Raw genomic sequence first — 72,089 nt, 5'->3', positions numbered from 1 at the left:
GAATTTTGTTGAATATGTGAAGCATATTACCTCCATGTTGAAGCAAGGGTCAGAAATCAAATGGAATGATATAGCAAGAAGATCTTTTGAGTCCATTAAGAAAGCTATTATGGAGGCTCCCACTTTAATAAGTCCAGATTACAACAAGGAGTTCCATATATTTTCCTCCAATGACACCATTGCAGCAGTTCTATTACAAGCAGATGAAGAAGGTTCAAAACATCCAGTAGCATTTTTCACTAAGAACATGAGGGATGTTGAACTAAGGTATGATATTATTGAGATACATGCATATGCCCTTATCAAATCCTTAAAATCTTTCAGATTTTACATCTTTCATTCCAAGATAATTGCATATGTACCTTCTGCTGCAATAAAAAATGTTTTGACACAACCTGATGCTAATGGAAGAAGGGAAAAATGGATTGAAAAGATGATAGAATTTAATATAGAACTGAAGCCCACCAAGCTTGTCAAAGGTCAGGGTCTTGCCAAGTTGTTAGCTGAAGAAAATTGCATATCTTTAGATATTGATTCCTTGTACACAATTGCAAAAATTGGTGAGATAGATAAAGAAGAGGAAGCAGCTGAACCAGGGAGAAAGCAGTCAGTGGAAGAAAATCTAGCTTCGTGTGATTGGTATTTTGTAATAATTAATTTCTTGTTGAAGCTAGAAATCCCTTCAGGATTTACTCAAAGTCAAGCCATAAATATAAAGCTTAGGGCAGCTAAATATTGCATTAATGAAAATCTGCTCTACTGGAGGGATCCATCTAGAGTGCTTTTGATGTGTCTGGACAAAGAACAGTCAAAATAAGTTATGCAACAGTTTCATTCCAGCATGTGTGGAGGGCACCATTATTCAAAAACTACTACCCATAAAATTCTCAGAGCTGGGTACTATTGGCCCACTTTATTTTCTGATGTATTTTCATTTGTTAAATCTTGTGACAGGTGCCAAATATTTGAAGGAAAACAACAGTTGAAGTCCCTACCCTTAAAACCAATACATGCAAAAGGACCTTTTTAGCAGTGGGGCTTGGATTTTATTGGAGAAATCAATCCACATTCCAGTGGCCAGCACAGATGGATATTAGTAGCCACTGATTATTTCACTAAGTGGATTGAAGAAATCCCTACAAGGAAGGCTGATCATAATGTGGTCATGAAGTTTTTGACAGAGAATATCTTCAGCAGATTTGGTTGTCCACATAAATTAGTCACAGATAATGCAACAGCCTTCAGGGCAAAAGAATTGGTGGAAATGTGTGATTCAATGGGTATTAAACTTGTTCATTCCACCTCATACTATCCTCAAGGTAATGCTCTAGCAGAATCCTCTGATAAAAGCCTGATAAGAATAATTAAGAAGCTGTTAGAGGACAAAAAAAAGAATTGGGATTCTAAGCTCAAGTATGCACTATGGGCTGACAGAGTGACCATTAAGCAATCCACAGGCAATTCTCCTTTCAAGCTGGTATATGTCACTGAAGTTGTATTCCCAATTCAGTTAACTCTCCCCATGGCAAAATTCCTTTAAACAAAATAAAATGAGGAAGAAAACAGGACAAAGAGGATCACTGATTTAGAAGAGGTACATCATATTAGAGAACAGCTGGTTGAACAGGCTGCAGCACATCAGAAAAAGATCAAGCAAGCCTTTGACAAGAAGGCAAAAACATATAATTTTCAGGTTGGTGACTTGGTTTTGAAATGGGATGCATTAAAGGAAAAGAAAGGCAACCATGGGAAATTTGATGCTTTCTAGACAGGGCCTTTCATTATTTCTCAGATTCAAGGGAACAACACCTTCATACTAAAAAGTATGGGAGGAGAAGCAGTTTTTGATGGCCCAGTTAATGGGCATTTTTTGAAAATTTATGTGATTTAAGGTCTTTTCGCCTTAAAGGTTGTAAATATTTGGTTATATCAGTTTTAGTCAGACTCCATGCCCAATGGAACACTAGGAATTTTGCTATTTTGTTTTCGTCAGGAAGGCATTGATCTGCAGGTTCTTAAGACCTCACAGGGAGGATATCATCCCCAGAAGGATCCAGTGTTAGTTCTGCTATGTTTTTCGACATTTGGTGGATAAGTATAGGTTAAGTAGTGCTGGTTTTGGTTACATAAGGCTCGTAGCAGTTTTTCCCTCTTCCTCCTTCATTTTTCCTTATAACTCCATAAACCCCACTATACCTGTTTTACCCAGAACTTCAACCTAAACCCGTATTTACTTAACCCCCCGCTGCATGCTTTTCCTCCATTTCACTTCTAATTTGCTTTGACATCTTAGGTTCTATCGGCCCCATAAGCGTAAAGTCTAAACCCAAATGACCATATTCAATTAAGCGTGCGTAGTTACTGTAGTTGTCCCATCACATCAATTAAAATGCACGAGCTTTTAAGTCTGTCGTCCGATCATTTCCCACAGATCTGACGGTATTCGCAGCTCCCGTCCCGCAAACCTGCATGTACGATAGCCCATGGGGAAAGCGGTTTCCCGCTGGACCCACCAGCCACATGTCGCTCATTGAACGTGTTCGAGCCCCCGCATACGGATACCGCCCACCTCCGATGAGCGGTGCGGGGAAACCGCTTTCCGCCCACATGTACATCCCCCGCCCATTAACGCACGCACACCTTTCTCTTGCGATGACCATTGGATCCGCTGCTCCAAGATCCAATGGCCCATGTTCTCCCCACTTGCGTTCCTCCCGATAGCCTCCATAAACTATTCTCCACCGTTTGATTACATGATCCGAAAACCCACATTTGTCTCCCCCTGTATTCCCCGATAGTTCCCCCCAATTAAGTCTTTACTGCTCATCTGCAGGATCCGACGGCTGTGGTTTATTCCAGCCCCGCCCATGCATCCTCCATGTTGGTTTCGTTCCTCTGTCCTGTATAATTGTACACCCGAAGGAGAAAGGAAGCCATGATCTAGTACTTTGAACATTGAATCCTTAGCAACCACATTCAAAGAGCAGCATGGCCGAGAAAGAAAGGACAATCCTCGAGTAGTTCAATGCCTACAGTAGTTATTGAAATTTATTCATACAATACTCCACCTATTCATGAAGGACAAAAAAGTAGCAGTGAATGTCAAATTGATTTATTAAAACACACAGTTTACAGTAGAGACCCATACTAGATTGTAAATGTGGTTGGTAGTCAGTTATGACCCCTCCACACATAACATAGCAGATTTTTTGTAATCAACCTCCATATATACCTAGAAACAAGATTTAATGAGGTTTATGAATGTTATTTTGATGTAAATTTAAACTTCTCGAGACCGTAACTATTGTGATACCTGGAGCTTCTGGTCTTCATTTTCAGCTAATACAAGCTTCTTTTTGTTGTTAATTTCTCACTTTCCAATTCTTCTTTGTTCCAGGCTATGCCTGTTATGCATTTTTCATGTGCTCTTGATGTTTAGCATTAGAGGGGTTGTCATCCCACCTCTGTGTTAGAATATACTAAGTATTATTGAAAGTGTATGTAGGTTTCTATTGTTTTAATGCCAGCGAGCTGTCATCATATCTGTGCATTAGGAAATAGATTTGCAGACCTCTTTATTGGTTGCAGTTGACCATCACAGGGTCTTGTGCATCTGCTGGTGTGATTAGTATTCTCCATTTCCACTTAATCCTCAAACTGTGAGTAATTGGTGGTCTAAAGCCTTGTAGTCTGGGGGTGTTCACCCATGTCTAGGGTTAAGCACAGTAGGAGTGTTTATCTGGCTTGAATATGCATCATTCCTTCCATTCATCCACCATTTTCCAACATTTTTGTTGAGTTTGTAATGTTACCGAGCATCTCTGATATACAACCTAGGAGAGTTTCTTGGGGTGATAACAGGGAGAGACACAAGTTACACTCAAATCCATTAGTCAGGTTTCAACGTGAATTGTCTATTGACAGAAACAAAAACAAAGGGAGAACTAGAAGTGGAGCTGGATCTATCTATTCTCTTATGCAAGATTTGAATCCTCTTATGTGAGTGAGAGGGCTTCTTGAGGAAACTCGAAGGTGAGTTTAAGGGTTTGAAATAACAAGGTCCAAAATGTGCTCACAAGTCAATGCAATGGTAAGTCTACATTCCTTGTCTTAAACACCTCTATATCAACTTCTAAATATGGGTGATTTCAATCTTCTCTGAGCTACAAACAAACATAATAAAACCATGACAAGGGAACCACTAACAACACCTAAAATTAACAATATTTTTCTTAAACACTTTTACTAGTGATTAATTCAACTACTTGATCGTGTGATCTACTTCGATGATGCATTAGCCTCCACATTATCTAGTGATTTGAATCCTACTAAAAAACTATTCCTCTACTTAGATAATTTAGTGTAATAGGTTAATTTCAGTACTAATCTAGGGTAATTCTTCCCTAAGATTTGTTGTAGAAATGTAATTTTTTCTTTTCCTTGTTTAATATTCTTACCCATCACACATTCAACAATTGTTTGTGTCCATTACAAGAAACTAGCAATGTCCATATAGAACAAATAAAAAAAAGGGATCTTCTACATGATACTAAAGTGCCTACATTCTCGTTCGCATTGAATTATTTTGTGAATATTATAACATAAAATGTGAGACTTTTGGTTATTGGCATCACCGTCGTAATTGTGGATCCATGGTTTTGAACTCCTTTCTTTACAAAGGATTTGATGATTATTGACTAGAGACACTTCACTAATGGTTATGTTTGGCTCCAACTCTCAATTAGAGCTACCAATTTGACCTTTCAGAAGTATTATTTATAGTCGCCATATGGCTAGTCCATTTTCCATGAGTAATGAGGTTGAGGTGGTGTCCTCGCAAATAAGGTGAAAAGTCACCTTATTAGTGTCATAATATCCATTTCAAGTATTTTTTAAATTGTTGGAAAGGCATTTGAGTTTGTACTAGCTCCAAGGGGTTCATAATAATTAATATTTTTTGGATACCATAAAACATTGTCTTATATCTCAAAATAGCAGGTTTTAGACCCCAATTCTCCATATTAGAACCCTATGGTAAAACTTGCATTATAAGATACTTCCTAAAAAAAATTCACTCTAAAAGCATCAATATGGATGGAAAATAATATAAATATCTAATCTCGATCACTCATATCCTTCTCATACCCCTCCCATGATGAACAATGAAACCCTACCAAAAAACTAACAAATATGTGCTCCTCCCATGGTTGAATAAAATTTATTTGTATGATTGATATTAATGAAATTTCCATTGTATGGATAAAACAAGTGGATTGCATTAGTTATAGGGGATTCCCTCGAATATTCCCAAGATTCTAGTCCTATGGGGATCTAGGAGTTGACTATACCTATTAATAATTAATTATTGCAGTGAAGAAGCTAATTTGGATATGTTTTGGCCAAGCTCAATCAAATATGAGATGAAACATGAGGGATTTTTCGGTGGGATTTCCTCACTAACCAAACATCACCTAATGAATATTATTCATATAGTTCATAGCGAGTAAGTGGAGGAGAAAAACTCAAGACAATGTGTGTAGAAGTGAAATAGAGTAAGGCAAATGGTGTTTAATGGTTTCAACGATAAAAAAAATAATATAAACCTCGAGTGTATGAAAACTCTCTTTTTCCACACACAAACCATTCCATATATTTTGTCATAATCATCTATAAATTAGTTTGAAATTAGTAAGATAAGTTTATATAATTTATTCAAGTTTGAGATTTGAATGAAAGAAGTCAAAATATTTGGAATAAGGTATTTATTTAAAAAGGACAAATGAATGAAATGAGGCCTGGAAGGAACTAGGATCGAAAAACGGAAAATGGAAAGAAAATGAATAAAATTCAAGGGATATGATTCCCCTAGACTTTGAAGTTGTTATCAAGACTTTGAAGTTAAATTTCTTAAAGAAATTGGTTATTAAATAGGTAGTTATATTTATTTTTTTAAATTGAAATGATATTCTATGTCAAATAAGAGATAATGTATGGAAGTGGCTTATTAATTAGTTAGGTCTCTTGTTTTCTCTAAATTTAAAGGAAGGAATTATTGCAGTCACTTTTTTTATGAGAATTTGAATTGTTTTCATTTAGTTCGAAGAAAATAATGCATCATTTACCTTTTAAGAGCCCTTTATGATTTTCTCTAAATTTATAATAAAACAATCTAGTTTAATACACTAATACTCCTTTAAAAGATCTACACATATCTAATCCTACAAACTAAATCCATGAGCTTGTTTTCATAGCTTTAGGGTGATTTCTCTATAAGTTAATGTAGGTTTAAATAACATATAAGAAAATTATGTTTTAAGAACTCCATCTAGTAGAAAAGGTGGAATCTTTGAGCTAATTTATGAAAAACTACCTTGATTTAATGGGGAAATGGGCATGGGATTGTAGAAATATTTTAATCAAGTATTTAGGAATTATAGTTATATCATCCCTCATATCATTGGTTGCACATACTAAATTGTATGGTTCACTCTTGTGTTGCTTACAATAAGGAATCCCATACTAAAGCACTAATGTTATGGAATACTATTAGAGAATTACAGTTATATCCTTCCTAATATCATTGGGTTACCATAGGGACTTGTATTATTTAGGATTTTGTTGCTTCCAACAAGGAAGAATATAAACAAGCAAAGTTATTATGCAATACATATGAAACTAGATTTTACATTGTGTGAAGTAGGAATTTGAATAGATAATGCTTCAATATTTTGAATGATACTATTTTTAGATGTGTTTTCTAGCATTAGGTTATAGAGTGAGAGTATGACAAGCAATAATTTGTTAAAATGTTAGAGCGACTCGAGTACAATAATTTTTTTTAACATAGTTTGAAGATCTCATAGCATAATATTTTTAAGTATTATTTTTTCTTACCTTTCATTACCTAACATAGTTTGAAGATCTCATAGTATGATATTTTAAAGTATTATTTGTATTACATTTCATTAGGGAAATTAAACATAGTATGCCATTTAAACTTTTATTTATTTTATGTTATTTTCACAAGAAACTTCATGTTTAATTGTCATAAATGATCACATTAAAATATTGTGCTAAGTTATCTCTTTGTAAACTCAATAAAACTCACACTTCCTTCCTTGCACATAAATGGTTAATGGGAACCCATTTTGTTTTCTATGCAAGAATTAAGTAGATAGACTTGTCTATTTTGGAATAGGGTTTTCAGGATTTTACTTTAGTTATCAATAATTATTAGTATGATGGTAGAGATTTAACCTACCTAGAATATTATAGAATATTTATATTAGTATAAAAAAAATCAAAGGTTGGAATTTATCTCCAAAGGAGTTACTAAACATTTTTCCTTTTAATTAAATTGAGTAATTAAAAAAAATGGCATAAGAACAAGTGCCATGTGAAGTGAATTATGGTTTTGGTCATATGTTATTGATAATCCATGGTATCGCGACAACATTGTTAGCCCTTTTCTATATATTCATGGATGCAATTTCATATTTATTGAAGAGTAATTTCGTTTTCCTTGCAATGAACTGCCCAAAGATAAGGATTGCAACTCACATGCAATATGGAGAATTCAATTTCATCTTATTGGGCTTGGTGTGGGCATGAAAACTTGAAAATAAAATCTAAGCGAGCTTCAAATAAAATTTACAACTTTGTTTTCGGTCCTCATATAAAATACCAAAAACGTTATATTTTTCATAGTTTTATATGCAATTTGAGTCCGTATGCCAATGATAAAAAAATAAAATATTTTTTGCATGGTTTTATATGTGGTATATAATCCTTCATTTACTTGCAGGCTATTTCAAACTATATCCATTCTTTCTTTCTTTCTTTTCTAGTTCACTTTTGAAATTTGCATTTATATTATGACACATGTTTTTATTACACAAATTATAGGGCATTAGCTTTGAAATTTTCCTTTACAGGTCCCTTTTTGAGATTTTAAATTGCTTTATGTTGAATTTTTTGTGTGTATTTCTAACCTTATTAAATTATATAAAAATCTAAAAAAATTCTCACTTCTACTTAGAAATGGTAACTTTCAACCTTGGATAAATGCTTGAAGAGTGATTCCGATCTATTTTTTCATTACTTCCAAAACAAAAATTTTAATTATATATTTGGTTACTTTGGACATCATAAGTAAAAATGGTCAAATGATTCTTACATAAAGAATGAGGAAAGGAAAAATCCATTTTCAAAATCCATTAAAACAAGTCTCTCATTCAAAATTCAAGCATGTCCAAAAAGCGAAAAGGAAAACTATTACCTAATTCCCTTAAGTAGCTGAGATATTAGACTTTATTAATTTTACAAATGAATGCATGCTTTGGATACAATTTCTAGATACATTCTCATGTGCCTTTGTTTGTTTGGCATAACTTCTCAAAAATATAGAAATTAGTGTGATCTTTGGTCCAATAACAATTTCTCATACTTTCATAAGGATAATGGCTTATATCAAAAGGGAATCTCCTCTCTATGCAATGGACCCAGACTAGGACCCGAATATTTATGGTCAAATAAAAAAACATCAAAATATTTATTTATTATATCAACATATCATATCAACGTCAATACTTCACACTTTATGAGATACTCCATCCATCCTGTGCGGTGAACAATAATTGAACGATAAAAAAATATAAAAATGTTGGATACAAAGATGGAATTTGGTATATCTATTTAAATATTTACAATAAAATACATATTTATTATCAATCAATGATATCAGCATTACTTTTATGAGATATCCAATTCAATATATTTATTTATTTTAATTTGATATGAAATACTTTTGGAATTTAATTTTTGGGAAATTTTAAACACTTTTAGAATTTAATTAATTGGGGATTTCAAATAGTTTTGGAATTTAATTAATTGGATTATGGGATTGAATTAATCGTTTATTAGATTTTGAAGATTATCATGGTGCCATTAAAGCTTATCTTTAACATCATAATTTGACGGAAGCTTTTGCCACAATGTTTTGTAATCATCCCAACAATAATGTGTAGATTGTCATAACTAATATTGTTTTGATATCCATTAAGTTGTCACCCATAATTCTTGGATACACAACAATATTTTCGTCATCTAGTCCAAACAAGTTAGGACATTGACAAGCCTCCTTTCACTTATACATCATTCTTTTTTCATCATTCAAATCAAGGGGCTTTTAAGTGGGTTTGCCCATTTTTTGGGCAACATATCACTTATGAAAGGTAAGCCAATCTAATGTTTATGCAGCTTCACAACTATTACAAATAGTTATTTATATGAAACCACCACGTTATGCTCATCAATGTGAAGGTCCTATTCAATATATCTGCTTGGAAGAAATTCATAAACATGAAGGCATTCCTTTCCCTCTGCATACTAGCTAATAAAATGTAGCGAGATGGTAATTGTTGTACATAATACATAGCCATTGACACTAGTGATATTGAGATAATTATCCTTGATTTTAATCAAGTAGGCTATGAAGCCTTAAATATTTTATCTTCTCCTCACAAATATCTTTCTTAGTATACCATGAGAGAACTCAACTTTGGTATCAACTTGCTTATAGCTAGACAAAACCTCAAAGACTCCATCCAAAAATTAAAGGCATTGGTCATGTTGTTTCCTTTTTTGGTTAGAAAACTTTGGGAAGCACCACTAATGTATTTAAAAGAAAGCTTCTAATTAATTTCAGTTCTTCTCTTAAATATTGCAGGACAATACCTTTCACATATCTAATCAAAATGCTACCTTCCAACTAAGGCAGATAAATAATAACATGTTAATTATGGTTGTAGAAAAGTCATTAAAGAGTCCCCTGCTTTCTCGCATAAGTAAATATTCAATGTATACTCTTAACTAAATGGCATGCCCTCCTATCGCTTAACACTTACTTTATCTCTCTCATTCACATGGTCATGGCACTAAAATTTGAGCGTTCCTTGCATATGCATTTGACTAAGGGTTTTCTTATCCTTAGATTTGTTACATGCTTGAGAAACCTATTCGTTAGCTTATTTATTTTATTTCACTCTAATATAGGAATTGGCAATAATAAGATATTATTTTGAGTGGAAAATGTGCTTTGCAACTCTCCTTATGGATCTTCTTCCTCCATTCAACTGAATATACACAAAATAATTATTTTGTAAGCATATTATAACAACATAAAACTATTAAACAAAAAATCATAACAACAAAATGAGCATAGCTACATTAATTTCCATGCACTTGGCACATTAATGGAACATAATGAAAACACAAAAATTTAATTTATGTCAAAAAAAAAAGTATAGTAAGATTTAAAATAGAATCAAACATTATTCAACAAGTTATTCTTAACTTCACATCTAGTTCCATGCATCTAAGATCTTCCTCTTTAGAAACAACTATGATCATAAATATCTCTTCTTTTTCCTTGTATAATAATCATTTTATTAAAGTGTATCCACAAGTTCTTTCATATAGTCAACTATCATTGATTTCCAACATTGTTGTACAAGATGTACATCAATATGTTGAAGTCAATTTAAGTAACATAAAACTTTACTTGCATTGTCAGGGTATCCTTAATTTGACATCCAAAATAAGTTATCTCTTTACTCTTTCTTGGGAGTTTATAAAAATATACTACTATAGTGACATCCAAATTATTTGTTGACCACCCACCATTCCCAACTATATGACAAATCAAACTTTCAAAACAAAAGTAAAATATGTATATGGGGCCATTATTCTTATCATATAATGTGGAATATATAAAATATTTCCCTTAACAAATCAATATACCCAACATATAAATTTAATGTATTAAATTCCCTTAACTCAGAAGGGTGGTCTATAAGCGATAACAAGCTTTAAGAGAGTCATGGATGAGAGCATGAATGTAGTCGTGCTCATGCCAATACCTATTGCTTCCAACACAATGTTTATTGTAGTGTTTACCTATTTATACACGCCTATGCATCAAATCTTCACACACACACACACACACACGTTGATCCATGCAATAGTATCATTGAATACCAATTCTTGACAATTTAATGTGCATTTCTCAAATATGTGCTAGGACAGATAACGTTCTAAGTATTTAAGCTGCAAATATGGTTCAGAAAGGGCCATGGTGTTGAGTCAATCTTTCTTTAAATCAAATCACATAGTTGTAAACATATTTTATTTATTCTTCAAACACTTGCCAGTAGAAGCCAAGTCAAGCTCCGTGAGATTCAATGCTATCAAAAAATCTTCTCTATAGGGTTATTGACAAGTTTCAACTCAAATCGAAAGGATATGTCATTTTTATGGTTTCAATCCTACTATGATGAGGTCTTATAGGAGTACGTTGTTTCTAACTTGTTAGGTTGACGAAATTACAAATCTAAGTGCAGTATATACTGGATTGACTTATGCTCCAAAAGGGACACAAATCTTGTTGAATTTCTTATGATTAAGGTAGGGTTTTAAATAAACATTTTGATACCAACGTTAGACCAAATCAATATTGAAATGTTTAAAAATTTTCAGGCTTGTGACTCAGTCAAAACATTGCAACATAATTAATTACCAAGGAAAGGGTCAGAACCAGTGTCAACAATATTTTTAATTACAACATTTGTCACTTAGATCTACTTAGAATAGCCACAATAGTAGTTTGAATACTCCAATGAAACCACAACAAAAATGCTATTGTAATTCACCAAATATTTTGAAGAACGTAACGGGGTTGTGTGTACAACTCCCATCTTGGAGACAATATTCATTGTGGAGTGGGATTCCTTAGTGAACAAAATTGGTGCATTTTAAGGATTTTATATTAATAAAGATATATTATGGGCCCAAACCCTTACACAATGCTTCAATATTTTGACATAACATAAAATCAGCATTCCAAACAACAAAATTGTAAGCTCTAAGCTTACAATCCTCCTTATACCTAAAACATAATGACTATATACTTGAAAAAAGGACCCAAGATCAAAATAAATGTAGTAAATTTACATAGAAACATGGATAAATAGAGTTTGATACTATGATAAAACACCAATGAGAATCTTGATAATCAGCAATGACCATGTCCCATAACATCAGACCCCTGTACAGGACGAGATATTTTCGTCTTGGAAACATCACTAGACCATATCCTCCCATTTCAAGTTGAGCTGCACTACTTTTAGAGAATTCCCAAGAAAAAACGTGAACATTCAGGGAATTGATCTTCTCATGAAGGTCAATCAATGCTTGTTCCATATCAGCTTGAAGCATAAGTAACATAGCCTCTAGGAGTAGTTGAGATTATTGCCTTTTCATTTCAACCATATCTTCCAACTCATGGATCGATAGTTGTAGCACTTAGGTTGCCTCCAACATCCTCTTAGACATTATACTAGCATTTAAGTTGTCCTTAATAGCAAAGGGATTCACCATCATTGAACAAAATATTTTCACCCAACTAGATGAAGCACTCACCAATATTCTCCACAATTCTATCCAAAAATGAATTAGTGACACTTGGATAGAATGAGAGGCTAGGTAATTCATTTTATACATAGGGCTGAGCACCTGCCACAAAGCTGAACTAGAACAAGGATTTCAAATCCATTTAAAAATCATTAACAATACCAAAACCTAGTGGGATATGAATTTCATGAGACATAGTTAAGGCCATCCCACTGCTTAATGAGCAAAAATCGAAGACCAAGGAATTCCAAAGAAAATCCTACTAGGGGTATATTAACTAGACTAGACTCTCAACATAAGATATAAATAATGTGACTTGCCACTTGTTTATGAAAACATGATGGATGAAACCTCAAGGATCCATGGATTGAAAAGGGAATGGTGCCAAATCTCAAAGGTCTTATGTTTCTTGAGGAGAGCCATGGAAAGATCTAGATAAGAGATTATAATGCCCCATTCTTTTCAGCAGATTTTTCCTATGATATCAATGAAAATGAGGGCATAATTACACCTTAGGGAACCAACCATGACTTAGGGAATAAGGATATGAGTGAGACAAAATATATATTTCCAAGTTGCCTTGGTGGATATATGATCTTTTTTGGCCTAAGTATCTACCACCAAATTGAGATGAAAAAACCAATGGCTCAAACTTAGAGGAAGTTACACTAATTCTTGAGAGAAAAGGAGAAGCATCACAACATGTTGTCTTTAAATCCTTGGTCACCTCATGGATCACAATCAATGAGTCATTGAAGATCATAGCTTAGTCATTTTCTTTACACTATATATTCCCAACCCTTTCTACAAGGTAAGAAACTTTGCTTGATTAGCTTGATTATTGGTTGTGAGGTCAAGTCCCAAGCATATTGAGACACAATATTTCCCTGGGGTTGATTATAGCCCATCCCTTTTTATGCGAGAAGCAATGCCCCTTTCTTTTGAAAGTAGAAAACGTAAAGGAACAATCTTACTGAGACCCATCTATGGAAACTAAATGTTAGTAACACTACATGTAATTAATAAATGATGTCCATACCTAATAGGAAGACACTTCAAAAGAAAAAAAGATCATGATAATCTGAAGTAGTTTTTGGAGCAATGATTATCTTGAGAAGAGAAACAAAAAAGTGTCACAAAGATGTTGGGTTATGACTTTGAAATTATTCAGAGAAATGGAAAAAAATATTGTGGCATATGTAATCTCAAGGAAAGAGGATGATACAAATGGTTTAATATGTGCTATCCCCATTCCAAAATATTTCTAGGCAGAAGAAATAAGGATAGAATGGAAGCAAGATGAAAATATATGAAAGACCATTCAATAGCTACAAGAGGGCCTCCATGTAGCATAAAAATTTACATGGAAAATTCATTTTGGATGGTATCAATATTTCTTATACTTATGCCAAAATTCTCAACTCAAACAAAAGGTCCTTTTGAAATTACACACTTATCCTATAGGAGGACATTCATGGATTTTTAAGACATGCCATTGGATCAAGAATTTTTTTTTTAAGGTCTTAAATTATATGTGAAAAGGATTGTGGAAGAATGTGTGGTATGCCGACAAAATAAAGGAGATCATATCAAGACCCAAAGGCTCCTTCAACCATTATCCATACCAAGCTAGTGTTGCAGAGAGGTTTCAATGCATTATATTATAGATTTACCCAAATATAAATGAAAGAGTGTCATTATGGTAGAAATAGATTGGATGAAGAAGTATGCCCTATTTTCTCTCTTTCTAATAATTTTAAAGAAAGTATTTTGGTAGAAAAAATCATGGAAATGGCCTAAAAGCTACATGGAATACCATTTTTTTTTGTAAGTGACACTATTCAATTTTCACTAGGAAATTTTGGATTGAATTATTTTCTTAATTAGGTACTCAATTGGCCCACAATTCACCTTACAATCCGAAATATGAGGGGAAAATTAAGGTAGTGAAAAAATATTTAGAAGGATATCTATGTCACTTAGCATGTGATACGTAGAGACAATGGGTCAAATGACTTCCCTTGGAAAAATGGTGGTACAACACATCCTCCCATACTTCATCATCCTCCATCCATCACATTACCCTTGAAAGGGGATATAAAGACTTGAGCAATAAAGGACCCCATATTACACCAACAAGAGGTTCTCAAACTATTGAAGAATAACTAGGTTATAGCACAAACTAGGATGAAACAACAACCATATCAACATTGAAGTCAAGGAGAATTTGAAGTGGGGGATTGTGTATTTGTGAGACTAAAACCATATAAGGTGTTGCAAAGGATTAGAAATATGGCTTATAAATAATATTTTCCTCCATCTTCACATGTACATCAAGTATTCCATGTTTCTTTCTTAAAGAAGGAAAATAGCAAACAGATCTAATTCCAAACTATTCTACCATAGATTAGCGAAGAACAAAAAGTAATATTATAACCAAAAGTAATTTTGGAAAAAGGGACCAAGCAATTGAGAAATCAATTAATTTTTAAGTACCTCATCGAATGGAGGAACCTACGAGTGGAGGAAGTGACATGGTAAGATGGGTTGTTCATGTAGAAACACCCACATATAGTCAAATATTAAGGAAAACACTTTTTGGAAGGAGAGGGCAGGATAAGACCTATATAAATCCCATTTCAACATATAAAATCCTTTATTAAGCCGTAGATATTGAGTGATTACATTTATATTAATATATTTTTATGTAGGGTAGAACCCATCATGGTCTCAAATTACTATAACTATTCCCTTTGTCTCCTATATATACACTAAGGAGAACTAGTCTTTGGATCATCAAATATTGTCTTGTACACACCTTGAAGATCACTATAGTTATTTATTTATTATCATTTTAAGGTACAAGGACAATAACACAACTTCAACTTCTGCTTTCAAGGTTATTTCTTGGACTACTAGTTTGTTGGTTCTTAATCCCTAATTTTCCCTATGATCTAACCTCTAATTTAGAACTCGATATTCCCTCATTCCAAGCATGTTAACTAGAGTTTCCATAAGGAGTTTCATATTATGGTATATATCTTTTACGTGCACTTCCAATGAGAATATATTCTTTTCTTGGCCTTGAGGGTTATTGTAAACATATTCATTGGCCATTTTTGGTGTCTTATGGTTTCTTTCTCAATAATTTATTGTGTCCCCTTCAACTTTGCATAAATACCCAAAGAAGCATGCTCTCATACCAGTATCATATGTAAACTACCATGGATATTTACTAGATTTTTTTTTTGCCATAAATACCTAAATAAACATAGTCTCATACAAGTATGAAATGTAAACTACCATGGATATTTTAGTAGACACTTCATCACAAGAAATCTATTGAATGAAAGCAAAACTTATACTATGAAGGGTTAATTCCTTAAGATTATAGATTTCTTATTAATGATTTTTTTTGTTTATGTATGCAATAGATAAAACATGGAAAATAGCTATTAGTGAAATATAAGCACTTTCCAATTAAACTAAGCACCAATACATTTATTGGGAAACCCTTCTAGGAGAATACCTAGGTGGAAGGTGGGGTTGTTATGCTCTCTTTTCTCTAGAATGGGAATAATTCAAATAAAAATGAGAGTGAACTCCATATGGAGTTACATGAGACATATTTCCCATGCAATGCTACAAAATACAAACCCTCCTCTCTTCTTCTCTATATCTATTGAATTTGGGTTACTTTTGTCTATTATAGTACAAAATGTACTCAAGTAGAATGGAATCCAATGTTCTCCTACTTGCCTAGTTATAACACAAATTGATAACAAGCTAGGGGTTATGTTTAACTCCAAGTCTCAATTATAGTTACCAATTGGACCCTTTAGGATTCTTATTTATAGTCGCCATATGGCTACTCCATTTTCCATGAGTAATGAGGTTGAGTTGGTGTCCTCTCAAATCACGTGAAAACTCACCTTATTAGTGTTATAATATCCATTCAACTATTTTTTAAATTCTTGGAAAGGCATTTGAGTTTGTACTAGCTCCAATGGATTCATAGTAATTAATATTTTTTGGCTCCCATAAAACACTATCTAATATCTCAAAATAGAAGGTTTTAGATCCCAATTCTCCAGATTGGGACCCTATGGTAAAACTTGCATTATAAGCTACTTCCTAAAAAGGATCACTCTAAAAGCATCAAGATGGATGGAAAATAATATAAATATCTAATGTGGATCACTCATATCCTTCTCATACCCCTCCCATGGTCAACAATGAAACCCTACCCAAAAATTAACAAACATGTTCTCTTCCCAGGGTTGAGTAAAATTTATTTGTATGATTGATACCAAGGAAATCTCCATTTTATGCATAAAACAAGTGGATTTCATTACTTATAGGTTTACAATCCCCCCTCACGCTGAGTCTCCCTTGAATATTCCCAAGATGAAAGTCCTATGGGGATCTAGGAGTTGACTATACCTATTAATAACTAATTATTGGAGTTACGAAGATAAGTTGGATATGTTTGGGTCAAGATCAATCCAATATGAGATGAAACATGAGGTATTTTTTTGTGGGCTTTCCTCACTAACCAAACATCACCTAATGAATATTATTGGTATAGTTTCGTAGTGAGTAAGTGGAGGAGCAAAACTCAAGACAATGTGTGTCGAAGTGCAATAGAGTGGGGTGAATGGTGTGTAATGGGTTCAAGGATAAAAAAACTAAAATAAACATGTATAAAAATTATCTTTTTTCACACACGAAAATTCCATATCTTTTGTCATAATCATCTATAAAATTTCTTGAAATTAGTAGGATAAGTTTATATAATTTATTCGAGTTTGAGATTTGAATGAAAGAAGTCAAAATACTTGGAATAACCTATTTATTGAAAAAGGCCAAATGAATGAAATGAAGCCTCCAAGGAGATAGAATCCAAAAGGGGAAAATGGAAAGAAAAGGAATAAAATTCAAGGGATATGATTCCCCTAGACTTTGAAGTTGTTATCAAGACTTTGAAGTTAAAATTCCTAAAGAAATTGGTTGTACTTTTAGGTAATTCTATTGCTTTTCTTAAATTGAAATGATATTCTATGTCAAATAAGAGATAATGTATGTAAATGACTTATTAATTAGTTAGCTCTCTTGTTTTCTCTAAATTGAAAGGAAGGAATTATTCCACTCACTTGTTTGATGAGAATTTGCATTGTTTTCATTTAGTTCAAAGAAAATAATGCATCATTTACTTTTTAAGAGACCTTTGTGATTTTCTCTAAATTGATAATAAAACAATCGATTTTAATACTCTACTACTTATTTAAAATATCTTCACATATCTAGTCCTACAAACTAAGGCCATCTTCTTGTCTTCATAGCTTTAGGGTGATTTATCCATAAGCTAATGCACATTCAAATAACATAGAAGAAAATAATGTTTTAAGAACTCTATCTAGTTGCAAAGGTGGAATCTTTGAGCTAATTTATGCAAAACTACATTGATTTAATGGGGAAATGGGCACGGGATTGTAGAAATATTTTAATCAAGTGTTTAGGAATTATAGTTATATCATCCCTCATATCATTGGCTTCCCATACTAAACTGTATAGTTCACTCTTGTGTTGCTTTCAATAAGGAATACCATACTAAAGCACTAATGTTACGGAATAATCTTAGAGAATTATAGTTATATCTTTCCTAATATCATTGGGTTACGATAGGGACTTGTATTGTTTAGGATTTTGTTGCTTTCAACAAGGAAGACTATACAGAAGCAAAGTTATTATGCAATACATATGCAACTATATTTTATATTCTGTGAATTAGGAATTTGAATAGATAATGCTTCAATATTTTGAATGATGTCATTTTTAGGTGGGTTTTCTACCATTAGGTTATTGAGAGAGACTATGACAAGAAATAATTTGTTAAAATGTTCAAGTAACTTGAGTAGAATTTTTTTTTTAACATAGTTTGAAGATCTCATAGTATGATATTTTTAAGTATTATTTGTCTTACATTTAATTAGCAAAATTAAACACCATATGGCATTTAAGCTTGTATTTATTTTGTGTTATTTTGAGAAGAAAATTTATGTTTAATTGTCATGAATGATCACATTAAAATATTGTGGTAAGTTATCTCTTTGTAAACTCAATAAAACTGACACTTCCTTCCTTGCACATATATGGTTAATGGGAACCCATTTTGTTTTATGTTCAATAACTATGCGGATAGACTTGTGTATTTTGGAGTAGGTTTTTTAGGATTTTACTTTAATTATCAATAATTATTAGGAGGATGGTAGATATTTAACCCACCTAGAATATTATAGAATATTCATATTAGTATAAAAAAAATAAAAAAATCAAAGGTTGGAATTGATCTCCAAGGGAGTTACTAAACATTTTTTTCTTTTAATTAAATTGATTAATTAAACAAAAATGACATAAGAACATGTGTTATGAGGTGAATTATGGTTTTTTGGGCACGTGGTATTGATAATCCATGGTATTGGGACAACATTTTTAGCCATTTTCTATATATTCATAGATGCAATTTCATATTTATTGAAGAGTAATTTCCTTTCCTTTAAATGAATTGCCCAAAGATAAGGATTGCAACTGAAATGAAATATTGAGAATTCAATTTCATCTTAATGGGCTTGGTACCAGAATGCAGGCTTGATAAATAAAATCGAAGCCAGCTTCAAATCAAATTTACAACTTTCTTTTCAGTCGTCATTTCAAATACCAAAAACGTTATCTTTTTTCATAGTTTTATATGCAATTTGAGTCCTTATGCCAATGATAATAAAAAAATCTATTTTTTTCATGGTTTTCTATGTGGTATATCATCCTTCATTTACTTACATGCTATTTCAAACTATATCCATTCTTTCTTTCTTTCTTTTTTTGGTTCATTTTTGAAATTTTCATTTATATTATGACACATGTTTTTCTTACACAAATTATAGGGCACTTCTTAGATTTGAAATTTACCTTTACAAATCCATTTTTTAGCTTTTAAATTGCTTTATGTTGATTGTTTTTGTGTATATTTATAACGTTATTAAGTTATATAAGAAACTAAAAAAATTCTCACATCTACTAAGAAATGGTAACTTTCAACCTTGGATAAGTGCTTGAAGAGTGATTCCCATCTATTTTTTCATTAATTCCAAAACAAAAAAAAAATAGTTATATAGTTGGTTACTTTAGACATCATAAGTGAAAGTGGTCAAATGATCCTTACATAAATAATCAGGAAATGAAAAATCCATTTTCAAAAGCCATTGAAACAAGTCTCTCATTCAAAATTCAAGCATGTCCAAAAAGAGAAAAAGAAAAATATTACCTAATTCCCTTAGGTAGCTCAGATACTATACTTTATTAATTTTACAAATGAATACATGCTTTGGATACAATTTCTAGATACATTCTCAGGTACCTTTGTGTGTTTGGCATAACATCTCAAAAATATGGAAATTAGTGTGATCTTTGGTCCAATAAAAATTTCTCATACTTTCATAAGGATAATGGCTTATATCAAAAGGGAATATCCTCTCTATGCAATGGATGAGAGAGCCTCTATTGGATTCCACCATGATCCACCTTCAATCCAATCATCTTCTAATCATGTAGAGTGATAAACCTATATTAGCCTACTTCAGTGGATATGGATATGGGTAATAATAGATGGTAATTCCCTTGGCTGAAACTTTATTTGGGTTGCATCACTCCCATCAACTCTCATATTTCCATCTAACACTTGCTTTTTTTTTCTGGTATATAGCCCTTATTTGAATCAAGAAAATGGAGTCTTAAATGTTAAGATATAGGTATGAAAAAAAACAACAATACTTATTATAGTAGATGAATTTAGATTTCTAAATCCATCAATCCATGATGCACTTTTTGGTAATGGAGGTGGGTGAATATGGTTTTCACAAACCCCTGATCAAGATAATTTTCATGTGCTTAATTAAGTCTTTAAGTCTTTCATCAAGTGCCTATATGAGTTTGTAACAAGAGTTTGTATTACATTCAATAGAATATTAATTGAGCTCTTATGTAGGGTTAATGAAACCCCTAACCTAAGGTACAAACCTTGATCAAGTGTTAGGACCTCAGTGAAGGGTAAAAATGTGTTTGCCACCCACATGGACCTTATTTTATTTATCACTAAGTACAAATTCTCAATTAAAATATATCTTGACCTAGGAATTCATTTATTGACTTGGTTGAGAAAACACATAAATGCAAGATATTAGGATATTTATTTTTAAAATAAATTGTAATGCAATCAAATTTTAAATATTTTGGTTAAAATTTTATCAATCAACAAAATTTGTTTTGTAATGGATTTTTTGGAGCCATGTATTTGTAAGAAAAAATGTTATATTTTTTTTCCAATCTAGGGCAGATTAAAAATGATCCATTATTAAATGGTAGAAGATAAAACCAACAATGCAAATGTTTTCAAATTTTTGGCTTAGGTAAATATAATCAACCAATAACATTTATGTTGCTAATTTTATTTCCAAGAATAAATGTAACATGTTTGTTTATATATATATATATATATATATATATATATATATATATATATATATATATATATATATATATATATGAGGATATGTAGCTTTCTTTCGATATAATCACTTTTAATTATATACTAATTATGTTTTAGGTATTCTATATATAGAATCATGCATAGATTGATAAGTATAAAAAGATGTGTTAAAGCATTAAAAATTATATGTAAAATATAGGTCAAACTTATAAATAAAATTTTCATTAATTTGATTAATGTAGTTAAAAATTACAAAATTACCCATGCAAAAGAGAACTCTTCAAATAGATGTACATCACTTGTATTTTAAATATGTATTCATACCAAATTTCTCTTTTTCCCCACATGGCCATTCCATATCTTTTGACACAATCATCTATAAATATATATAAACTTGAGTAAATTAAGAAAAGTTTAACCAATTTATTAGAGTTTGAGATTTGAAACAAATAAGTCAAAATACTTGTCATCACAACTTCAATGTTGGAAGAAGCCAAATGAGTCAAATGAGGCCTTCAAAGTGTTTTAATGGGAAAGAGGGATTGGAACAAAATATAATGGATTTGATTCTCCTAGAATGTGGAGTTGGTATGAAGACTTTGTAGTAAAAAATCATTGAGAAATTGGCTCCTCTCCTCCTAGGTCATTGTATTGCTTTCCTTAAATTGAAAAGAAAAGATATTGTATGTTGAATAAGAGATAATGTATGGAAGTGGCTTATTAATTAAAAGGGTCATTTTTTCTCTCTCTCTAAATTTAGAGGAATTATAGTATTCACTTATCTTAGGAGGAGCTTTTGTATTGTTGTCATTTGGCTTGAAGAAAATAATGCCTTTTAGGACCCCTGATGACTTTAGCTAAATTGGTGATAAAACAAGAGAGTTTAATAAAGTACTACTCCTTTAAAAATATACACATATATAATCATACAAAGTAAGATGAGTTTCTTGTTTTCATTGCTTTAGGGTGATTCCCCATAAACTATAAGTTAATCAAATAATATTGGTTCTAATAACACAAAAGACTATGATGTTTTAAATGATTTTTTCTCCAACAAAAACATGAGTAAAAATAAAAAGATGACTGAGTAGTTATTTTAAATGATGATTTTTTCTCAAATCACAACTTAAGTAAGTAAAAAGATTAGGGATAGTGGATCGCATAAAGACAAGAATTTGTTGTTATTTTAAATATATGTGTATATATTTAAAACTAAGTAGGATAGGAGAAACAAAGAGTACATGCATTAAGCCCTCATATAACGATAGAGTTAAGCGCTGAGAGGTGATGTGATAGTGATTATTTATTTATTGATTAGAGTGGGCGATGTGGGCATGCACTCTTACCACTTAAGACTTAACTAAATGGCATGTGATCCTACCACTTAACGCTTACATTATCTCTCTCATTCACATGGTCATGGCACTAAATTTTGAGCATGCCTTGCATATGCATTTGACTAGGGGTTCTCTTATCTTAAGATTTGTTTCATGGTTGAGAAACCTATTCACCACCTTATTTATTTTATTTCACTCTAATATAGGAATTGGCAGTAATTAGATATTATTTTGATTGTAAAATGTACTTTGCAAATCTCCTTATGGATCTTCTTCCTCCATTTAACTCAATATACACAGAAGAATTATTTTGTAAGCATATTATAACACCATAAAAATATTAAACAAACAATCATAAAAACAAAATGAGCATAGCTAGATCAATTTAGATGCTTGGGTCATTAACGGAACATAATAAAAAATACCAAAATTTAATTTATGTTAAGAAAAGGTATAGTAATATTTAAAATAGCATCAAACACTATTCAACAAGTTATTCTTAACTTCACATCTAGTTCCATGCATCTACAATCTTCCTCTTTAGACCCAACTATGATCATAAATATATCTTCTTTTTCCTTGTATAATAATTATTTTAATAAAGTGTATCCACAGGTTCATGAATAGAGTCAACTATCATTGATTTTCAACATTGTTTTACAAGATGTACATCAATATGCTGAAGTCCAATTAAGTAACCAAAAACTTTACTTGCATGTTTAGGGCATTCTGAATTTGACATCCAAATTAAGTTCTTTCCTTACCCTTTCACGTGAGTTTATAACAATATACTACTATTGATTGTTTGTTGGAAACTTAACTTAGTAAACCTTGCTATGACCTCCAGAGGAATAATATTCTCTGTGAAAAACTCAAAATTATGTGATATGGGAAGCAATCACATAGCTATGAAATTTCCAAAGGCTTTCAAACTAGTGATATAGGTAACTCTTCATGTGGTTTTTCAGGGCTCTTCATATCCATTTTCATGTGAAATGGGACTATTCTTGATCGATAATAACTTCATATTTGTCCTTTAATAGGATTCGTAGATAACATCTTAGCTAATAATCAATGAGTGGAATATATAACTAGTTGTTATGATCATAATGGTGAATCATTTTCAATCTTAGTGTTGTTTCCAACATAATGTTATTTCTCTATAGTATAAACCCATTTTTTATTACCTCTTACATATTTAAACCCCTTATGTAAGAAAATATTTTCATCCTTTTCTTGCACATCAAGAGAATATTGCTTATGTAGTTAGATTTTACCTTATAGATGAGTGTGAAGTGTATTGTATCATATTGATAAAGGCATCAAAGAGAAATATTGATCATCATAGTTTCTACGGGTCTGTTTCACACTTTCACCACTACACTTGTGGAGAACTACAAAAATATCATTTGGAGGAAAATTATATTAAATGTAGTAGCAATTGCATGTTCACTCTTATCATCAAGGTATTCAACGCTATTTCAACTATAGTTCATTGAAACCTAATCCAAACTCTATATATTACATGAGAATATAGATGTAATTAATTATAGTGGTTGGAAACAATGATGATACCTTTATTTCTCTCTCTCATCCCTCAAGAAGTTATCAATTGATTTTTACATTTATAGAATCAATTTATTGTTGTTTATTGCATTATCTAACTTTTGTGAGTATGCTTCTATGTATAAGAGAAATATTTGAAACCATATTACTCACCTCACAAGAAAAATTATAATATAGTTCAATCGAAGAACCATCCCATTTATATTGTCACAAAAAATTGTATTTTCTCAAGATTTACATTTCTTTGGCTACATATCGCTTATGAAAGGTAATCCAACCTAATGCTTATGAAACTCCATAACTATTGTCAATAGTTATTTATATGAAACCACCAATTTATTTTATTGAATATGAAGCCCCTCTTCAATTTATCTTCTTGGTACAAAGTCATAAACAAGAAGGCTTTTCTTTCCCTATGCATACTAGCTAATAAAAAGTAGTGCAATGGTAATTGTTGTACATACTACTTAGGCATTCGTGCTAGTGATAGTGAGAGCATTCTCTTTAATTTTAATCAAATAGGATATAAATACTTAGATATTTAATCTTCTCTTTACAAATAGCTCTCTTAGGATACCATGACATATATAAGCTTTGATATCTACTTGCTTATAGCTAGAAAAACCATTAAAGGCTCCACTCCAAACATTAAAGGCATTGGTAATATGGTTTCCTTGAGATAGTTTTTGGTTAGAAAACTATGACAAGCACCATTAATGTTTTTAAAAGAAAGGTTTTGACTCATTTCTGTTCATGTCATAAATATTTTCGGACAATACCTTTCAAATATCCAATCAACATGCTAGCTTCCAACTAAGGAAGATGAATAATAAGGTCAATTATGGTTGTATAAGAGAAGAGGAAAGGATAAAACACACTTTATAACATTCACTAAATACTTTGAGATCTCTTACTGTAGAAAGAAAGGTATGAATGATATTCCAATTTATCTAAAAAAAAACTTTGATGATGTGAAATATGGATAGAAATATAACCATTCATATAAAGTTATCGTAAAAGAAAACAAATTATATCATAAATCTTTATGTCTAAAATAACATTAGTAGAAGATAGGGAAATTGATGCTAAATTTATCCACATAGAGATATCTCATATAACTTCAAATATTTGCACTTATGAAAACATAATGTAATACTTACAAAGGAAAACTAATTAGGTCTTAGCATGAATTGGTTAAGATATGGCATAAGAAAAGGCATAAATTATTTGAAGGGTTAAATGATGATGTGTGTATGTGTGTGTGTGTGTGTCTAAAATCGACTATATATAAATCACATTATAAAATGAGTACTCTTTGTTTGATGGAGTTAAAATGTAATTGTAGGGACATTTGAAAAAGGATATATTATATCAAATGTACTTACTTGTGTAGCACGAGTTCCATTTGTAAAGAAAAGGGATTAGACACTTGGGATGTGCATTATTATAAATAGTTGAATAAAATGATGGTGGAAAATAAGTATCCATTACCTTGGATTAATTATTTGTTTTATTAAGTAATGGAGAACAAATATTTCTCAAAAATATACTTGTCATTGACATATCATCTAGTCAAAATCAAAGATGATAATATTTATAAGAAAACTTTCACAACAACATATGTTTAATTTTATATTTATAGTGGTACCATTTTGTCTTACCAATGCACTAGCTACATGAGTGTCTCATGAATAACACCTTTAGAGAATACTTAGATATGTTTATATTGTATTTATAGATGACATTATCATTTATTCTAAGTTTGAGGAAGAACACAAAGAAGATCTTGGATTGGTTTTCTATATATTAATAAAACATCATTTAAATGCCAAGTTTAGTACATGTAATTTATAAAAAAGACAAATACAGTATTTGGGACATGTTATTTCTAATTGAGGAATCTCAATTTCTATAGACAAATTTCAAGGGTATTATGAAACGGTCTACTCCGAATAATGTGATAGATGTAAGTTCATTTAAGGGTCTTGCAAGATACTATTGCAGATTCATGAAAGGATTTTGAAAAATTGGCCATTCTATATGTTATTTACAATGTAAGGGAGTAAAATTTGTAGGGTATATTTAATGTGAGTAAATATTTCAAAAATTAAAGCATATTTTAAATCATGCTCCAATTCTAAAATTATAGACCCAAACAAATATTTCATAATATGAACATAATCTTGTAAGGAAGGATGAGGTTTAGTGCTTAGGCAAGATAAGAATCTGATAAGATACAAATCCAAAACTTGAAAAAACATGAAGAAAATTATGTTGCCCATTATTTGGAACTCACAAACATTATGCATGCATTAGATATATGGCATCCCTATCTGATGTGTAGGAAATTTATTTTGATGATAGACCATAGTGAAATAAGACACATATTTCATCATCCTCATTTAAATGCTAGATAATATAGATGGTTAGTATTTATTAGTGCATATGGTGTTGAAATAAAACAAGTAAATTTGTAAGAGAACATGAAATTAGATGCACTTAGCTAACCCATTCAAATTATACATCTACTATTTATTAGTACATTTGAACACTCATGTGAAAATGGTGAAACCCTAGAAATGCGAGGGGACCATTGGGAGGAATGAGTTAACTATAAAAATGATGATGCAAGTTACAATCAATGGCGACTTTTGGGCACCTGAATGAATTGGATGGGGTTAACATTTCTTGGCACTGGTGAGGCTAAACAACAAGCGGTGGAAGGGAAATAGACCGGTTGGAGGACTACTTAGAATATTCACTCAGCCACGGTAATATAGGAGGCACACAGTAACTTATCACAATTCGTTGGAACAACAATAACCGAAAATTTCATTTGCACAGAGGAAGAGATGGTTGACTAGTCATCAGACTCGATGGATACAACACAAATTTGGACGATTGATCCACCTTAGCATTCAGCTAGGCAAACACCAGAGAACCAAAATGCACTAGATGTTAAGGTCGAGGTATTTATATCTGAGATGGAGGATGAAGTGGCCACCATCAACAACCTAGGGTTTATTCAACCAAGCCCTGCAATGACTTCAAAGTTCCTATATAGCTTACAGGATGAACAACCACAACCAATACTAAAACTAATGTCTCCTTCTCAACTCCAATGTTGGGAATATGAATTAGAGGTGCATCATACATCTCGTCCTGGAGAGACAACCGTGGTAGCAGGGGGTTTACCTGTACATGAAGCAACCACATTTGGCATAGAAAATCTAGGGCTCACACAAGACACCACAGGAGCCGACCCATAGGTATCTCGCCCATAGCACCCGGTTGACACATCACGATGCTTCGAAGGCATATCACAACAAGTAATAGCACAAGAAGAAATGAGAGTCTCGGATTTTATGATAATGAGCATGAGGTGACTGAACATAACCTAGAATATCACCCATAGAGGACGAACGGAAAAAAAAAATCCAAATGCACTAACGTGTGGGAACATCCATGACTACTTTTTTTGGAGAGGGCATAAGTATGGCAGAGGCTGCAGACAGTGAAATAACGATGATAGTCGGTCAAGTCAGAGGCCATAACTACTCCTCGGCTAGGTTAAAATGTTGGATTGTGGAGATATGGGGCCACCTCCTAGATCAATTGTCAGTTGTCCTTACTATGACGTGCGAATGGTTTTTTCCCTCATCTTTGCTAGACTAGACCAGGTGAACTAGGTGTTCTCCAAATAGTGGCACATAGAAATGACTCCAATACAACTTAAGCTATGGATGACACTATTCAACCCTAAAAAATAAAAAATTGGGGCAGGAACTATAAGGGTACAACTACCAGGTCTACCTCTGAAATTTTGGTTGGAGGATGTATTCAAGTGCATTGGGGATGATCTAGAGATATATCTACATCACGATAGATCATACTTTGAATCCAACAACATTACCATGGCAGAATTTAGGTACATCTCGATACCATAGAAGGGTTAGTTGAAAGTGTTTGCTTATAATTCAGGTAGCTCATTAGATGGAAAATCCTAGACTATGAAGGGGTACCTTTCCAGTGCAGGTGATTCCATTAAGTCTGTCACTTGTATAAGGACTGTCCATTGATCGCCAATGTGCACAGCGAGTCCCCTAGAAGACAAGTGATAGCGGGCACTTATACACAAATGGAACTGGATTTAATCGTGCATAGAACACAACAACGGAACCCCAGAGGAGGCAGAGAGAGATTGGGAAGAATCCACTTCAAGCGGATGTTCGAACACCTAATGCACGGGTCACTTGATCACACTCAGTGTGCACTGGTTCAATTCCGAGTAATCTCATATCCTCTCCTCCGACATCTTGTAATATTTTGATTTCTGATAATGCAAATTTATCAATTGTTGCATTGAGTTTGGGTTTATCTACATGCAATTTGAGTCCCACCACACTTCCTTTTGCATACCCCCCCCCCCCCTCGCCCCACCAAAATGGATATTAATCCCACTACAATTGAGGTTTTTCCCTCATTACATTCTGAATGGGAGGAAACATCGAGCAATAGCTCACAACACAGAGACAATCTCTCATCCCTTGCCCACCCCAAGCCACATCACACCTTTGACCTGAGAGATGACCCTCCTTCTAAAACTCAAAAAATTCCCAAGGGTAGCTAATCAAATATATCAAAGACCATATAGAGGGTTGGTATTGAGGTGGTGACAGGTATGCATAGTTCCATTGACCGGGTTCTTAGACCACAAGGAAACCCTAAATTGGTTACCCCATGAAGCGCCTATCTTTCAACTACAGGGGTTTGGCTATCCCTAAAAAAAAATTGGCACTCAGGAGACTAATCAGATTTAAAAGGATCAATGTTCTCTTCCTACAAGAGACATTGGGAGAGGGTGTTATTTCCATCAACACCTTACTGACAACCTTTCTTCATGGTTGGACATTCCATACACTTGTTGTGAGAGGTTGATTGGGGGATGCACCATTGGTTTCAATAATAAAACTATCAAGATTGATAACATATGGGGTAGTGAAGGTGTATTGGGTGTAGACATCACATCTATTGAACTAGATTCCCCACTCTGTTTGATAAATATATATGGACCGTGTCATAATCGTGTGGGATTTTAGGATAAACTGATGACTGCATATTTTATGGATAAAGACAATATCATCATTGGTCAGGATATAAACTTATCATTGGGACATGTTGAATAATGGGGTGCTCGAGCACACACTAATCCCCTGAATGAATATTTTGAGCACCTATTGGATACACATAACCTCCTAAATATAGACATGGCCAAGATCTAGCCTACCTTGCGAAATAGGAGAATAGGCGAGGATGCACTGGCCCAAAGGTTGATCAATTTATCATTAAAGAACCACTCGTGGATCATTTTGACAGAATTAGATAGTGGGTGGGATCGGGTGGAATATCTGGTCACTTCCCTATATTTTTTGAAGTCATAAATTCCAATTGTAAGCCAAACTCTCCATTTAAATTTAACTTGACCTAGCTGGAGGAATCATAATTACATAATATTGTAAAGGAATCTTGAATTCATTGTGGCCAAGATAACGACACGTCACCAACTGCAGTCATATCCAGTAATTTATCCTGGATCAAGCACAAGACTATATTATGGGAAAAAGAGAAAAAGATAAGAGACGATGCTACAATACTGAAAATTGAAGTAGAAATTAAGGAGATGGAGGGCACTAGCAATTTAGGTTATATATCATATGGAAAGAAGGAATGACTTATCACGAACAATTGGGCACCCATATGGTCCTTAATCATAGGCAGATCCATGAACCCAATGGTACTAGACAAGGAGAGCTACATTCCATAAAGATCAGGAACAGTTATAACATCATTCTCAATATTGACCTGTCAAAAGCATTTCATAGAGCATGTTGGACATACCTACAACTTATACTTACCCATATTGGCTTTCCACATTCTTTCATAAAATGGAATTATGTGTTGTTTCACATCTGCATCATATAGCATACTCATCAATGGGGTTGCATCATATAGACATAGGTGTCCTTTATTACCTCTCTTATTCCTCTTGATCATGGAAGGATTAAGTCAGCTCATATCCAACGCCCAATAATCTGAGTATTTTAGTGGGGTCAAGATGATATATGTATCCTATCTAATGCATCTTTTATTTGTTGATGATGTACAAATTGTTTTAGATGTATCTATTCGGGACACCACTTGTTTCAAGCATACTTTTTCCATGTTTTTTAAAGGTACAAGAATGATGCCCACTTACAAAAAATCAACCATTATGCATGTGTGTTGTTTACTAAATGAACAAAGACATGCACTACAACAATTTCAATTCACAAGACTAGACATGGAGGCCAGACTCAAGTATCTTGGATTAAGACTCAAACCAAATGATTACCACATAACATACTGGATTTGGCTCAACGAAAAAATTAAAGGGTGCATCAACATCTAGTAGCAGAGATGGCTATCTATAGTAAGCAGATTAATTATAATTAAAACAGTACTATAGGATATACCAGTATACTAGATGGCTCTAGCCTCGATACCAAAAGGCATCACAAACACAATTCAACAAATATGCCACATATTCTTATGGAGAGGGAAACATGTTCGAAAGACCTTTGCCTAGGTGAAATGGGAGAGAGTTGGAAAGCCCCAAAAATGGGGAGGATGGGGCATAACGCATTTGAATATATTTTCATCAGCTCTTCTAGAAAAAATGGGTTGGAAGATAATAACATCATATAGTTTATGGAAAGAGGTGGTTTATCACAATTACATATACCATATTACAATTACGGAATGGGTTCAAAGACCGAACAAGGGTAATATTGGTTCCTCCATCATATGGAAAGCTATTACTCACTCCATATCAGTCATTAAAAGAGGACTGGCATGGTGGATTGGATCGAGTGAGCTTGTTTGACTTGGAATTGGTGAATTGTCAACTATGGAAATGAACATATTCTACCTCTAGCCCTCATAAAGTATCTTGAATTGGATGGTATCACTCATCTCTCCCAAATATCAGATGGGAGAAACACATCATGAATCTCACAGGATTGGTTATCATCGCAGGACCTCATGTTACCAGATATTTCACATAACAACTAGACCAGGTTCAATGGGGCACTTGATCAGTCACATTTCAGAATAATTGAATGAGAGGATGAAATCATCTAGGTTGCATCCCTTTGCAGTCGTTATACATGCCAAGATGAATATAATTTCCTTATATCAGAACAAGAACCAGTGGAGGTTCTTTGGTGGTGGCAACCCCTCTGGAATCTTAAGGCACCACAAAAATCTGGGTTGTTCATGTGGTGCATATGGTCAACAAAGTGCCTACAGATCAAAATATAATTTTTCAGGCTATACATGGACCATCACAATGTTGCTTTTGTAAGGAATAGACTAAATACATAGACCATCTCTTCCTTCATTGCCCAACGACAAAGAAGGTGTGGAATCAAATATATATCTCCCTCAGTATCAATATCAGGTCGTGTGGAGGGAATTTTTGGTCCTTTTTGAGGGAAGACTCACAATACATGGACACACAGTTGGATTCGTAGTGAATAAAACTAAGAAAAGCATCACAAAGTGACCGTGCACGACTGACCAACAAACCTAACCCTCCCATGAGTTTTTGTCCCACACTGAAAATTCAATTCCTTTACCCCATCTTCAACTCCCTCACCTTCGCCTTCCTCCAACTGTATGAGAATGAAATACACAACAAACAACAAGAACGCTGAGCCCACGTTGCATGGACCCGAACTCGAATATTTATGGTCAAATAAAAAACCATCAGAATATTTATTTATTATATCAACATATGATATCAACATCAATACTTCACTTTATGAGTACTCCATCCATCCTGTGTGGTGAACAATAAGTGAACGATAAAAAAATATAAAAATGTTGGATAAAGAGACAAAATTTAGTATATCTATTTTAAATATTTACAATAAAATAAATAATTATTATCAATCAATGATATCAACATTAATGCTTTTATGAGATATCCAATTCAATATATTTATTTAATTTGATATGAAACACGTTTGGAATTTAATTAATTGGAGATTTTAAACAGTGTTGGAATTTAATTAATTGGAGATTTTAAGCATTTTTGGAATTTAATTAATTGGATATTTAAAAAAAAAATGGAATTTAATTAATTGGAGGATGAGATTGAATTAATGGTTTATTATATTTTGAAGATTATCATTGTGTCAATAAAGCTTATCTTTAACATGATAATTTAAAGGAATCTTTTGACATTCAAATGAGAAAGTTTTGTAATCATCTGAGCAATATTGTGTAGATTGTCATAAGTACATTGTTTTGGTATCCATTAAGTTGTGACCCATAATTCCTGGGTACACAACACTATTGTGCTCAAACTAGTCCAAACAAGTTAGAAAATTGAGAAGCCTCCTTTCACTTTGTTGTGCTATACAACAACCCTCCCCATTTCAAAATTTTCATCCAAAACTTTAACAAGAAATGGGTCCCCTTTTTAAGACTTAGTTAAAATCAATAATTCAATAATAATCACAAACTTTGATTTAACAACATAACACATGAAAGTCCTTATGAAAAGGTCCAATACGATATAAATATCAACCAAGACCTTTTTGTAAAAAAAATGTAAAATAATATGTCGCACCCTTTATTTAAAGGATAGACTTTAAAGGCTCCCATTGGTAATCTTCGATGCGATAATGCTATCGGAAATCACAAATCACAAGTTAACAAAGAAGCATTCCAATAGTCCACTCAAATCTCCCGATGTGATCATCCAATCGCAATCAGCCATCGCTGAAAGCATGGAGCACATAACTGTCTATATTGGCAATTGCTGATACGATTTCATTAAAAGCGAACATTTCAATAAAATTTTGTTAAACGAATGTTTGCGGGTTTAAACCTTAAATCAATTATACATGAAAAACAAAAGGATTTATTGATTATCCCACCTTCCCTTGATAACTCATTTTTATACCAATCGAAGCTATGAATGGAAACAACTAAAGCTTAACCTTTGTGCCTCCCGATTTGCGATATGCGATTTTTCCTAATCGATGATCGGGAAAGTCATGAGATTCATTTTAAAAGACCGTTACTAATATGTGCGATGCGACATATCATTATGGCATTTAAGTATCACAATTGGTGGTTACGGAAGTCATTAATTGAGATGTTAAGGTTGATTCCTTCGAGGATTTCAGCTATGGTAATATTTGAGTTCATATTGCTTATCAGGCTTGAATTACCACTAATATTTTGTACTCTGCGTTGGCTTTGAATGGGATTTTCTCTTTTACATTCTTTTGTTTCTTTTGTAGAGCAAGTATGAGTTGATGAATCCAGCTAAAATGACGAACAAAACAAAGAAACCAAAGGTCCCCGTTGTAGCCAAAGAAGAACTAGTGAAGAGGGTCTTGACATTGGATACTACCTGCCTCGGTCTAGGCAAAGCTTCATGGGAGAGTATATACAATTTGCTGGAAGCTGAAGATCTGGAAGAGATTGAAGAAATGGCAACAACCGATTCCACTGACAAGTCAGAGAACAATCGTAAGGATTTGGCCAGCTCCTTTCTTCATAGAATATCAGCCCACACCAAGGTTTTACCCTCTAATGACTTGGTCAGATGGGTTATTCAAAGCATCAATATCACAGACAGAACTTTCTTTGCAGCTGATGAAAGAATGTTTCAGTCATTAAGAGCAGAAGATATCAAAAGAATGTACCATTTTCCTTAACCGCAGAAGCGTTATAACAAATCATTCTTGGAGGCTTTTGCAAAATAAAATGCCTTCGAATCGAACCCTATCAGACAATGGAGGCATTTTCTGACCAAGCACAGGCATGAATCATCAGGTATGTACTCCATCAACTCATTGGCATCTCCTTACTGTTATGCTACAGCTATGATGTGCAAACTCTTTGGAGTCAACGATTCTGCCAGATTTTCTATTGAGATGGTACCTTTAATGGAGGTTGAAGTTAATTCCTATATCATGGATTGGGCGACCATTTTGTCTGATAAAATAGCCAACCAAATACTTGATTATAGGAAAAACAGATTTGTGACTACCCGGGTGATACCCTCATTTTATATAAGTGCCTATATTTTGGACACAATCTGCTTCAATTCTGAGTATCCCATTTTGGGATGGAAATGGACTCCACAGGACCCTAACCCCATTCATATTTATCATAAGTAATTGCGGAAAGCCCATTACAAAAATCATCTTTATAGAATTTGTCATGGTTTCATCCTCCCTGCGTATTATGCCATATTCAATAAACCAACTCCTAGGTTGTCCAAGCCTGTGTCTACCTAACTGCAATTGGTAGTTGGTTTGGTGAAGAAAATTTCACTTACATTAGACTTTTCGGCAGCACTACTGACCCACATGTCCTTCCCTTATACATCCCTGATAAGTTACTTGCTAGAGAGTTAGCATATCAGATAACAATAGAAGGGATGTCAAGGAACCTAAAGGAGTCTAAAAAGCATATGTGGCCTTCATTCCCCCTCCGATGTGGATCTTTCACGTTGCATGACTTCAAACATGCAGAGAAGGAAGCAGAGAAAATAAAAATGTTAAAGTTAGCAGTCATCCCAAAAAGGCAGTATGATCCTAAATCTGTTGCCTACAATGTCACTTCTCAGGCCAAATTGCCATGTTTGAACATGAGAAGGATAGTTATGATGATTTGTTTGCTTCAGCAGAGTTATTTTCTCAAGTAAAACAACTAGCAAAAATCAAATTGCAAGCAGAGGGACTAGAGGAATTTTACAAGTTCAGGACACAGAGATTGGAAACGCTACCTCTGGACTTGTTAAATACTACTTCTATGGTGCAACCAGAAGGCCACTGTGAAGATCAAATTATTGAAAAGAATCCTGAAAAGGCAAAGACCACAGAAAGGGAGCAGACACAGGAAGGAAAAGGTGAGCCCCTTGATACGAATATCAATATTGATCCTAAATTGATCAAGGAATGGGAGTAGTTCAACTCAATCATCAATAACCCGAATATTTCCCAAGAGATCACTACACCAAAAATGACAACAGTGCAAAATCCAGAAATTATTACTGTTTCGATTGAAGGGCAAGCGGCCTACCCAAAATTCAATAGGGCATAGAGATCATTCCCAAAATTCCAACATAGGAGGTTGTACTACAAACTAAAGAAATACCATCTCTCGATGTCTTCTACAGTCCGAAGCACAGGGCTATAGTTAAAAGACAGAGAAAGAAGAGGAAAATTGATCAAAGTCCTCTTTTAACTCCTTAAGAAAAAATGATGAACGTGGTATGGAAAGTAGAAGTCAATCCCTCCAAGGATTTAACAAAGCTATCTCAGTATGCAGGAGCTTACACAACGGCGAAAATGGATAAAGCCTTAGAGGTCAGCCATTTGATGGGGGAAAAGGATCAGACGATTACCCAACTTGAGGTGTAATTGGCAGAGAAACAACAAAAGATAAATAAACTTGAACAACATTTAATAGAGCAGAGGCAACAAAATGAGCAATTAAAAGAGGAGCTGAAACTGGAAAAATAAATAATTGATGAGCAGACTCTCCATAAACAACAGGAGTTGTCTCAGGAATTGAGCAGGCTTTGGATGTTAAGTGAGGAAGAAAAGAAGGCAAAGGATGATCAAATTACACAAATGAAGGAATAGATAGAAAGGTACAATGGTTATCCATAGGTAGGTGAATTCAAAACAGAAGCCTTGGAAATAACCAAAGCCTTGTCCTGACAGTTGGATATTCTTTGCCACAACATATCATTGGCCAACCCCTTATGCGATATCTCTACATCATTGGTTAAGAAGCTAGTGGATGCCAGGCGTGAATTGGAAAAGATGGATGAAAGGTTAACCAATTTTCTGTCCTGGCAAGAATCCATAGAAGGAATGGCTGCCAACATGCCAAGAATACAAGAATCGCAAAAGGAAATCCTATTTTCCGAATGGGAGTCGTGGCTAATGAAAGCTGAAAGAGAAACCTCTACATGCAGGACTGCAACAAATGATCTGATCCAATTGATAAATAACAGTTTTCATATGTCTAATTTGATCACTGGTTACTCTCCAAGTACACTCCCAAAAGCAAATTCATTGGAACAGCATTGGAAATAGGAGCTGGTGCATAGGGAAAAATAGATTGGAGGAATCCAAAGCTTGACATGGGAAACATTCTGGTTTTTCCTAGTCAAGCCACATAGCTAATAGATGGCCGTGAAATGTCTTTCGGATGCAATCAGCTTCATGATCTCCAAACTCTCCGACGCCACCTATACAACTTAGCTACACTCTAGGATGAGTCAGCATCCAGAAATCCAGCCTATGCTCACAATCTATCAGTTGAAATCATAGGAAAAGAAGTTGATACAATGAATTCATTCAACTGCTACAACACCGCTATTTTCATGATGAATCCCAGATTTATATGTCTATAGTTAGACCAGCGCATAGCAATTTTTATTGATAGTTTGTTTTTATTTTTAGTATTTAAGACCCTTTCATGTATTTAGAAAGGGTCCTCAATTTGTATTAAAATTTGACTTGGGAGTTGCACTATTGTACTTCTAATATTTTTTTATATCAAAAGCTGGACCAAAGTTCTGCATTTTTGTCAAAGAGGCTTTTATAAGATTTTCACTTTTGCATATTTTGAAGGTGTTCTCAAATAGGAAAGCATAATCTAAATGTTTTTTACATCAGGAAAATTCAAATGCATACGGTACTATTATCACTGTTTTTGTCTTATTTCTCTATGTGAATGAACATTTCTCAAAATTGCTATTATTGATAAATATATATGTTTTTCAAGCAATTCTTCAGCTTGTCATTTTTTAATGTTTTAGAATTGTTATCATTTGGATATATATGTCAGTGATATATATTATGATCAATGCAATAATGTTTTATTATTACTTTTTTTAACTACTTAAACAAAGTAATCATCATATGAATGCATATTTCTATTTTATGAATAAGTCATCTTTATGGTTATTTGTATAATAGAAGCAATCGAAAATCGTGTTGTTGATGAGATACCCGAGTTAGATTAGTTATCTTTGTATATTTTTGCATTGTAGGATAAAATACTTATCACCTTTGTTATAAACTACAAACCAATCACCCATCAACTCATATATCACTGGGAAACTGGTCCCATTATATCCAGTCGGAGCCACCACACCAAAGAGAAAAGGAGCTGCATGAAGGTTCGGACCAGGTGGTTTTCCCCGATGTTGATGTAGCGATTTTAGAGGCATCAACTTTTTTGGCACTAGAAGGACAGCTTGAACTGTGAATGGAGAGAAAATCCAAATCGATAGCCCATTCTGAGAGTAAATATCCCTCATCATCTCCTCCAACTTCTCCCTCACAATCTAAATCTCCAATTTTCAACCGAGAAGTTGAAAATACAACAACCACTATTAAAAACTTGAACATATTGGACAAATACACTCTGTTAGTGTCAGTCTTTCTAGCCTTCCTCCAGTGATCAAATATGCTCTTACAAAGTGGTCTCATAGTGTCAAGGTAAAAAATTTTCATTTCAGTGAGTCTTCAAGCAAAATTTGGCCACTAGGCATTAGGTCTAGGGTTTGTTTTCACTCCTTTCAAAGTTGCCCAAATGTCAGTCCATGTCATCATTCAGCTGAGTGTATCATCATTCAGAGGGTTTTCATCATCATATTAGGTTCCATTGGGTCATTTTACACCTTGTTCATGCTTCAGTTGCACCTAGGCAAGGTCATTTCCCTCTCCTAGGGTTTTGAAAGCTAATTTCTCTTGAATGGTCAAATCATTAGCAAAACTTGTATCCAGATGTTCATACACCTTCCCATATCCTTCATGTACCTTATCAAACACTTTCCATCACTAAGATCCCCCAAATTCCTCATTTTTGCACAAACCCTAGTTTCTAGCTACAACCTGGCAACTTTCTAGGTTTGGCCTGTGTTTTGCCCTTTTGGAGCCCTTCCCCTCGCTCAATCTCCGAGATTCCACTTTCCCCTGCTTCCTAACATCCCTCCCCACTCCCAAAAATTTCCCCAAGAATTTAGAAGCCCCCTATCCCCTTCATTTCGCTTCATTTCCACGAAATTCCTTGTTTCACACATTGAGATCAGTTTCACTCAAAAAATGTTTGAGAGCAATAAAAGATGAATTTGGGAAAACTGAGAGAGGTTTTCTTTCACAACAGGCCAAGGAAGAGAAACCTCCTTCACTTTTTACACAAGTGTCATGGTTTTAAATAAATGTTAAAAATTAAATCGCCAGATCCAAGGAGGTTGGCCAAGGCACTAAAATGACGGAAAAGGCCCGATCCACTCCAAATTTTGGCCAAAGCCTCTTTGACTGAGCATGGTACTTGATTGGGGACTCCCAGCCAAAATTTCAAGAAATTTGGAGAAAATTTTGTCAATTGTGAATTTTTTGTGCCAAACACAGGTTTTTGCCCTCAACGCGTAGCGCGCCGCGCGCGACCCTTAAGATGGACACCTCCATTTCAGGAAAACTCAACATTTTTGGATTTTTCATGCAAAAATACACTTTCTCAGAAATTTCCAAGAAATTTCACCAAGTTTTGAGCCTCCAGAACGTCAAAAACCATGCAAAAAATGACTTCCTGCCACTTTTTTGACACACAGGAAGCAGTCTTGGGAGATTGCAATTTTGGAGGAGCAAATGGACACCAAATTCCGAAATTCCACTTGGGTGGAAAGTAGACATCCAGACCTTTCCAACAAGCCCACTTTTGCCTCATTTGGACACCTCGAAGTGCCTCAAAAATTGCTCCAAAGGCGCGCTACGCTTTTAGAATCAGGGCACTACGCGTTGGGCAATTTTCACAGAAATGCACCTACAGCTCAGCAAAACGCAGTTTTGACTAGGTTTGACTTTTTGGAGTGGATTGTGATCCTCCTTGATGTAAATTATGTAATTTTATGATACTTTGACACTTATTTATCTCTTCTAGAAGATTTATTCATGAGATAGGCAAAAATTTAATGAATGAATTGGTTTCCTAGCTTATAGAGGCAAGTTGTTTTGACTGCCCAGATTTTAGTGCTCAGTTTGGAATTGGTTGAAACAGCTCCTAGGATAGTGATCTCGACCCCTAGAGGCAAGGAAAGATGTTAGATTGCCTATATTATGTACTTTTTTGGTCATTTTCATGGTTGGACTCTTGAGGGAGAAAGCTTCTATTGTATTACTCATTATATCTCTGCAATTTTAGGCAAAGGAAGACCAGGGTTTTGCAGTCCTTTTTGGGATTCTTGTGGTTACATGTATTGATGATGTGTTTCTCTTTGTACTTGTAAGTTTGTTATGTGAATCATCTTCTTACTTTTTCTTCTGCAAATTAGGCAAATGAAGTGTTAAGGTAGAATTCATGGTTGCTATGCTCTGCCTTTAAGTTTGCTTAATATCAATGTTTTCAGTTGTTTAAGGAGAATTCAAGGTGATTGCTTTCTCTCCTTAGCTCCTCACCAGTCATTCTCATCCATCAAAATCTGTCAAAGGCATCAATACAATCTCCTACCTTGCCCCAAAGAACCCCCTGCAAAAACTGTGTCCAATCCTCGCACCCAAAATTGCCTTTCCCCAATTTTCCACAAAACCCCTAAAAATCCCAAATCAAACCTTTTTATCAGTTTACTAGCCTAAAATCAGTGTTCTTTATTGGTTATCTTTGCCCATTGCATATCTTTTCCGCGATAGACTGGAGAGAGCCCTCTCCTGCCCCGTAGGGCTAGCTACGAGGCTAAGTGGTTTGATGTTACCTTGGAGTTTACCTTTTTCATCCTGAGGTGAAATTTCAAGCGCTAACACACTCTTGAACCCCCTGAAGTTTAGTCTTTAATTCATAAACTTCAAGGATTTTCAATATCTCAAGAAAATTTTGAGTTATCTCAAGGTAGTGTGACTTCGCAATACATTCCTTCGCATCCTCTTACAAGATTATAGAGTGAAAAGCTTGGTATTGAACCAACAGAATTTCATCTGCCTAAAAGGAAAAGATCTAGGAAGACACCTGAAGAGTTTGATAATGAGACTCTTTCATCATCATAATCCATTTCATCCAGTCTATTGAAAATTAAACCATCCAATCCCCAACTTCATATCATTGTCCAACAGGGTATAGGTACTCTGACATCCTCTTCCCAACCACTTGTAACTACATCCTCACTTTCTTATGTTGTTAGCACAATAATGGCACACAATCAACCACAACCAAGGCCATGGACAAATCCAGCGGCAGTCGCAATGCCTGTACCCTTTAGTCAATTACCAGCCCACCCTGAAAAGTGGTTGCCAAAGTTTAATCCAGATATCGGCATACTACCAGAAGAACACATAAAAAACTTTATGTTGTGAATAAAATTAAATGGAGTGACAGAAGAAGATGATGTTGTGAGGCTTTTCCCATACACCTTACAAGGAGCAGGAGGATCATGGTATTTTTCATTACCAGCAGGATCCATTACTAGTTGGAATGCTTTCCAAGAGCAATTTTTGACTAAGTTCAGAGATGATAGGTCCACGGCAACATTAATCAATGATCTCTCCAATCTTAAAACTAAATCGAAAGAACCTATCAAAGACTTCAACTCGCGCTTTAATAAACTCTTAAATAAAATTCCTGCTACATCTAAACCCAGCAAAGAACTCTGAATCAAATGGTATATATTTTCTTTACCTTTGAATATAGCAATTTTCATTGATAGAGTTGCAAAGCCCACTTTAGCAAAGAATATGAAAGAAGCGATTGCCATTGAGAAACGTATTATCGCTTCAGAAAAGAAAACCACTCTTGAGGAGAGAAAGTCCAAAAAAGTTACTTTTAAAGACGATTCAAAGAAAAAAGCGGCTAGAGACCCTTACGATATGGAGGGTTTGCAAAAAGTTTTAAAGACTATGTCTAATGAAATGGTAGAGATAAAGAAACAGGTAGTGGAAACCTCCACTAAAAAGCCATTTAGGAACTTCAAAAGAGCTGAATCAAAACCACCTAATGCCATATCTAATGCAGAATCAGATCCAAATAATGATGAGGATGAAGACATAGTCTTGTCATCTGAGGAAATAGAAGAAGATGAGGTAGTTGAATGTCACGGTATGTGGGACTTCATTTTTCCTAATTTTGATACTGAAAGTGAACAGGAAGCTCTCCCAGTAAGTACCAGAAGTAAATTCGTTGCAGAGCCTATTCAACCAACTCAAAAGAAGAAAAATGCAAGCCCTACTGCCAAAGATAAGGCTCCCATGAAGAAATCTACAGTGTTGCCTACTCAAAATTAGCCATCATCTTCTAGTCTGCCCTCATCATCAAAGACATTGGTAGTCTCTAACTCTATGGATTACAACATTATAGAAGACATGAAGAAGACTAGAGCGAATATCTCTTTTTTTGAGCTTAGCAAGGTCAAACATCAACAGAAATTGATGCTCAAAGACTTGAATGCAGTACCTTCTTCTCCTCTTCCAAATGCGATACTGTCCAAGGCGGCTAAAGGAATAGGTAAGCCACCATCAGATAGAGTAGATGCTACCGATGTTGTTTTGATCGAAGATAGAGCTAATTCTCATACTCCTCCTTTCCTCTTGACCTATGAAATCTACAATAGAAATCCGCACAACTACTTAATAGATTCAGGGGCTTCATCAAACATAATGCCAGTCTCAGTTTGCTCAAAATTAAACATTGAGCCCCAAAAATATGCAATGCATATTATTCAGTTGGATCGAACTAAGGTTCAAGTATTAGGAGAGATTAATTCAGTCACCATTAGTTTATCAGCTAATCCTATAGTGGTCCAGAGAATTGATATATTGATCGCTGACCCTAAGTTTTATGGGTTAATTTTAAGCAGGGATTGGTCTAAGAAACTCCATGGTTACATTTCTACTGATTGGTCTCATATGTCGCTTCCCTACAAAGGGAAACCAAATCAAACTAAGATCGATCGGGAGAAACACATGACCCATACTTTAACAGAGTTTGAGTAGGAAAATCAACCCATAGCTTTCAATAATAATATTCTTGGAAACTACTTAGCCGAATCATTCTTTGGTAATTTTAAAACTCAATCATCACCTTTTTCTGTTAATAGTTTCACATCACAAATAGAAAATTTTTCTCATATAGATACATCAAGGTGTGTTACTATTGCTAAAGAAATTGTAAATAAAACTGTAGATAAGCCTATATTTTGGTCTTTATATTTTGATGGGTCAAAATCCAATGACGGTGCAGGAGCAGGACGTATTTTAGTCATTCTTGAGGTGGAAAAACTATGTTATCATGCAGACTAGAATTTGAGTGTACAAATAATACTGTTGAATATGAGGCATTGATTCAAGGGATTTATAAAGCAATAGGCCTAAAGGTTCAATATCTCAAAGTTTTTGGTGATTCTGAGATTATCATCAAACAAGTCAGGAATACTATCGATTGCCTTTCAGGACACCTCAAGCATTATTAGTCCTTGGTTCAAGACCTCATATCTCATTTTCTAGCATTCAATATTTCTCCCATTCCTAGATCTCATAATGAAGCAGCTGATTTATTATCCAATGTTGCTTCTAAGCTCCTTCCATCAGAGGATTACAACCCTGATAGGTTTTTAGTTGAATTGAATTTTAGACCATCCGTTCCACATAATGTTACCAATTGGAGGGTATTTAATGATGACAAAGACATTTTTAATTTCTTAGCTTTTGAGAAATCCTATGATGACTAGATTATTAATGAGAATGATCATGATCTTCAAATAAAGCAAAGACCAGAGGAGAACTCCATACCTAAATCCGTGGTCAAACTTGAAGATCTTTATGATATCAAGGATAGGTTTAAACAAGTCACTAATTCAAAACTCCAAAGTTCTATTTTGAAGTTTGAATTAATAAATCTTTGCACTGAAGCCAAACCACAAAATATTAATCTGGGACTAGGGCTCACTCCAGAAGAAAGATTTGGCTTTATCGGATTGTTGAATAAATATAAAAAATTTTCCTCTTGGAATTATGATGATCTAAAAACATAGGATAATTCTATCATACAACACACAATTCCAATGATTTCTGAGGAGAAACCTGTGCAGAAAAAATTGAGGAAAATTCATCCGAATCTAGAGAGTTCGATCAAAGAAGAGTTGAATAAAATATTGAAAGAAAAGATAATTTTCCCAGTTAGACATTCTAAATGGATTTCTAACTTAGTACCTGTCAGGAAGAAGAATGGTGATATTAGGATCTGCATTGATTTCATAATTCTCAATAAGGCAAGCCAAAAGGATAATTTCCCATTGCCAATAATTGAACAAACTCTTCATTCAGTTGTTGGTTCCGAATTAATGTCTTTTCTGGATGGTTTTTCTACATATAACCAAATATTGGTGCATCCAGATGATAGACTAAAGACTACCTTCAGAACCAAATGGGGAACATATGCCTACCAGAAAATGCCTTTTGGTTTGATTAATGCTGGAGCTACCTTCCAAAGAGCAATGGATATACCATTCAAGGGTTTGATTAATAGGTCAGTCGTTGTCTACTTAGATGACATAACTGTCTTCTCCAAGAAAAGACGAATCATTTCAATGATTTGAAACAAATCTTTGAATGTTGTAAAAGGTATGTTATTTCATTAAATTCCAAGAAATCATTCTTCGCTCTTAATGAAGGTAAACTCCTAGGGTTTATCATATCTAAAAATGGCATTTATATTGTTCCAGAAAGAACCAAGGAGATTTCTGAAATTCCTCTGCCATACAATAAAAAGTCAATGCAATCATTATTAGGTCAAATAAATTTTGTAAAAATATTTGTTCCTGATTTTTTGTAGATTATTTTACCATTACAGACCATGATTAAGAAAAATTCAGTTTTCAAATGGGGGCATAAATAAAAAGAAGCCTTTGATACAATCAAAAAAAGAAGCCTTTGATACAATCGAACAGGAAATCAAAAATTCTCCTGCATTGAATACCCCAAATTTTTCTAATCATTTTATTTGTATTCTTTAGCATCTGAAACTTCTTATGCAGCTGTGTTGACACAAATCAATGACCAGCAAGTTGAAGCACCCATATCCTTTTTTAGTTCTAATCTACAAGGTGCTAAAATTAATTATTCCAAAGTAGAAAAGAAAGCTTTCATTGTGTTCAAATCTATTAAACACTTTAGGCAATTCCTCCTAAAGACTCATACAAAAGTAATAGTCTCATTCTCGGCAGTGAGACAATTACTATTCCAAAGGGAAGTGGGAGAGAAGAGAGCCAACTAGGTTACAACATTACAATAATATGATTTAGATCTTAAACAAGCGAAAATTGTTAGAGGTCAAGGTTTTTGTAGGTTGTTAGCCGGAGCTTTTAACATTCCAGAACATGAAGATTCAGACAATTCTCTTCAAATAAACGAGATAAGTATTATGAACTCTGAATCTCAATATGCAGATCTGGTGATTTATTTAAAAAATGGATATTTTCCTCCTAATCTCTCTTATAAAAACAAACGTGCCTTGAGATTGAAATCAAAACACCTCGAAATCATTGATGATGTGTTATTTAGAAGGACTTATGATTCGGTTTTGTTAAGATGCCTTGAAAAACCTGAAGCACAAAAGGTGTTGTAGGAATTACATGATGGTCCAGCAGGTGGAAATTTTGGAGGTGATACAACAGCTCACAAGATAATACATGTTGGATATTATTGGGCCACTTTATTCAAAGACGCCCATGACTATGTAAGGAAATGCAAAATTTGTCAAACTTCCAGTGGAAGACAAAGAAAACCAGCCTTTCGTTTGCAACCAGTCAACATTGAACAACCATTCGAACAATAGGGACTAGATATCATAGAAGAGATTGTTCCACATTCTCCCAAGAAGCACAGATATATCCTTACAAACACGGATTACTTCACAAAGTGGTAGAAGCAATTCCTTTGAAGGTAACCAACTCTAATGCAATCATTGAGTTCATCGATCAATTCATCATTACCAGGTTTGGCGTACCTAATGCTCTCATTTTTTATAATGCATCTTATTTTTCTGGAAATACCATACTTGAATTTTCTCTCAAGAGAGGATTTAAATTGAAATATTCTACAAACTACTATCCTCAGGGTAATGGTTTAGTAGAATCAACCAACAAAAATATTATCAAAATTATTAAGAGAATTGTTGACGAGAGTCAAAAGAATTGGCAAAAATATTTGATATTTGCATTATGGGCAGACCACATAACACAGAAGACCTCAATAGGTACTTCTCTATTCAACTTAGTGTATGGGAAACAGGGTGTGATACCAACAAACTTAGTACTCCCATCTCTAGCTCTAGTGCAATTTATTGAAGAAAATCCCTCCTCTTCTATTCAATTAAGATATGATCAAACCCTTAAATTAGAAGAAGAAAGGGAAAAATCCATAATTACACATGCAAAACATTAGCAGATTATTAAATCTTATTTTGATACAAATTCTACCAAGTTTTGAAATGGGACAAAAAGCACGAAGACAAAGGAAAACATACTAAATTTCAAAAAATGTGGCTTGGACTATTTCAAATCACTGAGAAGATAGGCTCATCAATTTTCATATTGCAAGACCTATCAGGAAAGAGAGATTCTATTCTTGTCAATGGACTTATCTTGAAAAAAATATTTACTTAAGGAGGTAACTCCTTCTTACTTGTAAATATTCATTATGCAAATTTGTTTATTTTGGATTTTTTTCTTATTTGTAGAAAATAAGGTTGTAAATAGTCTTCCATTGACCATTTACAATTGAAAACTTATATAAGGAAATATTGTAAATACTTACTTTTGATAGATGGAAACCTTTAAGGATAAGACTGCAGTTTTAGAAAGTTAGATAAAATAAAACTCTGAGAACCTCTTTTAGATTTGTAAAATCTTCACAAGCCTTGAAAATACTATAAATCATTCCAAGTTTTAAAGAGCCAAGAGAGGTTATTTGTAAAAAAGTAAATACTTTTCAAAACTTAGCTTCTACAACTCTAAAATTGTCATCCATAGACTCTTAAGGAGAATGTCATTCACCCCATCCATTAAGTTTATCATTTTTTAGAGTGTAATTCTAAAATATGTCTGATATAAAAGATAAGGGGTCTCATCATGAACCTGCTTACCATGATCATAGGGAACTAATTAAACTGGCATTACCAATATTGCCTATCAAAACAGGGTAATGGCTTATAATCATAAGACAAGGAGTCTCATCACGAGCCAGCTTGTTCAGTTTAATTACAGCCAGTGGATGGCATTGTTAATAGCTAGCCACAAAACCAAGACAATGGCTTTCTATCTTTTAAAGAAATTGAAAGAATAAAAAACACAAAAAGAAAAAAAATATGTGTAAACATATCTTTTTGAATTTATCTTTCAAAATTTATACTCTTATATGGATGGGACAACGAATGATTAAATGGTTAAAAGGTAATCCTGTCGAGACTATAAACGTCTGCTGGCAGCGGAGGCACTACCTATGACAACAGAGTAAACTTAAAAGCTAAGTTGGAGAAGCCCCCTACCTTATCTATATCAGCTAATCAAAGCTTGAATAAACCCAGGATGTTTTTATTTTTAAGATTGGAAAAGGAATTACATTTTTTTTTATTATATTCAGAGTTAATCTTTATCTAACTATTCTTATATTATTTTCTTTATCCTCAATGGTTTCCAAATTAAGAAAGTTATAGATATTGCATTACTTTCTCAGAGATAACTGTTTCTCCCAGTGAATCACCAAATGTTGTGCTATACAACAATCCTCCCCATTTCAAAATTTTCATCCAAAACTTTAACAAGAAATGGGTCCGCTTTTTAAGACTTAGTTAAAATCAATAATTCAATAATAATCACAAACTTTTATTTAACCACATAACACATGAAAGTCCTGAAGAAAAGGTCTGATCTGATATAAATATCAATCAATATCTTTTTGTAAAACAAATGTAAAATAATATGTTGCACCCTTTATTTAAAGGATAGACTTAAGAGGCTCCCATTGGTAATCTCCGATGCAATAATGCTATCGGAAATCACAAATCGCAAGTTAACAAAGAAGCACTCCAATAGTCCACTAAAATCTGCCATTATCTGATCGCAATTGGCCATCGCTGAAAGCATGGAGCACATAACTGCTTATATTGGCAATCACCAATGCGATTTCATTAAACGCGCACTTTTCGATAAAAAGGTTGTTAAATGAATGTTTGCGGGTTTAAACATTAAATCAATTATAAACTAAAAACAAAAGGATTTATTGATTATCCCACCTTCCCATGATAACTCACTTTTATCGCAATCAGAGCTATGAATGGAAACAGCTAAAGCTTAACCTTTGTGCCTCCTGATCTACGATATGTGATTTTCGCTAATTGCTGATCGAGAAAGTCACGAGATTCACTTTAAAAGACCGTTACTAATATGTGTGATGTTACATATCATTATGACATTTAAGTATCACGACAGGCAGTTACGGAAGTCATTAATTGAGCAGTTAAGGTTGAATCCTCCGAGGATTTCATTTGTGGTAATATTTGAGTTCATATTGCTTATCACGCTTGAATTACCATTAATATTTTGTATTATGCGTTGGATTTGAACGGGATTTTCTCTGTTACATTCTTTTGTTTCTTTTGCAGAGCAAGTCTGAGTTGATGAATCTAGCTAAAATGATGAAGAATCAAAGAAACCAAAGGCCCTCGTTGTAGCTAATGTAGAAATTTGAATAATATAACACTTATTCACAGAGATTATCCTGATTATACACTATTTGTGAAATTCATGCGTAATACATAACCTCCTCTACCATTGATCATCAATTTGTGGAATTAAAAAAACAATCGCATGCGCACATTGAAACATCAATCACACATATCAACACAGTATGTAATGGGGAAGCATCCAACTAAAAACCCGCAACTATTTGTATATTATAATGATAGAGAACATGTAACAATACATAGTACAATACTCCTCACAATTACTTAGTACTATCTCCACATGCTACACACAAACTAGCTCAGATCTGAACAAGTCACGGGTTCAAATATCATCCACTGTTTGCCTGCCTCTACTGCGCAATCCAAGTAGAGAATAGATCAGATCCAAGTTTGAATTCCCTTGGCTTGTACTGCGCAATCTTCATTGGCAATCTCAATCAATTATTGTGCAAATCTCATGCACAGCTATAGTCACAACTGATAGTAGTCTCACCCTTTCACCCACCTCTAACACTTGTCTCCACTGAACTGTCCATGCACTGAGTTAACTGATGTATTCTTTAGTTGATTTATGAGTTAATAATTAGTGAATTAATTAATAATTAATTCACATCACTCATCACTAGTGTATTTGGCAGTTAGACTAATTACAACTAGTTCAACTAAGTCAAACTTAATCACTTGAGTTCTAACTGAAGTCCATCATGCAATAGCTCAACTAACCCATAGGAAAAGTGTATTTCCTTATGGAAGTTGCATGCGCCACATCCGTAGCTCAAACTAAAGTGCTGCAAGAGGATAAGATAATGTTTATAGTCCAAATATTATTAAGAGCTAATAATATTCGACTATTCTATTTTTTGACTGGCAATCTAAAAATAGACTCCGCCCATATGTCTAAAAATAGAGGTCCATATATTTTTACCAACATGATCAATCATCCATAAATAGCATCCTGCAACTCATAGACCATGATCCATATGTCTAAAAATAGACATAGTCTAAAAATAGACTTTGCGCCAAAAATAGCATGTGGGCCCACTTAGTGAAGGCGACTTCTTTTCACTAAGTTGCATCATCTTGTTGCATTTTCAACACTCCCTCTCAACGAGATATGGATTATCTGCAACCCCTATCATGCCTCTGTGGTATTCGAATTTGCTCCTGGTGAGCACCTTCGTCAAGATATCAACATCTTGATCCTCCATGGGATTGTATGAAAGTAACATGATTCTTCGCTGCACACAATCTCTGATATGAAGGTACCTGATGTTGATGTGCTTGGATCTATCATGAAATACAGGATTAGCTAAGAGTTTAATGCAACTCTGGTTATCACAATAAATCACAGTAGGCTCCAAGTGTGACCCGAAGAACCCAACCAGGATCTTCCTCATCCATATAGCCTCGCATGCAGCCAAACTTGCTGCCATATACTCGGCCTTTGCTGAACTGAGTGCCACGGATCTCTGCTTCCTGTTGTACTAAGAAACTGTTGTCGACCCAATACTGCAGATCCATCTAGATGTGCTCTTTTTGTCCGTTGGGCTCCCTGCCCAATCTGCATCCGTGAAGCCACATAGCTTCACCTCATCCTCCTGTCTGTACCACAATCCATATCCTGATGTACCTCTAAGATAACAAAATACATGCTTGCCTGCCTTCCAAAAGAGCTTGGTTGGCTTAACCATAGCTTGTGAAAGCTAGTTAACAGCATAGCATATATTGGGTTGTGTATTGACCAGATACATAAGCGACCCCACCAACTATCGATAAACAGTGGCATCCACTACCTCCGCTGAAGTAGCATCCTCCTTCCTCCAATGTCCAGGAAGAGGAGTATCAACAGGCTTGCAACCATGCATGTTGAACTTCTCCAGTATCTCCCGGGCATACTTACCCTAAGAAACAAATAGTCTATCACTGTGCTGCCAAATTTCCAATCCCAGGAAATAATGAAGGAGGCCCAAGTCCTTCATCTCAAACTCTCTAGCAAGATCCTCCTTGCATGAAAGTATCAACAGCTCACCTCCCGTCAAAATCAAATCATATACATAAAGTACAATGATCAGCAACTTACCCTCCACCACAATCTCGTATAGGTTAGGATCCGCCTCACTCTTGGAGAATCCAAGTCCGGTGAAATAACTATCTATCCATGTGTACCAAGCACGAGGTGCTTGTTTCAACCCATACAGAGCTCTCTTGAGCCTGCACACATGTGACTTGCTACTAAAGATCTCGAAACCTTCGGGTTGCTCTATGTACACCTCCTCCTTAATGACTCTGTTGAGGAACACAGTCTTCACATCCATCTAATGGATGTGCCACCCCATCTGCATTGAGAGAGCAAGAATCGTCCGTATGGAAGAATACCTTGCAACAGGTGCAAAGGTCTCCTCATAATCGATCCCCTCTATCTTTCATAAACCTCGGGCAACAAATCTTGCCTGGTACTTCTCCACACTCCCGTCAGCTTCCTGCTTCACTTTGTAGATCCATCTCTAACCCACCATTGATTTCCCTTCCAGTCTTGGGACAATCTCCCATGCACTGTTTCTGATAATCGAATCATACTCTTCCACCATGGGATCTACCCATGTGAGATCCTCCATAGCTTCCTCGAAAGAGGATGGCTCAGTCACGACACATTTTCTCACAAGAGAAATGTATCCAGTGTACTAATCAGGTGACTGTCTCTATCTGTGATGTGTTGTAGGTGGTCCTACAACCTTCTCTGCATCTTGAGCCAGTCGCTCAGCTTCTGTAGTGTGCTTTCGCCCTCTGATGGTTGGTGTTGCATGAGTGGTCTCTTCCACTCCATGAACTTCATCTTGTGGCTGATCCACATCCTGAAGCTCATCCTTAGGAACTAATATCTCCTCATCTGCATGCAAGTGTGGCTCCCTCTCAAGTGAACACTTCATGGATTTCTCCTCCTGAAATTTGATATCCCATCGCACAACAGTCTTGCGACTATCTCGCAAATACACACGATAGTTGTGGGGTGTATCAGTGTACCCCACAAATATCCCAACCTCTGCAGTCAGATCCATCTTCTTCCTGGAATCCTTTGTCACATGCATGTAAACAGGAGAATCAAAAATCCTCAAATGGGAAATATCAGGCCTCTTACCAGAATAAGCCTCCTCGGGTGTACTCACGCCATGTATCTTATGATGACAACGGTTCTGCACATATACTACAGTATTGTATGCCTCCACCCACAAGTGAAGGGGTAGGCCCTGATCATGCAACATCGCCCATGCAAAACCCGTGATCATTCTGTTCTTCCACTCAACAACCCCTTCTGTTGTGGGTTATGGAGAGCTATGAGCTCTCTTTGAATCGCTTCTGTGCTGCAGAAGTCCTTGAAATCACCAGAGATTAATTCACCACCATTGTCACTCCTAAAAACCTTCACCTTCTTCCCCGATTCCTTCTTTACCATTGCTTTGAACTCACAGAACTTTGAGTATGTCTCGCTCTTCTTCTGCATGAAGAAGATCCAACACTTTCGAGAGAAATCATCAACAAATATCACATAGTACTTGTGCTTTTCTGTCAAAGATACTGAGGAAGGTCCACACACATCTGTGTGAATTCTCTCAAGGATCGTTGTGGCGTGACTATCCTTCTCGTGAAATGTGGGTTTCACAAATTTTCCCAAAGTACACCCCTTTCACTGATCTGACTGTGCAAGAGTGCTTATAGGAAGCCCAGTAGAAATCTGTTGCAATATCTTCAAGGCTCCATGGTGAAGGTGGCCCAATCTCCGATGCCACGGCTCGCCATCATCCCGACTCACCAATCCTTCTACCTTGCATGCCATTGCTGCGCAGCCATCTACATGCAATTGATAAAGGTTCTTGACTCGAATCCCTATCTTCCGGGTTTCTCCAGTTGTCTTACTTTGCAGGAAAGCCTTTCCCTCGCTGAAGACAACATCACATCCCTTGTCTTCTAACATCACCACAGAGATAAGATTCTTCTTCAATCCTAGAACATGCATCACTTCCTTCAATATGAAGGGTTTACAAGACTCCCTCTCAAAGGAAATGGTACCGATACTGGTCGCACTATATCTACCATCATCCCCCATCTTGATGTGCACTCCAAGATCTTTCACATCCAGATCAGAAAACAAATCTCAATCTCCTGTCATGTGAAAAGACGCACCACTGTCCAAGAGCCATATCGATCCCATCACACTTGATACCAAGCATGTGATCAGTGAAAAATCCAGCTCAAACTACGAGGCTAAGGCCCCTCCCGTTGCAGATCCAGCAGCTTGCTTATTTTTCTTCTTCTGGGGACAATTTGTGGCATAATGTCCGTGCTAGTGACAGTGAAAGCACTTCACCTTGGACATGTCCTACTTCTTGCCTTTCGCACCAGAATGAGAAGCTTTCTTGTTCTTCCCCTTCTTTGCTTTGGTAGCCAAAGCGTAATTTTCTTCATCAGATGCCTTTGATGAAGATCTGTCCCTGGTATTCCGCCTGATCTCCTCTTACACAAGATCAGACCAAAGTCTCTCCCATCTTGGAAATTTCTCCCGACCATTGACAAAGTCCTAATAGGAATGTCAACTCTTCGGAAGACCAAGGAGAGCCAAGCTCACCAAGTCCTCATCATCGACAGTCACCCCCACACTTCCCAGCTCATCCCAGCATTGGGTGAACTTCGTGAGATACTTGGGCATACTGTCCCCTTTCTCACACTTAATGTTTCTGAGTTTATCCTTGAGCGCCAACTTCCTCTGGTCGCTCTTGCTTTGGAATAAATCTGTCAACACTTTCCACATCAAGTATGGAGAAGCCTTTCCATGCAGGCTGGATACAATGTGATCCTTCACGCCCTCCAACAGAATCCTTCGACACTTTGTTGTCTTCTTTTTCCAACCTCAATTTGAGCAGCATCAGTAGGCTTTGGGACCTTAGCATCTATGAAATCCTTGAAACCATTGTCATATAACACCACCTCCATCCTGTCTTTCCATGCAATATAATTCGAGTTGCTTTCAAGGGCATACTCCAATCGCAATCCGTTGAAAGACATTTCAACTTCGACACCAAGAAAAAACTGCTGCAAATTCGAATTCCACCAGCTCAAAACTCAACCACTTTTGATCTAAAATTCATGAGAACAAATTATTTCTCGTACAGAGATTGACTGTATGGGCATTTACCGGATATATCACCTTCCAAAAGAAGGACAAATCCAAAGGCTACCTGGCCCGATTACAGACTTTGCCTAAAGAAATAAAATGTAATCACTTTCTGAATAATAGATCTGATGATCAACTTCGCTCTGATACCATGTAGAAATTTAAATAATATAACACTTATTCACAGAGATTTTCCTGATTATACACTATTTGTGGAATGCATGCATAATACATAACCTCCTCTACCATTGATCATCAATTTGTGGAATTAAAAAAACAATTGCATGCGCACATTGAAACATCAATCGCACATATCAACACAGTATGTAATGGGGAAAGAATCCAGATGAAAACCCCCAACTATCTGTATATTATAATGATAGAGAACATGTAACAATACATAATACAATACTCCTCACAAGTACTCAGTACTATCTCCACATGCTACACAAAAACTAGCTCAGATCTGAACAAGTCACGGGTTCAAATCTCCTCCATTGTTTGCCTACCTCTACTGCGCAATCCAAGTTGAGAAGAGATCAGATCCAAGTTCGAATTCCCTTGGATTGTACTGCGCAATCCTCGTTGGCAATCTCAATCAATGATTGTGCAAATCTCATGCACAGCTATAGTCACAAGTGATAGTAGTCTCACTCTTTCACCCAGCTCTAACACTTATCTCCACTGAACTGTCCATGCACTAAGTTAACTGATGTATTCTTTAGCTGATTTATGAGTTAATAATTAGTGAATTAATTAATAATTAATTCACATCACTCATCACTAGTGTATTAGGCAGTTAGACTAAATACAACTAGTTCAACTAAGTCAAACTGAACACAACTCCATCAACTCCTCAATCAACTCCACCAAACTCAATCACTTGAGTTCTAACTGAAGTCCATCATGCAATAGCTCAACTAACCCATAGAAAAAGCATATTTCCTTCTGGTAGTTGCATGTGCCACATCCATAGCTCAAAATGAAGTGCTGCAAGAGGATAAGATAATGTTTATAGTCCAAATATTATTAAGAGCTAATAATTGTTCTATTTTTTGACTGGCAATCTAAAAATAGACTCCGTCCATATGTCTAAAAGCATAGGTTCATCTACTTTTACCAACATGACCAATCATCCATAAATAGCATCATACAACTCATAGACCACGATCCATATGTCTAAAAATAGACATAGTCTAAAAATAGACTTTGCGCCAAAAATAGCCTTCAGGCCCACTTAGTGAAGGCGACTTCTTTTCACTAAGCTCCATCATCTTGTTGCATTTTCAACAGCCAAAGAAGAACTAGTGAAGAAGGTCTTGACATCAGATAATACCTACCTCAATCTATGCAAAGCTTCATGGGAGAGTATATACAATTTGCTGGAAACTGAAGTTCCAGAAGAGATTGAAGAAGTGGTGTTGTGGTCACCAACACCACCCCTCTTTGTTTAGTATTAGCAATAATATCAAGCAAAGGGGGACCCTTAACAAAAAAAATCCCAAAAATATTTTTATCCAAATTTTTGTATTTAACTCCCTAAAAGCTATATCGCATCGCAAAGAGAGAGTGAAGAGTTTTCCTATGCGCATAAATAAGCTGCAAAGAAGCGATGCGAAATTCATCGCATCGCATAGTTTGAAAGCGCCATTAAAAGAAAATAAAAAGGAATCATCGACGACCGATATGCGACGTCGCATATCGCAAACATCGCAAAAGCAGCACACAACGAGCAAATGAAAATTGCGATATTACGATCTGCGATCCTACAAACTGCGATTTTGCGATTTGCGATCTGCGACGAATGAGACTATTAATTGTTGCGACGCGAATTACAGAAACCACTCATCGTAAAGTTTCTTCAGCATGATCTATAAACCCAAAATCGAGCGCGCACCTTAAAGGAAATTAATGATTGCACGCCTGAGTATCCAAAGATGATCGTGTTGTGTTTTTCGAAGAGTCAAGTCATTATGAGTGTCATGATTATGCATTCATTAGAGTTTAAAAGCTTTCATGTCAATCTTTTCGTCATATCTCTTTTCCTTTGCGTAAGCTGTAAGGCAGTAACTGATATAAATCTATATGCAGGAAACATCTAAGGAAAAGGGGAGAACGCCAATACTTGAAGAACAGAGAGGATATGCCTTCGCAAATGAATGTCGCATGCAGCAAAGCCGTGGATTCCAGAGTATCACTCCACAGACACTGATGAAAATAGACTATCCAAGACTCAGAGTCAAAGGCGCACAAAAGCAGTATGTTTGCAAAAGATCCTGAAGCTCAGATTGGGTAAAGCAAAAAGAAAAATGCTGAAAAGGGATGATGGTTCAGAAAAGCCTGGAACAAAGAATGGAAGAAATTTTCAATACGTAAGATTTTTCAGGCAATGAAATCCCTAACTCATTGAGTCATTCACACGACCGGAAACCGAAATAGCAACAACACAATCAGTTTGAAAGAAATCTGGGTTATACTAAGTATACACACAGCAAAAAACACCCAGCGAGAGGAAGATTTTCAAAAATATCTTCTAGGTTGTCAGAAAGAGGTGCCAGCTTTTGTTATTTCTACTTTCATCGCCCGAGCAAAAGGAAAAGACAACCAGCCGACTCTTTCCAGGCGAACCTCACATTGCTTACAACACTAAGGAGCAGATACATAAACGGTTAGAAATTAGATTCAATTTTTAGAAATAAATTTGCTTTAGTAAAAGGGTGGTCATTTGAAGTCGTTCCCTAAATTTGTGTAATTAAGATTAGTTAGTTAGTAGTATTTAACCCTTCTCATGGCATTTGGAGAAGGGTCCGGAAATTTGTCAAAAAACTTGTCCTCAGAACATGCACTTTTGCACCCTCGGAGGGGGTTTTTGATGAATGGATGGATCGAGATTTATTTATGTTTGCATTTTAATGTCTGCTACTGATGTTGCACTTCTGTACTCTTAGTAGATGTTAGAAGTAAGTAGAGATAAATCGTTATTGCTTGAAGTTTGTGAGTGAAATCAGTCATAAATGGTACTTTTATCTCTTGATTAATTTCTGCTCATATTCTTAGAGTGATATACAGCTGATTTGTTTATATGTTGATGTATGAATGTCTGGACTACCATTTGGCACTTTTGTATGGTGGAATCATTTGTTTGTGCTTGACATATGAATAACTGATTATGTGATATGTTGTTCACAACTATTTTGACTAACTTCTTATGCAGAATGGTTCATCTTAATTGATTTATATTCTTATGATAGCTAAATGATCTTTATTACCAGTTGTTGTATGAAATCTTTTTAGATCGCATAATGAAAGAATTTTACCCCGGGTTAGTATAGATTAGATGTGTTATTTTTCGTTAGATTACAATAGCATAAAGTTAGTTTAGAGTCTAGAATTAAATTAGTTTAAAATTACCTTTAGATTAGTATCTTCAAAATCTACACACACACACACACATCTTTTAGATTGGGAAGCTGGTCCCATCATCCCCAGTCGGACCCGCTACACCAAACGGGCAAGGAGCCACCAACCAGGTTCCCAACCGAGTGGGTATCCCCCTTGTTGTTGACCCGATTTCAGGGCCCTCAACATATTTGGCGCTAGAAGGAGGGCACGAACTATGAATGGCAACTAAGTCAAAATCTAAATGCCATTCTGAGAGTAAATCACCCTCATCAACTCCCCCGACTTCTCCACTACGGTTAAACCCGAAGTTACAAGTCGCTCGAGTATCCACCGCTGCTACCTACTCCAATATATCAGACCAACTCATTATTGAAACCCTTGAAATTAAAAATTTGATTCGTAAACTCCAGGGATTCTCTATTTTTTCTCATAGGTTTGATAAATCTAACAGCAGCGTGACTTCGAAGTACAATCCTGCTCACCCTCTGACCAGATTGAAGAGTGAAAAATTTGGTATTCAACCAAGTGAACTCCCTCTCCCTACTAGGAAAAGAGCAAGGAAAGCACCACCAGAGTCTGACCGTGAGACTCTTTCATCCACTTCGTCCATTTCAACACCCTCACCGCGAAATCAACCACCCACATCCTCATCCCAAATCACTCATCCATCTTCCACACTTCCTCTCCAATCATCAAAGATCATAATACCTTCATCTTCTCAACATCAGGGACCGTCTTCTGCACTCTCATTAAGTAGCGGCTCAACAATGGCCCAGCCTCCATGGAACAATCCTGGGGCGGTTTTAATGCCTCCACCCCTGAGCCCAATACCGGCCCATCCTGAGAAGTGGCTACCTAAATTCAATCCAGAAACAGGCATGCTAGCTGAAGAGCATATCAATAATTTCATGCTTTCTGTTAATCTCAACGGAGTTACCAACGAAGATGTTGTCGTCTGACTTTTTCCTTACACAATGCAAGGAATAGCCGGGTCATGGTATTTTTCGTTACCTTCCGGGTCCATCACAAGTTGGGACATTTTTCAAAGTCAATTCCTCACCAAGTTTGGCGATGACAGATCAACAAAGACATTGATCAATGACCTATCTAATATTAAAGCTGAGGCTAGAGAACCCATTAAAGATTTCAATTTACGGTCCAATAAGATCCTCAACAAGATTCTTGCTGCTTCTCAACCCAGCGAGGAAGTAAGATGTGAATGGTACATCACGGCCTTACCGTCTAACTTGGTTATCTTCGTAGATAGGGCAAACAAGATGACCTTAGTTGAAAACTTAACTGAGGCGTTAGCAGTAGAAAAACACGTAGTCGCCCTAGAAAAGAGATCTGCAATAGAAGAACGCAAATCTAAGAAGATCTCTTTCAAAGAAGACACCAAGAAGAAGCAAACGAAAGATCCTTTCGATATGGAAGGATTACAAAAGGTGTTAAAGGCCATGTCCAACGAGATGATTGACATAAGAAAGCAAGTAGCAGAAACTTCTTCAAAAAAGCCCTACAGATCTTTTAAAAGAAACCTTCCCATGGAGGTGAAACCACCCAATGCTCTCTCAAACGTCGAATCTGAAGAAGAAGAAGAAGAAGAAGAGAATACCACTGAAGGGCAGACCGATGATGAAGAAGTTGTGGAACTACAAGGAATGTGGGATTTCATCCTCCCACAAGAAGAGGACCAAGAAGCATTTCCAGCTAGCACACGAAGCAAAAATCAACTTGATCCTCCCCAAACTACCCCTAAACAAAAGGGCGCAAGCCCTGCAACAAAAGATAAGGTCGCAACAAAGAAAACAACCACTAGAGTGACCCAAGTTAGCCCAGTCCAATCAGATCAAGCACCTCCATCAAGAACATTGATAGTGTCGGATGAAATGGATTATAACATTATCGATGACATGAAAAAGACTAGGGCTAATATCACCCTTTACGAATTGAGCAAACTGAAACATCAACAGAAAATAATGATGAAATAACTACATGCCGTGCCTACTACATCTTTACCTACAGCTGTAGCTTCCCAAAACATGGGAAGACCTCCAACCAACATGATCAATAAGATTGATCCGAATGACATTGCCTTGATTGGAGGAAGGTCAAGATCCCATACTCCTCCTTTTCTCCTCACTTATGAAATTTTCAATTAAAACGTGCACAATTTCCTGATTGATTCTAGTGCTTCAACGAATATTCTACCCAGATCAATATGTGCCAAATTGAATGTTCAGCCTCAGAAATCTGCAGTGCGCATAGTTCAACTTGATCGATCTCAAGTCGAAGTGATTGGTGAACTTAACCAGGTGACCATAAGATTGTCGTCTAACCCGAAAGTATGTCAGGTTATCGACATTCTAGTAGCTGATATCCCTGAATTCTATGGTCTAATTCTTAGAAGGGATTGGTCCGAGAAACTCCACGGATATTTCTCAACCAACTGGTCGCACATGTGGTTACCCTACAACGGCAAACCCAATCAAATAAAGGTTGAACGAGAATTGCACCAAAAGTACATAGTGATAGAATTGGAAGGAGAGAACGAAGCAATAGAATACAACAGCAGTATCATAGGCAATTACTCGGTAGATTCTTTCCTCGGCAATTTCAATGCTCACACTTCACCTTACTTAGAAAATTTAGTTGTGTCCCAAGTTGAAAACTTTTCCCAAACTGATGATTTAAGGTGTTTTAATTTTTTAGATAGTTCTGTAAATACATCTTTATTTTGGAAATTATATTTTGATGGCTCTAAATCTAACGAGGGAGCAGGAGCAGGATGCGTTCTGATTAACCCAGATGGGAACAAGACCATGCTTACATGCAGACTTGAGTTCGATTGCACAAACAATACAGTGGAACACGAAGCCTTGGTGCAAGGCTTATACAAAGCAATCGGCTTGAATGTTAAGTATCTTCAAGTCTTTGGAGATTCTGAAATTGTCGTCAAACAGGTACGTAACACCATACATTGCCTGTCAAGTCATTTATAGCACTATCAATCTTTAGTTCAAGATCTGACTTCACATTTCATAGCATTCAATATTTCGTCAATCCCAAGACTCCAAAATGCGAGCGCAGACCTGTTAGCTAACGTAGCCTCTAGACTGATTCCCTCCGAAGATTTTAGTCTCGATAGGTTTTCAATAGAATCAATCTTTAAACCATCCATCCCTGACAACATCACCAACTGAAGAGTATTCAATGACGATCCAGACATTGTAAATTTCCTCACTTCTGAAGGATCCTACTCAAATCAAATAATTGACGAAGACCATCATGATCACCAAATTCAGCAAAATAGCACTGATAACGCTATACCTAAATCGGTGGTTAAGTTAGAAGATTTATATGATTTGAAAAGTCGGTTTAAAAGGTCTGCCAATTCTAAACTCTACAGTTCAACTCTGAACTATGAATTAGTGAACCTAGGAACCGATCAGAAGCCACAAAACGTTAATCTAGGCCACGGCCTGGCCCCTGAAGAAAAATCAGCATATATCCATCTTCTGAGACAATTCAAAAATGTTTTTTCATGGAATTACGATGAGCTGAAAACATACAACACTTCTATCATTCAACACACTATCCCTATGATTGACAATGAAAAACTTGTCCAGCAGAACCTCAGAAAAATCCACCCCAACTTAGAAAATCAGATAAATACTGAGCTAAATAAATTGTTGAGAGCCAGAATAATTTTCCCCGTCAGACACTCCAAATGGGTATCCAATATGGTGCCTGTTAGGAAGAAAAACGGAGATATTAGAATCTGTATTGATTTCCGGAATCTCAACAAAGCCTGTCAGAAGGATAATTTTCCCCTCCCACCTATGGAGCAAATACTACAGGCAGTAGTGGGCTCAGAATTAATGTCTTTCCTGGATGGATTTTCAGGATACAATCAAGTGCTGGTGCATCCCGATGATCAGCTGAAAACCACATTCCGAACCAAGTGGGGCACATATGCATATCGGAAGATGCCATTTGGTCTGATCAATGTCGGCGCTACCTTTCAGAGAGCCATGGACATCGCGTTTAAAGGTTTGGTCAATAAATTGGTAGTGATTTACGTGGATGCTATAACAGTGTACTCCAAGAAGCGAAGCGACCATCTCAAAGATTTGAAACAGATCTTTCAAAGATGCTTAAGGTATGGAATTTCACTTAACCCAAAGAAATCTTTTTTCGCATTAAGTGAAGGGAAATTGCTCGGATTCATAGTGTCGAGATCTGGTATTCACATTGAACCTGACAGAATCAAAGAAATTTCTGAAATATCCATACCCCATAACAAAAAGGCCATGCAATCTTTCCTTGGACAAATCAATTTTGTAAAAAGGTTTGTCCCCGATTTTTCACGTATTATTTCTCCTTTACAAAATATGGTAAAAAAGAATTCAAATTTTAAATGGGGCATAGATGAGCACGAAGCATTCAACTTGATCAAACATGCTATCATCAACACTCCATCTTTAGCTACCCCAAATTTTTCAGAATCTTTTATCTTATACACTTTTGCCTCAGAGAAATCTTATGCCACGATTTTGACTCAAGTAAATCAAGAAAAGGCGGAAGCACCAATCGCATTCTTTAGCTCGAACTTACAAGGTGTTGAACTCAATTACTCGGACGTGGAGAAGCAGGCTTATGCTGTTTTCAAAGCGATCAAATATTTCAGACCTTTCTTACTTAAAGCCCATACCAAAGTCGTAGTACCGTTTCCAGCGGTAAGAAACCTTTTGGTACATAAGGATGTGGGCGAAAAGAGAGCAAATTGGATTACCGCTCTACAAGAATACGATCTTGAGATCAAACCAGCAAACATCGTAAGATGTCAAGGCTTCTGCAAGATGTTAGCTGGAGCATCGCAAATTCCTGAGAACTCATCTGAATAGGTACACACGTATGAGGTAAGCCTAAACGACGCAGAATCATTATATGTGGACACAATTTATTATCTTAAGAATGGGTATGCTCCATCGCACTTGGATCACACCAAGAAAAGAGCTCTAAGATTGAAAGCTAAACAATACCAGCTCATAAATGATGTTCTATTTAAAAGGAATTACGGTTCTGTACTTCTTAGGTGTCTTGAGAAAACTGAAGCCGAAAAGGTTTTGCAGGAACTCCACGATGGACCGGCAGGTGGACACTATGCTGGAGAGACTACTGCGCATAAGATCTTACGTGCAGGATATTATTGGCCCACACTGTTCAAAGACTCATACAATTACGTAAGGAAATGCCAAATCTGCCAGACTGCTGCAGGGAAACAAAGGAAATCATCCATGCCACTACAGCCGGTCAACATCGAGCAACCATTCAACCAATGGGGCTTGGACATAATAGGTGAGATCGTTCCTCACTCTTCTAAGCAGCATAGGTATATCCTCACGGCAACAGATTATTTTACTAAATGGGTAGAAGCAGTTCCTCTCAAGACATTTAATTCTCAAAACATTATTGAATTCATAGATCAATTTATCATCACTAGGTTTGGATTGCCAACGGCCTTAATGTTTGATAATGCATCATACTTTTCTGGAAATGCAATGACTGAGTCTGCATTAAAAAGAGGGGTCGAATTGAAATATTCTGCTAATTACTATCCGCAAGGTAATGGGTTGGGTGAATCAACAAACAAAAACCTAATCAGGATTATCAAAAGAACAGTCGACCAAAACCAAAAGAATTGGCACAAAGCGCTGGTAAATGCTTTATGGGCAGATAGAATCATGAAGAAAGCTTCAATCGGTACTTCTCCCTTTAATTTAGTTTATGGGAAAGAAGTGGTTCTTCCAACTCACTTAGTCATTCCCTATTTGTCCTTAGTACAACACATCGATGAAGTATCTACTTCCTCTTTGCAATTAAGACAAATGGAAATAATCGAACTAGAAGAACGCCGAGAACAAGCTAAGAAAACCCATGCTCACCACCAAGCGCTAATAAAATCGTCTTTTGACTCAGCCATCATAACCAGAAAGAACTTTCAGATGGGAGATTTAGTTTTGAAATGGGATAAGGCTCATGAAGAAAAGGGCAAACATATGAAATTTCAGAAGCTGTGGCTTGGTCCTTTTCAGATTGTAGAATTCATAGGCCCATCGACGTTTGTGTTGCAGGATTTGGCAGGTAGAAGGGATTCTTTTTCTGTGAATGGACAGATTCTTAAAATGTATTTTCCATAGAAGATCACTCTTCTACTTTTTGTAGGATAGTTTTAGTTTCTTTTATTTTTGTTTCTCTCTCTTATAAATAAAACCGGTTGTAAATGATCATTGAATAAGATTCATGAAAGAGCACACTAACTCTCTACCAGATTTTGATTTCACTTGTACAAATAGCAAAACTTTTCAAAAAATATGAATTTTATTATTGACAAATAGAGTTAACTTTAGCCTGAATAATGATATTAGTTTCAACCTTTCAAAAGACTTTAATGAAATCAACCTTTGGTTAAAAATTGTTTTATCCCAGCACAATGAAAGGTATCATCAATAATAAAATAAATATTCTCTACAAAGCCGTTATTTTCAAAACTCTATTATTGTCGTCCAGAGCTTTCTTAAGGAAAAACAATGACTTCCTCCCTGCCAAAGGAAACCGCAGCATTCAGAGAAACAATCCGAGAAAGCACTATATCTCAAAGAATAAGAGGTCTCATCACGAGCCGGCTTATCATGATCACAGATATTATAACTTGCTGACTTTGCCAATAGTGTCTATCAAAACAGGGCAACGACTCAAGATTGTTGCAATCAAAAGACAAGGGGTCTCATCACGAGCCAGCTTGTTCAGCAAAAGTGTAAATCAAGTGAATGACTGTGTCATAATTTGGCCACCAAACCAAGACATTGTTCTTTAGAGAAGTAAAAAAGGGAAAAGTGCCAAAAATGATTTTTCTCTGAAATGTTGTAAATAACCTCAAACAGGAAAAAGGATCATTGTTGGATAACATGGTAACCCTGTCGAGGCTATGGACGCTTGCGGGCAGCAGAGGCTCTATCTACGACAAATGAGCATATTTTAAAGCCAGCACGCAGAGAAGACCTTATTTTATCTTTTAAAAAGGACCGAGTAATGTCTGGTATGAATGCAAGAACTAAGCCTAAAGGAAGCAGACAATTGGAATCAAAGAAGGGTTGAAACAAAGTATCATTGACAGGATGAGGGGTAATCTACTCTATCTGCCCATAACAAAATTTAGACATATGAAAATTTTTCTGTTTCGGAAGTGGAAATGTCAATAGAAAAGCAGAGATAACTGGTTCTTCATAGTGAATCACCATTGTTGTGGTCACCAACACCCCCCCTCTTTGTTTAGTATTAGCAATAATATGAAGCAAAGGGGGACCCTTAACAAAAAAAATCCCAAAAATATTTTTATCCAAATTTTTGTATTTAACTCCCTAAAAGATATATCGCATCACAAAGAGAGAGTGAAGAGTTTTCTTGTGCGCATAAATAAGCTGCAAAGAAGCGATGCGAAATTCATCGCATCGCATAGTTTGAAAGCACCCTTAAAAGAAAATAAAAAGGAATCGCCGACGGCCGATATGCGACGTCGCATATCACAAACATCGCAAAAGCAGCACACAACGAGCAAATAAAAATTGCGATATTGCAATCTGCGATCCTACAAACTGCGATTTTGCGATTTGCGATCTGCGACGAATGAGACTATTAATTGCTGCGACGCGAATCGCAAAAACCACTCATCGCAAAGTTTCTTCAGCATGATCTGTAAACCCAAAATCGAGCGCGCACCTTAAAGGAAATTAATGATTGCACGCCTGAGTATCCAAAGATGATCGTGTTGCGTTTTTCGAAGAGTCAAGTCATTATGAGTGTCATGATTATGCATTCATTAGAGTTTAAAAGCTTTCATGTCAATCTTTTCGTCATATCTCTTTTCCTTTGTGTAAGCTGTAAGGCAGTAACTGATATAAATCTATATGCAGGAAACATCTAAGGAAAAGGGGAGAACGCCAATACTTGAAGAACAGAGAGGAGATGCCTTCGCAAATGAATGCTGCATGCAGCAGAGCCACGGATTCCAGAGTATCACTCCACAGACACTGATGATAATAGACTATCCAAGACTCAAAGTCAAAGGCGCACAAAAGCAGTATGTTTGCAAAAGATCCTGAAGCTCAGATTGGGTAAAGCAAAAAGAAAAACGCTGAAAAGGGATGATGCTTCAGAAAAGCCTGGAACAAAGAATGGAATCAATTTTCAATACGTAAGATTGTTCAGGAAACGAAATCCCTAACTCATTGAGTCATTCACACGGCTGAAAACCGAAATAGCAACAACACAATCAGTTTGAAAGAAATCTGGGTTATACTAAGTATACACACAGCAAAAAACACCCAGCCAGAGGAAGATTTTAAAAAATATCTTCTAGGTTGTCAGAAAGAGGTGCCAACTTTTGTTATTTCTACTTTCATCGCCCGAGCAAAAGGAAAAGACAACCAGCCGACTCTTTCAAGGCGAACCTCGCATTGCTTACAGCACTAAGGAGAAGATACAGAAACGGTTCGAAATTAGATTCAATTTTTAGAAATAAATTTGCTTTAGTAAAAGGGCGGTCATTTGAAGCCATTCCCTAAATTTGTTTAATTAAGATTAGTTAGTTAGTAGTATTTAACCCTTCTCATGGCATTTGGAGAAGGGTCCGGAAATTTGTCAAAAAACTTGTCCTCAGAACATGCACTTTTTCACCCTCGGAGGGGGTTTTTGATGAATGGATGGATCGGGATTTATTTATGTTTGCATTTTAATGTCTGCTACTGATGTTTCACTTCTGTACTCTTAGTAGATGTTAGAAGTAAGTAGAGATAAATCGTTATTGCTTGAAGTTTGTGAGTGAAATCAGTCATAAATGGTACTTTTATCTCTTGATTAATTTCTGCTCATATTCTTAGAGTGATACACAGCTGATTTGTTTATATGTTGATGTATGAATGCCTGGATTACCATTTGGCACTTTTGTATAGTGGAATCATTTGTTTGTGCTTGACATATGAATAACTGATTATGCGATATGTTGTTCACAACTGTTTTGCCTAAATTCTTATGCAGAATGGTTCATCTTAATTGATTTATATTCTTATGATAGCTGAATGATCTTTATTACCAGTTGTTGTATGAAATCTTTTTAGATCGCATAATGAAAGAATTTTACCCCGGGTTAGTATAGATTAGATGTGCTGTTTTTCGTTAGATTATAGTAGCATAAAGTCAGTTTAGAGTCTAGAATTAAATTAGTTTAAAATTACCTTTAGATTAGTATCTTCAAAATCTACACACACACACACACACATCTTTTAGATTGGGAAGTTGGTCCCATCATCCCCAGTCGGACCCGCTACACCAAACGGGCAAGGAGCTGCCAACCAGGTTCCCGACCGGGTGGGTATCCCCCTTGTTGTTGACCTGATTTCGGGGCCCTCAACAAGTGGCAACAGCCGATTCCACTGACAAGTTAGAGGACACTCTTAAGGATTTGGCCAGCTCCTTTCTTCATAGAATAGCAGCCCACGCCAAGGTTTTACCCTATAATTACTTGGTCAGATGGGTTACTGAAAGCATCAATATCACAAACAAAACTTTCTTTACAGCTGATGGAAGAATTTTTGGGTCATTGAGAGCAGAAGATATCAAAGTGGAATGTACCATTTGCCTGAACCGCAGAAGTGATATAACAAATAATTCTTGGAGGCTTTTGCCAAATAAAATTCCATCTAATTAGACCCTATCAGACAATGGAGGCATTTTTTGACCAAGCACAAGCATGAATCATTGGGTATGTACTTCGTCAACTCATTGGCATCTCCTTACTGTTATGCTGGAGCTATGATGTGCAGACTCTTTGGAGTCCATGATTCTGCCAAATTTTCTATTGAGATGGTACCTTTAATGGAGGTTGCATTTAATTCCTATATCATGGATTGGACAACCATTTTGTCTAATAGAATGGCCAACAAAATACTTGATTATATGAAAAACAGATTTGTGACTACCCGGGCGATACCCTCGTTTTATATAAGTGCCTATATTTTGGACACAATCTGTTTCAATTCTGAGTATCCCATTTTGGGATGGAAATGGACTCCATAGGACCCTAACCCCATTCATATATATCATAAGGAGTTATGGAAATCCCATTACAAAAATCATCTTTATAGAATCTGTCATGGTTTCATCCTCCCCGTGTATTATGCCATATTCAATAAACCCGCTCCTAGGTTGTCTGAGGAAGCCTATGTCGACCTAACTGCAATTGGTAGTTGGTTTGGTGAAGAAAAGTTCACTTACATCAGAATTTTCGGCAGCACTACTGACCCACGTGTCCTTCCCTTATACATCCCTGATAAGTTACTTTCCAGAGAGTTAGCATATCAGATAATAGCAGAAGGGATGTCAATGAACCTAAAGGAGTCTAAAAAGCATATGTGGCCTTCATTCCCCCTCCGATGTGGAGCTTTCACGCTGCATGACTTCAAACATGCAGATAAGGAAGCTAAGAAAATAAAAATGTTAAAGTAAGCAGTCATCCCAAAAAGGCAGTATGATCCTAAATCTGTTGCCTACAATGTCACTTCTCAGCCCAAAATCACCAATTCTGAACATGAGAAGGATAGTTATGATCATTTGTTTGCTTCAACCGTGTTATTTTCTCAAGTAAAACAACTCTCGAAAATCAAATTGGGGGCAGAGCGACCGTAGGAATTTTACAGGTTCAGGACATAGAGATTAGAAACACTACCTCTGGACATGTTAAATACTACCTCTATGGTGCAACCAAAAGGCCACTATGAAGATCAAATTATTGAAAATACTCTTGAAAAGGAAAGGACCCCAGAAAGGGAGCAGACACAAGAAGGAAAAGGTGAGCCCCTTGATACGAATATCAATATTGATCCTAAATTGATCAAGGAATGGGAGCAGTTCAACTCAATCATCAATAACCCGAATATTTTCCAAGAGCTCACTACACCAAAAAATGCCTACATTGCAAAAGCCAGAAGTTATTACTATTTTGATTGAAGGGACAAGCGGCCTACCCAAAATTTAGCAGGACATAGAGATCATTCCCAAGAATCCAACAGAGGAGATTGTACTACAAACTAAAGAAACACCACCTCTTTATGTCTCCTATAGTCCGAAGCATAGGGATGTAGTTAAAAGACAGAGAAATAAGAGGAAAATTGATCAAATTCCTCTTTTAACTCCTCGAGTAGAAATGATGAACGTGGTATGGAAAGCAGAAGTCAGTCCCTCCGAGGATTTAACAAAGCTATCTCAGTATGCAGGAGGTTGCACGGTGATGACAATGGATAAAGCCTCAGAGGTCAGCCATCTAATGAGGGAAAAGGATCAGACGATTACCCAACTTGAGGTGCAATCGACATAGCAACAACAAAAGATAAATCAGCTTGAACAACAGTTAATAGAGTAGAGGCAACAAAATGAGCGATTAAAAGAGTAGTTGAAACTGGAAAAACATAGAATTGATGAGTAGACTCTCCATAAACAACAAGAGTTGTTTCAGGAATTGAGCAGGCTTCAGATGTTAAGTGAACAAGAAAAGAAGGCAAAGGATGATCAAATTACACAAATGAAGGAATAGATAGAAAGGTACAAGGGTTATCCATAGGTAGGTGAATTTAGAACAGAAGCCTTGGAAATAACCAAAGCCTTATCCCGATAGTTGGATAATTGTTGCCACAACATATCATTGGCCAACCCCTTATGTGATATCTCTACACCATTGATTGAGAAGGTAGTGGATGTCATGCTTGAATTGGAAAAGATAGATGAAAGGTTAACCAATTTTCTATCCTGGCAAGATTCCATAAAAGGAATGGCTGCCAACCTGCCTAGAATACAAGAATCGCATAAGGAAATCCTGTTTTCCGAATGGGAGTCCCAGCTAATGAAAGTTGAAAGAGCAACCTCTAGATACAGAACTGCAACAAATGGTTTGATCAAATTGTTAAATAATATTTTGCATATGTCTACTTTGATCACCGATTTCTCTCCAAGTAAACTCCGAAAAGCAAAGTATTTGGAATAGAATTGGAAATAAGGGCTGGCACACAGGGAAAAATAGATTGGAGGAATCCAAAGCTTGACATGGGAAACATTCTGGTTTTTCCTAGTCAAGCCACATAGCCAGCAGATGAGTATGAAATGTCTTTTTGATGCAATCAACTTCATGATCTTCGAGCTCTCCGACACCAACTATACAGCTCAGCTACACTCCAAGATGAGTCAGCCTCTAGAAATCCAGCCTATGCTCACAATTTGTCAGCTGCAATCACAGGAAAAGAAGCCTTATACAATGAATTCATTCAACCACTACAGCACCGCTATTTTCATTATGAATCCCAGATTTATATGTCTATAGTTAGACCAGCGCATAGCGATTTCTATTGATAGTTTGTTTTTATTTTTAGTATTTAAGAGCCTTTCATGTATTTAGAAAGTGCCCTCAATTTGTATTAAAACTTGACTTGGGAGTCGCACTATTGTACTTCTAATATTTTTTTATATCAAACATTATACCAAAGTTCTGCATTTTTTTCAAAGAGGCTTTTATAAGATTTGCACTTTTGCATCTTTTGAAGGTGTTCTCAAATAGGAAAGAAGAATATGATTGTTGTTTAAATTGGGAGAATTCAAATGCATACAGTACTGTTATCATTGTTTTTGTCTTATTTGTCTATTTGAATGAACATTTCCCAAAATTGCTATTATATATATATATATATATATATATATATATATATATATATGTTTTTCAAGCAATTATTCAGCTTGTCATTTCTGAATGTTTTAGAATTGTTATCATTTGGATATATATATTTCAGTCATATATATTATGATCAATGCGATAATGTTTTATTATTACTTTGTTTAACTACTTAAACAAGGTAATCAGCATATGAATGCATATTTCTATTTTATGAATAAGTCATCTTTATGGTTATTTGTATAATAGAAACAATAGAAAATCGTGTTGTTGATAAGATACCCGGGTTAGATTAGTTATCTTTGTATATTTTTGCATTGTAGGATAAAACACTTATCACCTTCATTATACACTACAAACCAATCACCCATCAACTCATATATCACAGGGAAACTAGTCCCATTATATCCAGTCGAAACCACCACACCAAATGGAAAAGGAGTTTCACTAAGGTCCGGACCGAGTGGTTTTCCCCGATGTTGATGCAGCAATTTTAGAGCCATCAACACACTTATACATCACTCTTTTTTTATCATTCAAATCAAGGGGCTATTGCTTGGGTTTGTCCATTTTCTGGGCTACATATCACTTATGAAAGGTAAGCCAATCTAATGTTTATGAAACTCCAAAACTATTGTAAATAGTTATTTATATGAAACCACCACTTTATGCTCATCAATGTGAAGGTCCTCTTCAATATAACTACTTGGAAGAAAGTCATAAACATGAAGGCATTCCTTTCCCTATGCATACTAGCTAATAAAATGTAGTGAGATGGTAATTCTTGTACATAATACATAGCCATTGACACTAGTGATATTGAGAGCATTATCCTTGATTTTAATCAAATAGGCTATGAAGCCTTAAATATTTTATCTTCTCTTCACAAATATCTTTCTTAGTATACCATGAGAGGTCTCAACTTTGGTATCAACTTGCTTATAGTTACACAAAACCTCAAAGACTCCATCCAAAAATTAAAGGCATTGGTCATGTTGTTTCCTCTTCTGGTTAGAAAACTGGGCCACCAATACTGTTTTTAGAAGAAAGGTTCTAATTCATTTCATTTCTTGTGTTGAATATTACAAGATAGTACCTTTCAGATATCTAATCAAAATGTTAGCTTCCAACTAAGGCAGACGAACAATAACATATTAATTATGGTTGTAGAAAATTCATTAAGGAGTCATGTGCTTTCTCACACGAGTAAATATTCAATGTAGACTCTTAACTAAATGTCGTGCGCTCCTATGACTTAACACTTACTTTATCTCATGCATTCCTTGAGCATTCCTTGCACATGCATTGGACTAGGGGTTTTGTTATCGTTAGATTTTTTTCATGGTTGAGAAACTTATTCACCACATTCTTTATTTTATTTCACTCGAGTATAGGAATTGGGAATAATAAGATATTATTTTGAGTGGAAAATGTACTTTGCAACTCTCCTTATGGATCTTCTTCATCCATTCAACTCAATATACACAAAAGAATTATTTTGTAAGCATATTACAACAACATAAAACTATTAAATAAACAATCATAACAAAAAAATGAGCATATATAGATTAATTTCGATGCACTTGGCACATTAATGGAACATAATGAAAACACTATATTTAATTTATATTAAAAAAAAGTATATTAAGATTTAAAATAGCATCAAACAATATTCAACAAGTTATTATTAACGTCACATCTAGTTCCATGCATCTATGACCTTCCTATTTATACACAACTATGATCATAAATATCTCTTCTTTTTTCTTGTATAATAATCATTTTAATAAAGTGTATCCATAGGTTCTTTCATAGAGTCAACTATCATCGATTTTCAACATTGTTGTACAAGATGTACGTCAATATGTTGAAGTTAATTTAAGTAGCCAAAAACTTTACTTGCATTGTTAGACCATCGTTAATTTTATATCCAAAATAATTTCTTTCTTTACTCTTTCATGAGAGTTTATAAAAATATTCTACTATTTATTGTATGCTGGAAACTGTAGTAGCGGCTACAACCAACCTCCAAAATTTTGGCTTGCAAGAAAATTTCAAAGCCTACTGTGGATCGTATGATCAATCGTTCCTTGGTCAGTTATTGGTAAGATGATGATATCAATCCCCCTCCTTGATCTTAATATTTGTTATGTTCTCATATTTATGCAGTATGTGTCATATTTGGGCATGTGGATTATTGTTTTACATGAAAAGGGAATGTTGTTCTGTTTCAAGGGGAAATCTTGTACATATGGGTTGTTCTCATTACATAGACATGTTTCACACGCACTTCATGCACTCTTGTCACAAAGGTTGTTGCATCAAGAAAAGTATTATTTTATGTTTTGAATGGTCTATGTTGTATCACTAAGTGTTCGTGTGTGATCACAGTAAAAAACTCTCACCACCTACATCAGTTTCACTCATCTCATAGTTAGCTAGTTTCTAAGCAACCTAGCCTCATCCAGATTTTCAGAACTGCACTCTTCACTTTTGCAATGCTCACGCTTTTTCCCTCTCCTATTGGAACTATGCAATGTACAAAGACGCAAGCCTTCGTTGGCATCCAAAATTGTGTTTCCTCCAGTGTCCTTCCCTAGTAGGAACCCACTGTCTTCAAAAACTGTGCAATTTTGTCCCTTAGCTACCTAGCTAGCATTTCTCTCCATAAATGCGCAGAGCAGTCAGGAAGCCACCAATTCTCTCAATAAATGAGAAGAGCAAATAGGCAGTCAACGCTCCTCTCCAAAAATGTGCAGAGCAATCTGGTTGTCTTGCATTCAGAAATTGCGTAGACGTGTCCTTCCAGGACCCCATCCCACAATAGTGTCCTGTCATCAGACAATGCGCAGTTTTGTCCCTCAACTTCTTAGGTTGCACTGCACTCTAAAAATGCACAGATGTGTCCTTCGAGGACCTCATCTCGCAGTAGTGTTTTTCATCTCAAAATGGCACACTTTTGTTCTAACTGTCCAGCAACCTTGCTCCCTGAAATTGCATAGAGCAGCCTAGCCTTGCTCTGGA

Source organism: Pinus tabuliformis, chromosome 7 (assembly GCF_031772625.1).
Source record: "Pinus tabuliformis cultivar Carrire ecotype Pingquan chromosome 7, CPIR1, whole genome shotgun sequence".
NCBI lineage: Eukaryota > Viridiplantae > Streptophyta > Pinopsida > Pinales > Pinaceae > Pinus > Pinus tabuliformis.
The sequence above is the reverse complement of the archived record's forward strand: the minus strand, read 5'-3'. Positions refer to the sequence as shown.